General features: G+C 39.7%; 2 protein-coding genes across 2 annotated transcripts; both read right to left on the reverse strand.

The window, feature by feature from the left end:
• Positions 1-18,576: 18,576 nt before the first annotated feature.
• On the reverse strand, positions 18,577-20,321 carry LOC131238688 (late embryogenesis abundant protein 1-like). Its single transcript, XM_058236303.1, has 3 exons — positions 20,087-20,321; positions 19,699-19,833; positions 18,577-18,902 (listed from the first exon to the last, which is right to left on the reverse strand). The coding sequence occupies exons 1-3, from the start codon at positions 20,132-20,134 to the stop codon at positions 18,813-18,815; spliced, it is 273 nt and encodes a 90-aa protein (XP_058092286.1). The 5' UTR covers positions 20,135-20,321; the 3' UTR covers positions 18,577-18,812.
• Positions 20,322-23,852: 3,531 nt separating this feature from the next.
• On the reverse strand, positions 23,853-25,396 carry LOC131238689 (late embryogenesis abundant protein 1-like). The gene is made up of 3 exons (XM_058236304.1): positions 25,263-25,396; positions 24,875-25,009; positions 23,853-24,072 (listed from the first exon to the last, which is right to left on the reverse strand). The coding sequence occupies exons 1-3, from the start codon at positions 25,308-25,310 to the stop codon at positions 23,983-23,985; spliced, it is 273 nt and encodes a 90-aa protein (XP_058092287.1). The 5' UTR covers positions 25,311-25,396; the 3' UTR covers positions 23,853-23,982.
• Positions 25,397-72,089: the final 46,693 nt, after the last annotated feature.

Genomic DNA, 72,089 nt, shown 5'->3' on the forward strand with positions numbered 1-72,089 from the left:
ATAAGGTCACAGAGACCAGGATGAAGGGACCACACAGATATCAGCTGGATCCAAAACTTTTTGTGGCCCATGAAAAGTTTTTAATGGCCATTCACCTTGTGGTGTGGTCCACTTAAGATTTGGATTTACTTCATTTTTTGAATCATGCCTTAAAATGAAATATGAAAAGAGATGGACGGCATGAATGTATGATATATATATAACAATGGACCCCACAGTTAGGATCCACCATAATCAGGGATTTTATCAATGCCACCGTAGTTTTTTATTTTATTTTATTTTAATTTTTATTTTGGGCTCTTGTCCCCACATAGTGTGAAAATGGATGTACTGGATTAATTTCTCACAAGCATGAAGGACTCCATTTGGCTAGTGACTCCAACACTAGCCAGTTAGCTATTCTCAGGGTCTTTGTGCCTTACCCTGATTTATCTGTTTGATATAAGAAACTAGGTATATCCAAATCTCAGATGGACCATATCACAGGAAACATTGAGGATCAAACGCCTACTATTGAAACATGGAAGTGATGAATTAAGTTGATATTTGTGTTTTCCCTTTATCTAAGTTGTTGTGACCAAATTAATAGGTAAGATGGCAAATAAAGATTACAATGGGCCATGGACATTCAGTCAACACTATTTTAGTGTAATGTGGTCCACTTGAGACTTAGATCTACATCATTTTTGAGCTGATACCCTAAAGTGAGCTGCAAACTAGAAGTACAGCACAAATAAAACAGATACATCATAGTGGGGCTCACAGAGCTTTGACAACAGCTAACATGCTATGGTCACTGGCCAAGCCTTGTACCTTCCCAGGCTCCACCTTGATGTTTATATGTCATCCAAACAGTTTATAGAGTCATTTTGAGATGAGGTCATGAAAACATGAAAACTTAGCCTAATATGAAACTTTTGTGACAACATAAATGTTTCACTGTGGTCATTAAATCCCTACTTTTTCTTCTTGTGCAACCCACACGTTTTCCTCCTTGAGGCTCACTTGAGTTTTATATCTATCTTCTTCTGTTTGCATGTCTTAAAATGAGCTTACAAAATGGATGGATGGGTGAATTTATCACAAACATTATGGCAAGCTCCACCTGGCATTCCAGCTCGTGAACTTCATGCTAAACTTTGGCTGGAAGTCGGCGTTCCTCCGTGTGTGGTGGGTGGTGCCATGACGTGTGGTGAGACATGATTGGTGAGTTTTGTTTGCCAGCAGATTAAGCGCAATCCGAAAATGTGTTAGTCAAGGTTACTCTTACCTTACAGCTGACGTTGATGATGTGTTGAATATCCACACATGAAAATCAAATACAAGCCCTCGTTTCACACATGCAACCTTGTTTGATTGAATTGGCAGCAACAAGATCTAACATGACATCTATTTATCTTTCAACATATTCATAAAGCCACACAAACATGAACGAGATGCAAATTCCACTTTAATCCGAAACTTTTGTGCCACCTAAGAAGTTTAAAACCAATTGAATTCACATTATTTATTATGATGTGGTCCACTTGAGGTTATGCTTAAATTTTAGAGTCATGCCACATAATGAGTTGATAAAACATATGAACAGCATGGATAAGACATATACATCAAGGTGGGCCATGCAAAGTTTACTTGCCACATTAAAAGTCTGCTCCCTTCGATACACGACTTCCGTCGATCATTGGTTGTTGGGCCCACATGATGTATGTGCATTACATCCCATGGTCCATCTATTTTAATACCTTGAAGGCTCCTAAAATTAAGCAAATCCAAATCTAAAGTGGACTGCACCATCGGAAATCCTAGTGATTGAATACCCACCACTAACAAGTTTCCGTGGGCCATCGGAATGTTTATATGCCACCCAGCCGGTTGATAAGGTCACAGAGACCAGGATGAAGGGACCACACATATATCAGCTAGATCCAAAACTTTTTGTGGCCCATGAGAAGTTTTTAATGGCCATTCACCTTGTGGTGTGGTCCACTTAAGATTTGGATCTGCTTCATTTTTTAAATCATGCTTAAAATGAAATGTGAAAAGAGATGGACGGCATGGATGTATGATACATATATCACATGGACCCCACAGTTAGGATCTACAATATTCAGGGATTTCATCGTTGCCACCCTAGTTTTGGATTTTATTTTATTTTGAGATCGTGTCCTGACATGGTGTGAAAATGGATGTACTGGATGAATTTCTCACAAGCATGACAGTGGCCCCACCCGGCTTTAGAAAGGACACCGTTTGGCTAATGACTCAAGGTCTTTGGGCCTCACCATGATGTATCTGTTTCATCACGCTGTCCATACATTTTCCCCGCTCATTTTAAGGCGCGGTTTATATAAGAAATGAGGTAGATCCAAATCTCATATGGACCATATCACAGGAAACATTGAGGATTAAATGCTTACTATTGAAATATTTTGAGGGCCATGGAAGTTTTGAATTGATTAAGTTGATATTTGTGTTTTTCCTTTATCTATTTTTTTGTGACCAAATTAATAAGTTAGATGGCAAATAAAGATTACAATAGGCCATAGACATTTAGTCAAACACTATTTTACTGTAACGTGGTCCACTTGAGACTTACATCTGCCTCATTTTTGGGCTCATACTCTAAAATGAGCTGACAAATTAGAAGGACAGTGCGGATAAAATAGACACATCATAGTAGGACTCACAGAGCTTTCATACCAGCTGACATGTTAGGGCCACTGGCCAAGCTTTGTACCTTCCTAGGCTCCACCTTGATGTTTATATGTCATCTAAACAGTTTATAAAGTCATTTTGAGATGAGGTGAAAACAAGAAAAACTTAGTTAGTATGAAACTTTTGTGACAACATAAATGCTTCAACGTGGTTATTATATCCCCACTTTTATCTCTAGAGTAATCCCTCACTTTTTAATATCATGGGCTCACTTGAGTTTTGTATCCACCTTGTTTTGATGGCATCTCTTAAAATGAGCTTGCAAAAATGGATGGGTGGGTGAATTTATCACAAACATCACGGTAAGTTCCACCTCACGTTCCAGCACATGAACTTCAGCTAAACTTCCGCAGGAAATCCGCGTTCCTCCGTGTGTGGTGCCATGACGTGTGGTGAGACATGATTGGTGAGTTTTGTTTGCGAGCGGATTAAGTGTTATCGAAAATTCGCTGGTGGAGGTTACCCTTACCTTACGGCTGACGTTGATTATGTGTTTAATATATATCCACACCGTTCCGTTTTCCATCTCATTTTAGCTCTTGGTCCCAAAAATTAAGCACATCAAAATCTCATGTGAACCCCACTACAGGAAATGATATTGATTGAATACTTAGCATTAAAAACTTCCAAAGACCCACCATAAGCATATCTGTAGTGTTTGTTTGTCATCCAACGCATTGATACTTAAGGTCAATTAAACATGGACGAAGGGAATATACAAAGATAAGCTTGATCAAAAACTTTTGTGGCCCACAACAAGCTTTTAATTATCATTTACCACTTTTTCTAGTGGTTTGAACCGCCGAAGGCTTGGACCTGCTGCTTAGTTTTTGGTATAACCTCTCAGCTTGAGCTGAAAAAAAAATGGACGGTAAGGATAACACTCAATAAAGTGTTATCCAGGGAACACCTAATCTGCTCCTGTTTTGCAGGGCTCCTGCTTTTTTGGATGCGGATTTCCATCCAAGCCTTTCCCGCAACTTCGTGTGACGTGAAGTTAGTTGGGCCGACCGTGATGGTTGTAAGGATTCTAATCGGTTTATCCATTTAATTTGTTGGATAATGTATGGCACAAAAATAAGAGAAATTTACAACTGTACGACCCATTTATGGCCAATTTACATTTTTAAGCCCACTTCTTTTTACCTCGCGAAAATAATCCCCATACTTACACTTACGGATGGCTTGCCAAAGGTCGAAAATGCCCCTGCTTTTTCAAAAATGTGATTTCTAAAAGCTAGATTGTCTATGGCTACAGATTATAATAGTAGCCCTTACTTTTTTGATGTCCCTGAATACGTATCGAAGGTATTTTGATATGATCAAAAAAAGTCCAGAACTGTCCAACGAGTTTGTCTGTCTAAAAACTTGCAATTTTTTATGCACTCAAAGAGTGAATGATATGTACTGAAGGTATTATCCTATAGCTACGGATTATAACCGTAGCCATAGCTGTAGTTTGTGGCAATTTTACAATTTATTTTTAAAAATTTTTTTTTTTTTTTTACATGGAGAACTTTATTCTACCTGCAATTTTCTCTAATGCATATTTATAAAAATATGTATATGTAAGCATATAAAAAAAATTTCTCTTTTTTTTTTTTTTTCATTTCTTTCTTTATTTATTTAACAAAAATATCTTCTAAACCAAAATTAGTTACTTGCCGTACCCTATATGATTTTGGGGTAGGAGAAGCTACTTTAGCCAACCAACCTATTTGTTTTCCAAGATTCCATCAGGTCAATGGTCTAAAATCCATTTCATTCACTTCGCGGTCAATTTCATTCATTTTATTTACTTCACGATCAATTCCATGCATTTCACGATCAATCCCGGCGTTTCCCCTTCACTTCACGGTCAATTCCATGCATTTTATTGTCAATTCCCTTCACTTCACGGTCAATTCCGTGCATTTCACGATCAATAACATGCATTTCACGGTCAATTCCAACGATTCCCCTTCACTTCACGGTCAATTCCATGCATTTCATGGTCAATTCTCTTTACTTCTTGGTCAATTCAATGCATTTCACAGTCAATTCCCTTCATTTCATAGTCAATTCTATGCATTTCAGGATCAATTTCGGCGATTCCCCTTCACTTCATATTCAATTCTCTTTACTTCACGGTCAATTCCCTTCATTTCACGGTCAATTCCAGCGATTCCCCTTCATTTCACGGTCAATTCCGGCAATTCCCCTTCACTTCACGGTCAATTCCATGCATTTCACGGTCAATTCCCTTCACTTCACAGTCAATTCCATGCATTTCACCGTCAATTTCCTTAATTTCATGGTCAATTCCATGTATTTCATGGTCAATTTTGGCAATTCCCCTTCACTTTACGGTCAATTCCATGCATCTTACGGTCAATTCCCTTTACTTCACGGTCAATTTAATGCATTTCACAGTCAATTCCCTTCGTTTCACGGTCAATTCCATGCATTTCACGATCAATTCTACCGATTCCCCTTCACTTCACGGTCAATTCCATGCATTTTACGGTCAATTCCCTTTACTTCACAATCATTTTAATGCATTTCACGATCAATTCCCTTCATTTCACGGTCATTTCCATGCATTTCACAGTCAATTCCGGCGATTCCCCTTCACTTCACGGTCAATTTCATGCATTTCACGGTCAATTCTCTTTACTTCACGGTCATTTCAATGCATTTCACGGTCAATTCCCTTTACTTCACGGTTATTTCAATGCATTTCATGGTCAATTCGCTTCACTTCACAGTCATTTCCATGCGTTTTACGGTCAATTCGCTTCACTTCACGGTCATTCAATGCATTTCACGGTCATTTCACTTCACTTCACGGTTAATTCCATGCATTTCACGGTCAATTCCCTTTACTTCACGATCAATTCAATGCATTTTATGGTCAATTCCCTTCACTTTACGGTCATTTCAATGCATTTCAAGGTCAATTCTGACGATTTCCCTTCACTTCACGGTCAATTTCATACATTTCATGGTCAATTCCCTTTACTTCACGGTCAATTCAATGCATTTCAGTGTCAATTCTCTTTACTTCATGGTCATTTCAATGCATTTCACGGTCAATAGCTTCACTTCAATTCCGTACCCCCATGGAATGGGAAGAGGATTGTGTACTGAGTAACTTTAGCATGCGTACATAGTAAACTCTATGAGGTTCACTCTGATTTATGTAATTTATCCCCTCCGTCCGTCCATTTTGCCATATAATTTTAGTACTTGACCCAAAAAATGAAGCATATCCAACTCTTAAATAGACCACACCATAGGAAATAGTGTGAATTGAGTGTTTACTATTGAAAAATTCTCAGGGCCACAGAAGTTTTGGACAAGCTTATATTTGTGTTTTCCCTTCATCCATATTTCCATGATCTTATGAATAGGTTGGATGATAAGTAAACATCAATGTGGGGTGCAGAGAGGTTTCAATGGTGGAAATCATTATTGCCACTGTTTCCTGTGGTATGCTCCACTTGAGCTTTGGATATGATTAAATTTTGGAAGGAACCCTTTAAATGATATTAAAAAACGAATGGACGGCATGGATAAGCTACACACACTCACGGTGGGCCCAACTGAGTTTACTCAGTATGATAACAGCATACTGACTAACTTAGCAAGCAATCCGATTTCCATGAATAGGCATTCAACCTAACTACTTTTCCACATGCTTCGCATGGGCATTTATGGAATTGCACGTGGCCCAGCCAAATCTAGATGGCTACCTAACTCAATGTTTTCGGCGTCCCCAGTAGATTCCCACGTGTTCCATCCACGCTGTCAATTAGCTAATTTAAGGTATGGATCAGCCCCATTTCGCTGAAGTACCTACCCAGCCTCCTGATTTTAAACATGCTTTGTATGGCTTATTTTTTAAGAGTGCATGTGCGCCAACCAAATCTCACCGCATGGGGCTTAATCAAACTTGATATATTCCCAACTTCTAAATATGTTACCGTGTGCTGTTCATCCCTTTCAGCGTGAGCCAGAAAATGAGCATCTTGAAAGCTCAAGTGGGCCACGCTACATGAAAGAGTAGGGATGATGAAATTCCATGTTGAAACCTTCTTAGGACTACCATGATATTTATTTGTCATCTAACATGTTAATAAAATCATATAGGCAAAAGTTTTTGATGATGACCATTCAATCCTCATTGGGTCGTGTGATATTTGTGTTTTCCTTTTATCTAATTTTTTGTGACCAAATTAATAAGTCAGATGGCAAATAAAGATTACAATAGGCCTTAGACATTCAGTCAACACTATTTTACTGTAACGTGGTCCACTTGAGACTTACATCTGCCTCATTTTTGGGCTCATGCCCTAAAATGAGCTGACAAATTAGAAGGACAGTGTGGATAAAATAGACACATCATAGTGGGACTCACAGAGCTTTCATACCAGCTAACATGTTAGGGTCACTGGCCAAGCCTTGTACCTTCCTAGGCTCCACCTTGATGTTTATATGTCATCCAAACAGTTTATAAAGTCATTTTGAGATGAGGTGAAAACAAGAAAAACTTAGTCTGGTATGAAACTTTTGTGATAACATAAATGCTTCAACGTGGTTATCATATCCCCACTTTTTCCTCTCGACCAATCCCCCACTTTTTAATATCATGGGCTCACTTGAGTTTTGTATCCACCTTATTTTGATGGCATCTCTTAAAATGAGCTTGCAAAAATGGATGGGTGGGTGAATTTATCACAAACATCACGGTAAGTTCCACCTCATGTTGCACATGAACTTTAGCTAAACTTTCGCAGGAAATCTGCGTTCCTCCGTGTGTGGTGCCATGATGTGTGGTGAGACATGATTGGTGAGTTTGGTTTGCGAGCGGATTAAGTGTTATCGAAAATTCGCTGGTGGAGGTTACCCTCACCTTACGGCTGACATTGATTATGTGTTTAATATATATCCACACCGTTCATCCGTTTTCCATCTCATTTTAGCTCTTGGTCCCAAAAATTAAGCACATCCAAATCTCATGTGAACCCAACTACAGGAAATGATATTGATTGAATACTTAGCATTAAAAACTTCCAAAGACCCACCATAAGTATATCTGTAGTGTTTATTTGTCATCCAACGCATTGATAAGGCCAATTAAACATGGATGAAGGAAATATACAAAGATAAGCCTGATCAAAAACTTTTGTGGCCCACAACAAGCTTTTAATTATCATTTACCACTTTTTCTAGTGGTTTGATCCACCGAAGTGATGTAGAGCGAGTCGTGGACAGTTACATGGCCAAGATGGATCAGATAGGCCTGGTCGACGACAGAAGTGATCTAGACCATCGAACCTTAAATTGGGCGTATCTTGCAATTCGGAATGCGTTTTCTGACGTAAAATATATGATTTTGGGGTAGAACGAGCTACTGAAGCCAACCAACCCGGCATAGCGTAGCCCGAAATTGCGAAAAACCCCTGGATCGACGGTTGTTTCCCTGTTTTAATTTCATTTTTACTATAAATAGTAAGTTTTAGTTTGATTATAACTCTTCATCCGTCGGACTTTAGGAGTTGCGCCCAACGTGAAAAGAGCTTAGAATAATTAGGACAACGGTTTGGTGAAGCCAAATAGGACACTTACTATTTTTGGCCGAAAACCTTGCACACTAGTAGACGTCACGACCGTCAATAAATAGTAAGTTTACTATTTATAGTAAGTCGTGGATTCTAAGAGTTTGAGTTGTAGTTTGATTCTAATTTCTTTCCCATTGCTTTGTACCCCTATTTAAAGGGTTGTGAACTCGTTGTTATGGAGCCATTAATCAATTTCGAATTTCTTAGAATTTATTTCTATTTTATGCTTTCTTTCCTCGTGGATTCGAGAAGTCTCTGTGAGGAGTCCAGAGAAGTTCCTTGGATTCGGAGTAGTTATCCTCATCATGTTCATCCTTGCGTCACGAAGGCTTGGACCTGCTGCTTAGTTTTTGATTTAACCTCTTAGCTTAAGCTGGAAAAAAATGGACGGTAAGGATAACACTCAATAAAGTGTTATCTGGGGAACACTTAATCTGCTCCTGTTTTGCAAGGCTAATGCTTTTTTGGATGTTGATTTCCATCCAAGCCTTTCCCACAACTTCGGACGGGAAGTTAGTTGGGCTGACCGGGCCGACCGTGATGGTTGTGAGAAATCTAATCGGTTTATCCATTTTGTTGGATGGCACAAAAATAAGAGAAATTTACAACTGTACGACCCATTTACATTTTTAAGCCCACTTCTTTTTACCTCGCGAGAATAATCCCCATACGTACGGATGACTTGCCAAAGGTCGAAAATGCCCCTGCTTTTTCAGGAATGTGATATCTGAAAGCTGGGTTTCCTATGGCTACAGATTATAATCGTAGCCCATGCTTTTTCGATATGTCCCTCGATATGTATCAAAGGTCTTTCGATATGATCGAAAAAAGTCCAGAACTGTCCAGCGAGTTTGCCTCAAAAATCTTGTATCATAAAAGTCGAGAACTATCCACCGAGTTTGCCTCAAAAATCTTGCAATTTTCGATACATTCAAAGGGTATTTGACATGCAACGAAGGTATTTTCCCATGGCTACGGATTAAAACCGTAGCCATAACTATAGTCTGTTGCAGTTAGTGCAATTTATTTATTTATTTTTTTTTACATGGAGAACTTTATTCTACCTATAATTTTCTCTAATACATATTTATATAAATATGTATATATAAGCATATAAAAAAAATTTCTCTCTCTATTTTATTTTTTTCATTTCTTCCTTTATTCATTTAATAAGAATATCTTCTAAACTAAAATTAGTTACTTGACGTACCCTATATGATTTTGGGGTAGGAGAAGCTACTTTAGTCAACCAACCTAGTTATTTTCCAAGATTCCACTAGGTCGATGGTCGAAAATTCATTTCATTCACTTCGCAGTTAATTTCATTCATTTCATTTACTTCGCGATCAATTCCATGCATTTCACGGTCAATCCCAGCGATTCCCCTTCACTTCACGATCAATTCCCTTCACTTCACGGTCAATTCCGTGCATTTCATGGTCAATTCCGACGATTCCCCTTCACTTCACGGTCAATTCCATGCATTTCACGGTCAATTCCCTTTACTTCATGGTCAATTCAATGCATTTCACGGTCAATTCCCTTTATTTCACAGTCAATTTCATGCATGTCACGATCAATTCCGGCGATTCCCCTTCACTTCACATTCAATTTTCTTTACTTCACGGTCAATTCCCTTCCTTTCACGGTCAATTCCATGCATTTCACAGTCAATTCCCTTTACTTCACGGTCAATTCAATGCATTTCACGGTCAATTCTCTTCACTTCACAGTCAATTCCGTGCATTTCACGGTTAATTCCCTTAAGTTCACGGTCAATTCCATGCATTTCACGGTCAATTCCGGCGATTCCCCTTCACTTCACAGTCAATTTCATGCATTTTATGGTCAATTCCCTTTACTTCACGATCAATTCAATGCATTTCACGGTCAATTCCATGTATTTCACGATCAATTCCGGCGATTCCCCTTCACTTCACGGTCAATTCCATGCATTTCACGGTCAATTCCCTTTACTTCACGATCAATTTAATGCATTTCACGTCAATTCCCTTCACTTCACGGTCATTTCCATGCATTTCATGGTCAATTCCGGCGATTCCCCTTCACTTCACGGTCAATTCCATATATTTCACGGTCAATTCCATTTACTTCACGGTCAATTCAATGCATTTCACGGTCAATTCTCTTTACTTCATGGTCATTTCAATGCATTTCACAGTCAATTCCCTTTACTTTACGGTCATTTCAATGCATTTCACGGTTAATTTGCTTCACTTCACGGTCATTTCCATGCATTTCACGGTCAATTTGCTTCACTTCACGGTCATTCCATGCATTTCACGGTCAATTCGCTTTACTTCACGGTCAATTCCATGCATTTCATGGTCAATTCCCTTTACTTCACGGTCAATTTAATGCATTTCATGGTCAATTCCCTTCACTTCACGGTCATTTCAATGCATTTCACGGTCAATTCTGGTGATTCCCCTTCACTTCACCGTCAATTCCATGCATTTCACGGTCAATACCCTTTACTTCATAGTCATTTCAATGCATTTCACGCTCAATTCGCTTCACTTCACGGTCAATTCCGTAGCCCTATGGAATAGGAAGCGGATTATGTACTGAGTAACTTTCGTACGCGTACATAGTAAACCCTGTGAGGTTCACCCTGATTTATGTAATTTATTCCATCTGTCCATCCATTTTACTATATAATTTTAGTGCTTGATCCAAAAAATGAAGCATATCCAATGCTTAAATAAACCACACCACACCAAACAGTGTGAATTGAATGTCTATTATTGAAAAATTCTCGAGGCCACTGATGTTTTGGACAAGCTTATATTTGTGTTTTCCCTTCATCCATATTTCCATGGACCGTGAAATGCATGGAAATGGCCGTGAAGTGAAGAGAATTTACTGTGAAGTCCTTAGAAATGGCCGTGAAGTGCAGTGAATTGAACATGAAGTGCATCGAAATGACCGTGAACGTAAACGAAATTGCCGGATATGACCGTGAGATGCATGGAAATGGCCGTGAAGTGAAGAAAATTGATCTGAAATGCTTGAAAATGGCCGTGAAGTGAAGTGAATTGACCGTGAAGTGTGTCGAAATGACCGTGAATCTAAACGGAATTCTGGATATGATCGTGAAATGCATGGAAATGGCCGTGAAGTGAAGAGAATTGACCGTGAAGTCCTTGGAAATGGTCGTGAAGTGAAGTGAATTGATCGTGAAGTGCGTCCAAATGACTGTGAATGTAAACAAAATTGCCTGATATGACTGTGAAATGCATGGAAATGGCCGTGAAGTGAAGAGAATTGCTCATGAAATGCTTGGAAATGACCATGAAGTGAAGGGAATTGACCGTAAAATGCATGGAAATGACCGTGAATCAAAACAGAATCGCCGGGATTGACCTTGAAATGCATGGAAATGACCATGAAGTGTAGGAAAATGACCCAAAATCATATATGGTACGTCAAGTAACTAATTTTGGTTTAGAAGATATTCTTGATAAATCAAAAAAGAAAGAAATGAAAAAAAGCGAGAAATTTTTTTTATGTGCTTATATATACATAGTTATATAAATATGTATTAGAGAAAAATGTAGGCAGAATAAAGTTCTCCATGTAAACAAATAAATAAATAAATTTTTTTTTTAAAAAAAAGAAGAAAGTGCATAGAGCGTGGGGTCACTAAGGTTCTAGCTACGGTTATAAGCCGTAGCTATTAACATGGTTGACCCCCTTGTCAACCCTAACTCGCTGGGTTTTTTTTTTCTCTTCCCAGTTGTAATCCCCACCGCTTTTTGTGGGTCACATTATGAGGTATGTGTTATATCCAAACCGTCCATCTATTTGGCGAACTCGTATTAAGTCTTGGGACGAAGAATAAGATAGATCTAGCTATCAAGAGGACCACACTATAAAAGGCAGTGTAGGATTGGACGTCTACCATTGAAACCCTTTTAGGGGTCAAGAAGTTTTGGATCATTATGAAAGTTGTTTTCCTCCTCATCCAGGTCTTTGTGACCTTATGAATAGATTGGATGGAAAATAAATTTTATGGTGGGCCCTACAAAAGTTTCAACAGTGAAAATCAATTTTCTGCTGCTCTTTGTGGTGTGGTCCAGTTGATTTTTGGATATGATTTTTTTTTTATTTGGATAATGCTCCGAAATGATTTCGAAATATGGGTGAACGTTGTGGATATAATAAATACATATCTATGGGGCCCATGTAACGTTAATCTCTTTTGAACCGTTCGTACAACTTGAGTTCGAGGAGAGCCAGTGCTCGTCTTCGAGCACCGGCCTATCCGCTTGAAGGAAAAAGCAGGGGGCATTTTCGACCTTTGGGAAGGCGTCCGTACATCTGGGGCTTATTCTTGGAAGGTAAAATGAGGTGGGCTTCGCCTCGGAAATGGGCCATAAATGGGTCGTACAGTCGGAAATTTCTCGTTTGTTTTCCATCCGTTCATTTTTCTGTCATGTCATATGGCACACTTGATTTCTTGATATGCTTCTTTTTTAAGACTCGTACCTGAAACGATCTAAGGGTGAAGTTGATGGATGAAGCAGAAATAACACCGGCAACATGGTGGGCCCTTGAAAATTAGGTTGTGAGTATTTACGGGAAATTAGTCACGTCTCATCAAAACAAATGTAGTCTTTGACAATTGTTTATTCAGGGCAGAGAGGTGGCACAGACAAATCACTGTTTGGGGATAGTGATAAACAATTTAAAATGAAATAAAGGTAATGATCCTTTCTACCCTAGGTTACGGTTTCTGTCTTTGGGATACCACAACTCTCTACGAAGATGGGGTTTCTTTGTTTTGGGATACAACAACTCTCTATGAAGATGGGTGGCCAGTATCATGTGCACACTCAATTGAAACCTTTAAAGTGTGGATTATTGTTACTGATTTGCCGACAAAGGAAGAAGAAAGAATGGAGGGATTAAAAAGAAAAAGAAAAAGAAAGAGTGATTAGGTGGAAAAACATTCATTGTCATGAAAAATGAAAATGGCAGGAGTTTCTTGAGAGAAGGTGGCTTGCTAAGCGAGCGAACCTGGGATACATGGCACTGGCTTGTTGACGACTAGTGAGGTGCCATAACTTTTAAGAGAGAAAAATAAATAAAAGGTTTCTCATGTATTAATTCTGACATCCAATGTATAAATACATGTGGTCATGTACATACATGATTATAGTTATCATCGTTGTCTTGTAAGGCATACAATACTAGCACGCCAATCATTATCAGGTTTTGAGAAAAGACCCTAATTTAATAATTTTTAGATGACTTTACATAACTTGTAGAAACTCATTTTTATATACATCAAATTCCAAATGAAAGCTTCGTTTCCCATTAACGTTTATTTGGGTAGAAATAAAATTAGATAATGCAACTAATGTACATTGACAAAAGACATTTGCACTTATTTTACATTTTAAATGGCAATTTTAAAGGGAAAATGACAAGCATTTTCAGCATTTTTCTTTAGCAAACAAATAGGCACAAAGGGTTTGCTTTCCCTACACTGATGTCTTACCTCTCACTTATGTCGCCTTTTTTGCTTTCCCTTCTATTCTCTAGTTTACATTCAATCTAAACAAATTCTTAATAACAACAAGAGAAGATTAATCACCTCCACTTAAAAACGAAATTTATATTGCAATTGATGATCATTACAAATATCCTAAAATAATAGGCCTTGTGGCCATTATACTTAGGGGTGCACACGAGTCAGTTCGATCCAGTCCTGGGGCGAAACCAGAGCCAGACCATTACTAATGGTTCTAGGATAATCGGAACTGGAACTGGACCGTTAGCATCCTAGAACCGAACCAGAATCGGACTGTTAAAACTGGTTTGGTTCCATGGTTCTATGTGAGGACCAATGAGAGAGAAAGGTCCGACGAGAGATAGAGAGAGAGAGAGAGAGAGAGAGAGAGAGAGAGAACCGGAGAGAGAGAGAGAGAGAGGACCAGCGAGAGATAGAGAGGGCAGCCGCAGCAGGGTTGGGCAGTTAGCATGAATTGGGGTTAGGGGATTAGGTTTTTTTGTTTTAAATGTAGGTTCGGTTCCACAATTCGGATCCACGGGTCGGATCTACGAATCAGTTCACGGTACGATTCGGTTCAGTTCTACATACTCCCAAATTGAGAACCAAACCGATGTAATCGGTTCATTGATTTTTGGAACTGGAATCAGAACCGGTGCACTCTAGAATCGGACCAAACCGGACCGTATGGTCGGTTCCGGTCCTGCTCTACCGGTTCGATGTGCACCCCTAATTATACCCATAGTGGGATGACATTTGAGTAATGTTAGGACTAACTAGATAATACCAAGTAAGGTTGTTAATATGGAGGGGAAAAAAATTGTTGTGAGAGGATGAGGGAGTAAGGGAATAGATTGATTAATCCCTTCTAATGAGAAATGGAAATTGACGGGTGAGTTAGACAATTGTGACTTTAAGTGATCCCAGAAGCTCTAAACAAGGGGCTGGAAGAAAATGTCTAGATTGCCCTATTATGATTAACCAATATAACAATCAAAACATACCTAAATCTTAATGATTTATATTGCCAGCACAAAAATAACACATTAAAAGGAAGAATTGAATGAATTCAAACTTCAGTTTTCATGTTAAAATATTGGAACATGTGACCAAAATTGCAGCTCATGTGTATTAATTGTTAAACCACAAGAGAATGCATTAATTGTGGAAACTATAACTTATTTATTCATTGACAATGACTCAAATATACATAAGATGTGTGAAATTTGTATAGATTTATATAGATACACATTTTAACAAATAAGAAAATATCATAATCTACTGTAAAATCTCCATTCGAACTCAAAATGCTCTAAAATGAGTAATTTAAGTTTGAAAGGTACAATGAACGCTTATTATGAAAAACATGGTAATATGATGACAAAATGAGGAGTACCATAAGCGACAAGTATGCATTTTTGATGACTTATGAGATATAAACCAATGACACTTCCAATGATTATCAAATGATTTAATAACATTTTTGGTGATGAGGATTTCACCCATGCTCTTTCAATGAATACATGCTTCTGGTGGCTGAAAGTTCAACCGTTACTTTTCTTATGGCTCTAGATTTTTCAATAGGAAACAAAAATAGATCTAATTACAAGCTCAACTAAGGCAACAGGTTTGATTCATACATTGGCACACAAAAAAAATAGGTCCAAATGCTCGACACAAAGACGAGTTATGTCAAAACGTCCCACACAAAAACAAGTCTACTCCAAATGCCGAACACAAAAAACATACATCTTATCAAAATGCCTGATACAAAAAACATACATCTTATCAAAATGCCGAACACAAAATGCCGAACACAAAAAACATACATCTTATCAAAATGCCTGATACGAGAAAGATACATGATCCAAGGTTGGGAGGCACAGAAGTCATAACCAAAAATCATTTTTATTAAGGTGTGGATATTATAAGCATGTTTCCTTTAGTTCCAGTTGCATGATTTTTTGGAATGAAAAATGAAAAATTCCAAATGAAAGCTTCGTTTCCCATTAGGGTTTATTTGGGTAGAAATAAAATTGGAGAATACAACTAATTTACATTAACAAAAGACATATGCACTTATTTTACATTTTAAATGGCAATTTTGAAGGGAAAAAGGTTTCCATTTGTGGGATTGCAATTTAAACAATTGTAAATGTAAATGACAAGCATTTTCGGCATTTTTCTTTAGCAAACAAATAGGCACAAAGGGTTTGCTTTTGCTGTGACATTGATGTCTTACCTCTTATTTACGTCGCCTTTTTGCTTTCTCTTCTATTCTCTAGAACATTCAATCCAAACAAATTCTTATTAACAACAAGAGAAGATTAATCACCTCCACTTAAAAACTAAATTTATATTGCAATAAATGATCATTACAAATATCATAAAATGATAGGCCTTGTGGCCATTGTACCTAGGGGTGGACACGGGTCGGTTCAATCCGGTTCTAGGGTGAAATTGGAGCCGAACCGTTACTAACGATTCTAGGATAATCGGAACTGGAACCGGTCCGTTAAAACTGATTTGGTTCCACGATTCTGGACGAGGACCATCGAGAGAGAGAGAGAGAGAGAGGACTGACAAGAGAGAGAGAGCGAGAGAGATAGAAACAGCAAGAGACAGAGAGAGGACTAACAAGAGAGAGAGATAGAAACAGCGAGAGAGAGAGAGAGAGAGAGAGAGAGAGAGATAGAAACAACAAGAGAGAGAGGATTGGCGAGAGAGAGAAAGAGGATCGGCAAGAGAGAGAGAGAGAGGGCAGCTATAACAGGGTCGAGCTGTCAGCATGAACAGGGGTCAGGGTATTAGGTTTTTTTTTTTGTTTTAAATATAGATTTGGTTCCAGAGTTCGGATCCACGGTTCAATTCTATGGATCAGTTCACGGTTCGGTTCGGTTCTACATACCCCCAAATCGAGAGCCAAACCAATGTAATCGATTCTTTGATTTTTGGAACCGGAATCAGGACCGGTGCACTCTAGAACCGGACCAAGCTGGATCGTTTGGTCAGTTACGGTTCAGTTCTAAGGTTCTACTGATTTGATGAGCATGCACCCCTAATTATACCCATAGTGGGATGACATTTGAGTAGTGTCAGGACTAGCTAGATAATACCAAGTAAGGTTGTTAATAGGGAGGGGGGAAAAGCTTGTTGTGAGAGGATAAGGGAGTAAGGGAATGGATTAATCAATCACTTCTAATGAGAAATGGAGAGTGATAGGTGAGCTAGACAATTGTGAGTTTAAGTGATACCGGAAGCTCTAAACAAGGGGCTTGAAGAAAATGTCTAGATTACCCTATTTATGATTAACCTATATAACAATCAAAACATACCTAAATCTTAATGATTTATATGACCAACACAAAAATAACACATTCAAAGAAAGAACTAAATGAATTCAAACTTCAGTTTTTCACATTAAAATATTGGAACATGTGACCAAAATCGCATCTCATTTGTATTAATTGTTAAACCACAAGAGAATACATTAATTGTGAAAACTATGACTTATTTATTTCATTGATAATAACTCAAATATATATAAGATGTGAAAATTTTGTATAAATTTCTATGGATACACATCTTAACAAATAAGAAAATATCTTAATCTACTCTCAAATCTCCATTCGAACTCAAAGTGCTCTAAAATGAGTAATTTGAGTTTGAAAGGTACAACAAACACTAATTAAGAAAAACATGGTAATATGATGACAAAACAGTGAGTACCATGAGTGACAAGTATGCATTTTTTATGTCTTCTGAGATATAAACCAATAACGCCTCCAATTATTATCAAATGATTTAATAACATTTTTGGTGACGGGGATTTCACTCATACTCTTTTAATGATTACATGCTTCTGGTGGCTGGAAGTTCAACCGTTGCTTTTCTTATGGTTCTACATGTTTCAATAGGAAACAAAAATAGATCTAATTACAAGCTCGACCAAGGTAACAGGTCCGATCCATACATCGGCACCAAAAAAAAAGTCGAAATGCTAGACACAAAGACAAGTTATGTCAAAACGTCTCACATAAAAACAAGTCTACTCCGAATGCTGAACACAAACGACACACATCTTATCAAAATGCCCAATACGAGAAAGATACATGATCCAATGTTGGGAGGCATAGAAGTCATAACCAAAAATCATTTTTATTAAGGTGTGGATATTATAAGCATGTTTCCTTTAGATCCAGTTGCATGATTTTTTAGAATTAAAAATGGGAAAAGCGCCTGTTATCTTTTAGTTCAGATTCTTCCCATTAGCATACAAAGCATTTACTCCTCTTAACTATATTTCTTGAATATTTTATTAACTTGTCATTGTTATAGCTACAACAAATTACATGATTGTTGGATCGTTTGTTTGTGCAAGTGGAACCGCGTTTCAATGGTCTAGATTGATGATTCAGTGACCCCGCCGTAGACAGGGAATGTCATAAACTTTCCTACATTAGAAGATCCAAACTATAAATTCCTTTAGCCTTTTTTCTTTAGTTAGATGTTAAACAACTATTGTATTTGTGTCAATTAAACACATAAGCATTTTCTTTGAATTGTAATGACACAGATAGAAAATGATGGCTTGCTGAATAGCTATTTAAGTAATGTCTCCATTTAACCTTTTGGATTGAATAGAGTGTAATGAAATAAAATTAGAATTGATGATGAATAGAAAACTGATCATGTGATGATAATAACAAATACCGAAAATGGGGTTGTGTAATCGAGTTGTGAAGAGTTGCATTCCATTACGAAATAGTAGCATTATTACATGTCGTGAAGAAAAGCTTTCTCAAAAAAAAAAAAACCACACCAACAATGAATAAAAACATGAGCTTGAGAGAGATAGATAAAGACCCAATGTTTACATCGCTTTCTTAGTTTCTTGTCCATATGTAGTAAACAAAAACCTTCAAGAAAGGAAGACGGGCAGAGATAGAGATTTTTCACTTCTTGCTTTGAGATTCACCAACTCCCAGGGTACTCTTCACACTGTCCACAGCTCCTTGTGCCATTTGCATCATTTGCTCCCCAGTCTTTAAAAAATAATAATAATAATAATAATAGATAATAATGAGAAAAGAAGAATATTAATTTATGGTAGAGCAATTCTTGTCCATTGATCATTGGGGCCACATCCATCATGAAAACCTGTTGAGCTTGGTCTTAGGCTTGGGCTTGACCTTATATAAAGCCTATGGGTGGGCTCATTTACGAAATCAGGGCTGATAGATAGGTGAGAGGCTCGGGCTTAGGCATTGAAGCCCATTGACCCCTTAGACCCAAGCCCAGCCAAAGATCAGCCTCCCCATTTTAAATATGCTTTTAATGAGGTGGACCTACCATTGAAGATCGACGGGTTGGATGTTGGGCACATCAGACATGTTTAGACCGATGATCTAATGAATGATAGCTACAACATCTAATGTGGTGAGCCTGATTGTGGGACCCACAACAATTCTGCTTAGGGTGGTGGGCCTGATTATATGATTACAAACTAGGATATAGTGCCATCAGTCTACTAAACTTTGTGGATTGGGGTGAAAGTGGGCAAGGTTAGCTTGAGACCGGCTCATGTCTATTCAACTTTTCTGAATTTAGGCTGTGGGGCCCATGGGTTATGGGCCGGGTATGAGCTCTCAGGACCATAAGCTATTAAGCCGGGCCACAAAGGAGAACAATAGAGCATAGACCGACTCAACTTGCATGGGCCCCAGTAGCCAGATCATGGGCCAGTAATGGGCAATCCTTGAGCTAGCCCATTACACCCCAGTGTGGACACATACACGTCTTTGATCATTGAAACGGACGGTGGAGATCAGATGTGAGAACCTGCTGGAAAAATCCTTCAGTGGATTCCGCGCCTTGTTGGGTACTCTCTTTGGCAGACTGGGCCGCATCGGTGGTCTTATCAGCAGCCTGATTAGCAGTATCTTTAGCTGATTCTATCCATTCCTCTGTCTTTGCCTGCAAAACTCCATGGTTAAAACCCATACGAATTTCCACCAAAAGATCCAACCCACTCATCAGGTTGGCCCCATCCACTAATTTGGTAAGCCACACAAGAGGCGTTGAATGTGGACCATTGGTTTCATTTTTCTTATCCATTAGTTTGTTCAGTAGACATGTGGCCCACCAGATAACCTGACCGCCTTGATTTTGGCTAGATAATAAATGCACATGGTGGGGCCCATTTGGAAAGAAAGAAGAAAATTCTTACCGCGGAGTGACCACGTGCTTCTCCGGCCTTGAACTGTTGCTGAGACATGGTTGCTGAAAATAATTACTAAAAATGGATTGCTGGTGATTTCGATTCCGAGTAATGATTTTTGGCTTTATTGGGTCTGATTTATATAGGACGGAGGGTAGAGAGAGTATGAGAATTGAAATGTGCCAGCTGTATCTGGTGACACGTGGCTTCAGTTGGGAGTAAGAGCGGGTTGTGCTGCTTTGGAGGTGGAGGAGTGGGTAGCCCTTTTCTTCAGCAATTTATTTTAGGAGTGAATAATTAAATATCCACGGTTTTTTTATTTTATCGTGATAAATTGGCAAGTAGAAGTTTGATACTCTGGTGGAGCGTGATGGATGATAAGCAGGCACTTTGAAATTGTATATGTGCATGCAAATAATTCAACTTTCCAAATGGGCCCCACACACATCTTATCAAAATGCCTGATACGAGAAAGATACATGATCCAATGTTGGGAGGCACAGAAGGCATAACCAAAAATCATTTTTATTAAGGTGTGGATATTATAAGCATGTTTCCCTTTGATCCAGTTGCATGATTTTTTGGAATGAAAAATGGAAAAGCGCTTGTTATCTTTCAGATTTGGTTTTTCCCATTAGCATACAAAGCATTTACTCCTCTTAACTATATTTCTTGAATATTTTATTAACTTATCATTGTTATAGCTACAATGAATTACATGATTGTTGGATCGTTTGTTCGTGCAAGTGGGACCTGCGTTCCAATGGTCTAGATTGATGATTCAGTGACCCGCCCGTAGACAGAGAATGTCATAAACTTTCCTACGTTAGAAGATCCTAACTATAAATTCCTTTACCCTTTTTTCTTTAGTTAGATGTTAAACAATTGTTGTATTTGTGTCAATTAAACACATAAGAATTTTCTTTGAATTGTAATGACACGGATAGAAAATGATAGCTTGCTGAATAGCTATTTAAGTAATGTCTCCTTTTAACTTTTTGGATCAAATAGAGTGTAATGAACTAAAATTAGAATTGATGATGAACAGAAAATTGATCATGTGATGATAATAACAAATAACGAAAATGGGGTTGTGTAATCGAGTTGCGAAGAGTTGCATTCCATTACGAAATAGCAACATTATTACATGTCATGAAGAAAAGCTTTCTCATCAAAAATAAGAAAAAAACACACCAACAATGAATAAAAACATGGGCTCGAGAGAGATAGATAAAGACCCAACGTCTACATCGCTTTCTTAGTTTCTTGTCCATATGTAGTAAACAAAAACCTTCAAGAAAGGAAGACGGGCAGAAATAGAGATTTTTCACTTCTTGCTTTGAGATTCACCAACTCCCAGGGTACTCTTCACACTGTCCACCGCTCCTTGTGCCATTTGCATCATTTGCTCCCCAGTCTTTTAAAAACAAAAACAAAAACAATAATAGATAATAATGATAAAAGAAGAATATCAATGTATGGCAGAGCGATTCTTGTCCATTGATCATTGGGGCCACATCCATCATGAAAACCTGCTGGGCTTGCTCTTAGGCTTGGGCTTGACCTTATCTAAAGCCTATGGGTTGGGCCCATTTATGAAATTAGGGTTGATAGATAGGTGAGAGGCTTAGGCTTAAGCATTGGAGCCCATTGACCCCTTAGACCCAAGCCCAGCCAAAGATCAAGCTCCCCATTTTAAATATGCTTTTAACGAGGTGGACCCACCATTGAAGATCGACGGGTTGGATGTTGGGCACATTAGACATGTTTAGACCGATGATCTAATGAATCATAGCTTAACATCTGATATGGTGAGCCTGATTGTGGGACCCACATCAATCTGCTTGGGGTGGTGGGCCTGATTGTATGATTACAGACTAGAATATAGTGTCATCAGTCTACTAAACTTTGTGGATTGGGGTGCAAGTGGGCCAGGTTAGCTCGAGACCGGCTCATGTCTATCTAACTTTTCAGAATTTAGGCTGTGGGGCCCATTGGTTATGGGCCGGGTATGAGCTCTCAGTCCATTAAGCTATTAAGCCGGGCCACAAAGAAGAACAATAGAGCATAGACCGGCTCAACTTGCCTGGGCCCCAGTAGCCAGATCATGGGCCAGTAATGGACAATCCTTAAGCTAGCCCATTACACCCCAGTGTGGACGCATACACGCTTTTGATCATTGACGGACGGTGGAGATCAGATATGAGAACCTGCTGGAGAAATCCTTCAGTGGATTCCGCGCCTTGTTGGGTTGGCAGACTGGGCCACATCGGCGGTCTTATCAGCGGCCTAATTAGCGATATCTTTAGCTGATTCTATACATTCCTCTATCTTTACCTTCAAAACTCCATGGTTAAAACCCATACAAATTTCCACCAAAAGATCCAAGTCGCTCATCAGGTTGGCCCCATCCACTAATCTGGTAAACCACACAGGTGGCGTTGAATGTGGACCATTGGTCACATTTTTCTTATCCATTAGTTTCTTCAGTAGACATGTGGCCCACCAGATAACCTAACCGCCTTGATTTTGGCTAGATAATAAATGCACATGGTGGGGCCCATTTGGAAAGAAAGAAGGAAATTCTTACCACGGCATGACCACGTGCTTCTTCGGCCTTGAACTGTTGCTGAGACATGGTTGCTGAAAATAATTACTAAAAATGGATTGCTGGTGATTTCGATTCCGAGTAATGATTTTTGGCTTTGTTGGGTCGGATTTATATAAGACGGAGGGTAGAGAGAGTATGAGAATTGAAATGTGCCAGCTATATCTAGTGACACGTGGCTTCAGTTGGGAGTAAGAGCGGGTCGTGCTGCTTTGGAGGTGGAGTGGGTAGCCCTTTTCTTTAGCATTTTATTTTTAGAAGTGAATAATCAAATATCCGTGGTATTTTTTTTTTATCGCGATAAATTGACAAGCAGAAGTTTGATACTCTGGTGGAGCGTGATGGATGATAAGCAGGCACTTTGAAATTGTATATGTGCATGCAAATAATTCAACTTTCCAAATGGGCCCCACACACATCTTATCAAAATGCCTGATACGAGAAAGATTCATGATCCAATGTTGGGAGGCATAGAAGTGATAACCAAAAATCATTTTTATTAAGGTGCGGATATTGTAAGCATGTTTCCTTTAGATCCAGTTGCATGATTTTTTGGAATGAAAAATGGGAAAAGCGCTTGTTATCTTTCAGTTCAGATTCCTCCCATTAGCATACAAAGCATTTACTCCTCTTAACTATATTTCTTTTATATTTTATTAACTTATCATTGTTATAGCTGCAACGAATTACATGATTATTGGATCGTTTGTTTGTGCAAGTGGGACCCGTGTTTCAATGGTCTAGATTGATGATTCAGTGACCCCGCCGTAGACAGGGAATGTCATAAACTTTCCTACATTAGAAGATCCTAACTATAAATTCCTTTAGCTTTTTTTCTTTAGTTAGATGTTAAACAACTGTTGTATTTGTGTCAATTAAACACATAAGCATTTTCTTTGAATTGTAATGACACAGATAGAAAATGATGGCTTGTTAAATAGCTGTTTAAGTAATGTCTCCTTTTAACTTTTTGAATCGAATGGAGTGTAATGAACTAAAATTAGAATTGATGATGAACAGAAAACTGATCATGTGATGATAATAACAAATAACGAAAATGGGGTTGTATAATCGAGTTGCGAAGAGTTACAATCCATTACGAAATAGTAGCTTTACTACATGTCGTGAAGAAAAGCTTTCTGAACAAAAATTAAAAAAACACACCAACAATGAATAAAAACACGAGCTTGAGAGAGATAGATAAAGACCCAACGTCTACATCGCTTTCTTAGTTTCTTCTCCATATGTAGTAAACAAAAACCTTCAAGAAAGGAAGACAGGCAGAGACAGAGATTTTTCACTTCTTGCTTTGAGATTCACCAACTCCCAGGGTACTCTTCACACTGTCCACCGCTCCTTGTGCCATTTGCATCATTTGCTCCCCAGTCTTTAAAAAAAAGATAACAAAAACAATAATAGATAATAATGATAAAAGAAGAATATCAATGCATGGCAGAGCGATTCTTGTCCATTGATCATTGGGGCCACATCCATCATGAAAACCTGTTGCGCTTGGTCTTAGGCTTGGGCTTGACCTTATCTAAAGCCTATGGGTTGGGCCATTTACAAAATCAGGGCTGATAGATAGGTGAGAGTCTCAGGCTTAGGCATTGGAGCCCATTGACCCCTTAGATCTAAGCCCAGCCAAAGATCAGCCTCCCCATTTTAAATATGCTTTTAATGAGGTGGACCCACCATTTAAGATCGACGGGTTAAATGTTGGGCACATTGGACATGTTTAGACCGATGATCTTATGAATGATAGCTATATCATCTGATTTGGTGAGCCTGATTGTGGGACCCACATCAATTCTGCTTGGGGTGGTGGGCCTGATAGTATGATTACAGACTAGGATATAGTGCCATTAGTCTACTAAACTTTGTGGATTGGGGTGAAAGTGGGCCAGGTTAGCTTGAGACCGGCTCATGTCTATCCAACTTTTCTGAATTTAATTAGGATGCGGGGCCCATGGGTTATGGGTCAGGTATGAGCTCTCAGGCCCATAAGCTATTAAGCCGGGCCACAAAGGAGAACAATAGAGCATAGACCGGCTCAACTTGCGTGGGCCCCAGTAGCTAGATCATGGGGCCAGTAATGGACAATCCTTGAGCTAGCCCATTACACCCCAATGTGGACACATACACGTCTTTGATCATTGAAACGGGCGGTGGAGATCAGATGTGAGAACCTGCTGGAAAAATCCTTCAGTGGATTCCGTGCCTTGTTGGGTACTCTCTTTGGCAGACTGGGCCGCATCGGCGGTCTTATCAGCAGCCTGATTAGCGGTATCTTTAGCTGATTCTATCCATTCCTCTGTCTTTGCCTGCAAAACTCCATGGTTAAAACCCATATGAATTTCCACCAAAAGATCCAAGCCGCTCATCAGGTTGGCCCCATCCACTAATCTGGTAAGCCACAGAAGTGGCGTTGAATGTGGGCCATTGGTCACATTTTTCTTATCCATTACTTTATTTAGTAGACATGTGGGCCACCAGATAACCTGACCGCCTTGATTTTGGCTAGATAATAAATGCACATGGTGGGGCCCATTTGGAAAGAAAGAAGGAAATTCTTACCGTGGCGTGACCACGTGCTTCTCCGGCCTTGAACTGTTGCTGAGACATGGTTATTGAAAATAATTACTAAAAATGGATTGCCGGTGATTTCGATTTCGAGTAATGATTTTTGGCTTTGTTGGGTCAGATTTATATTGGACGGAGGGTAGAGAGAGTATGAGAGTTGAAATGTGCCAGCTGTATCTGGTGACGCGTGGCTTCAGTTGGGAGTAAGAGCGGGTCATGCTGCTTTGGAGGTGGAGTGGGTAACCCTTTTCTTCAGCATTTTATTTTTAGGAGTGAATAATCAAATATCCGCGGTATTTTTATTTTATCGCGATAAATTGACAAGTAGAAGATTGATACTCTGGCGGAGCGTGATGGATGATAAGCAGGCACTTTGAAATTGTATATGTGCATGCAAATAATTCCACTTAAACCGTCAAATTTGTGGTTTCTAGTTTGCCTCATTAACAAAAAAAAAAAAAAAGCTTATTTGATTATTGGGCCATCAGATTGACTGACTTTCATTGGATGGTTAAAAGAAAAATATCCTATGGTCCTATTTCAACCAGATATTTGGCTTGTTCAAACAATCACATCTAGCACATACAATATTTGGAATTACTGTATGGGGCCCGCCCCTGCCAAGATGGAGTCGATGCTGGCAGGGGCTCTGTGGGGCCCACTGCAATGTATGTGTTCTATCCATGCCGTCCATCTATTTTTTCAGATTATTTCAGCGTAAATATTTATTTATTTATTTATTTTAAAATGAGGCGGATTCAAGGCTCAAGTGATTATACAGCGGAGACTGAATGCCCACCATAAAATTGGTAATCCATGATAGGGCCCAGTAAATGAGCAGTCTGGATTGATGATACACGTGTAGCCAGCCATCTCCCCATCCTTTAATGTGCAGTGCATGCATTGAAAAATCAATGTTCATAGGTTGTCAATGGTTCAAGCCTAACCGGCAAGGTAAAACCCAAGCCCAAGCCCAAGTCTAATCCCAGCCTTTGATAGCCCAAAACAAACAGGGCCACAGGTCTAATCCCATTTACAATCCTAAATAACATGGATGCATGAATATGTGCATACACCTAATTGCATCATTTTTCCTATTAGGACCTTTTTTAGTTTTAGGTAATTAGTGATAATTTGAGGCAAGTAATTAATAATTATTTATTTTAGTATTTTCTCCCATAAGATTTGACAGGCATGGGGTCCTCATTTGCATAACATTCCTACATTGTTTACCTAATGGATGTGTTTTATTCATGTCGTCCTTTTAATTTTGGAAGTCAATTTTGGGCATGAGCTTAAAATTAGGGTATGTTCAAATCTTAAGTGGACCACACCAAAGGAAATGGTATGAATAGATGCCCACCATTGAACCCATTATTTTTTATGGTATGTTTCACTTGACCTTTGAATCTACTTCATTTTTTGGCTTATGCTCTAAAATGATCTTCGAAAATGAATGGACGACATAGATATAACACATGTCATAGTGGGGCATAGAGTTTTTCTTGAGGTTTGTCCAAAATTCAAGGGGAAACTTCCATCTACATTTCAAAACACTAACCCTTCTTATTGTTATGATTTTACCCACTATAGTGTTTTTCTTGAGGTTTGTCCAAAATTCAAGGGGAAACTTCCATCTACATTTCAAAACACTAACCCTTCTTATTGTTATGATTTTACCATGGTTTGCCTATATTTACGCCAAAGCAAATATGCCTTTTGAGTTTTATAAGCCGGTGAGCAAGTGAATGTCATGGACCAAAGCGCTAATGATCCGTATTGCACCTCAAATATGTATATTGAATTTGTTTTAACCCAAACATACGGGTATTGAATTTGTTGAAACCTAAGCTAGAGTGGAGTAAAGAACCGCTATATTTGGAGGTCCGCCAATGTGAGGCACAAACAACATCACTCTATTTACAATGAATTGTGAATATGAAACTGGACATAACGGTCACTGGACACAACTTAAGGATGAGTTTTCGAGTGTTGTAAGTAACGATAATTTCACCTTCAAAACATGACAAACCAACAGAAATTGTCAATTGGCTCCAAGGTCCACACCACAACTATAGAGGAAAAGAAATAGCGCCCATTTATCTCTCTATATATTAAAATAAGAATTCAAGGAAAGAATATATATATAAAAAACAAAAAAAATAAATTCTTTTTAAAATTATGCTTTAATGAAAACCCTAATCTTGAATGGCTTTTTTGTATGTTTTAAGTCCATGATTGGAGCATTATAAGAACATATGAGAAGTGTCCGTGGTGTATTAAGTCAGTCTAAAGATTAGATCACATTCCAATGACTAGTTATGATGACAAAACTTACCAAGCTTACTTTGGAATTTGTGAGTATCATGCACATGTGTGCAACGAATTGACCTTTTTGTTGGCTTGTCTCGCAGACCATACTTGTGCACGTGTACAGGCTTTGGGATGATATTGACATTTTCACTAAGTCAAAAGAAGTTATGCCTTTATGAGCTTCCAATTTTCCTGATGGACTAACTATGGATGACTTTTTATATGTGTCCAGGTTTCAACACAAGCAAAAGGCTTTCAATATATATATGTGTGTGTGTTCAATTATTCTAAAAGACATTGGTTAAATTCCTTGTAAGCAAAAAAAAAAAATTTGATTTTTTTACTCACTTTTTTTTAGTATTCTTGTTATTTATTTTTATTATTTATTTGAAGACTTGAATCTAAAGAGAGGAGGGGCTGTTATATCCAACTCTAGTGGAATTATAAACATTAGTTCATTTGATTTTCGGTTATTTAGGTTACTTTCAAGATAATCCCAGTTTGTTCATTACACTAGCCCAGATTTATTTTTTCAATAATTTATTGATGTGTATTTATGTGGATTGTAAAATGTCCAGCACAATTGTTAAGAGCAATTTAGGTATACACAGTAATATTTTGCAAAACACTAGTGTGATAATAATATGTCTACATATTATCATTGGGTTCTTATTTTTAAACAAACTTTTCATATAAAAGCTCGTAAGGCATCCATTTATCCTTACTTTATGGGTTTTTGTTGGACAACTCATCCATTATTTTACAAAAAATAGATAAATAAATAAATAAATAAATAAATAAACTATTGCACATGGTTGATGCAAGCAAAACAAACCATTAAAAGAGTTACAACAATAACAGAAAACCACAATACACAAAAGATTTATGGGGTCACCACCATTGCATGGGGTAGCAATGGAGCTTTCTTAACTAAAATAAATTAAACAAGAATATCAGATTTTTAATCTCTCCCACCATCTCAACATATACAAGATATCTCATAAATGAATATTATCTCGTTTCTATATGTACTTCTCCTTCAATAGACAACACATCACAATAGCGAACATGTGTAGCGGGTACACACTTGTAATTAAGCTTCACTCTTTTTAAAATAAAAGAAAGATGAGTTTTCAATTAAGAAACCTCCCAATGTATACGTGTAAACCATTACTACGACAATTCTTTATTTAAATACCAGTTTCTTTAATATTGTGAAAAAAATACTTTTCAGAAAAGTTGCACAAACATCACCAATCACTATGTAACAACAAATTCAAGAGAAATCCTACACCAAACAAACTTTGATCTCCTTAGCAATAGGGTTCATCTATACATTTGTTACATTTGTCCTTAGTGTGAAGCTTTTATAACTAAATACGTTCATATGCCTCCGTGTTGTGAATAAAGTGATATTGCATGTTAATATGTTTGGTCCACGTATGAAATATTAGATTTTTAGTTTAGTGTAACATATTTTGATTGTCACAATGAATTGTTATTACTTTCAATTTGAATTTTAATTCTTTTAACAACATGGTTAGTTAAATACATTCTTTACATGTATATGTAGCTGACATGTGCTCAAATTCTATAGTGAACAAGGCTACCACACATTGTAATCTTAATATTCAACTCATCACATCGTTAATCAGAGAAAAAATATAACTGATTATTGATATATTTTTATCTTACTCTTACATACTCTACATCACAAACCAAATTAATTCGAAATACTTTTTGAGTAATGAATGATCTGCTTCATGTAGTCTAACAATCTCTATCTATTTTAACACATTTATTTATTTAAAGTTTGTCCTTACAACTACAATCAACTTAAAGTACCACTCAAGTAATGATTAATCCACTTCACTACCATTTAATAATCTCTATCTAGTCCGGTACGTGTTGAGGGTCAAATATTGTATATTATTCCCCATTTATATCTTAGTCTTATAAACATAATAATGTTTAATGTTCTATTTTACTCATGTTTGTGTTGCAATGTGAATTTAAAAGCTTGAATTGAAAAGGGTATTAAGCATAGATTTTATGCTCAAGAATCACCATGGCAATGAATGGATCTTAGGAGACCAAGATTGAAGAATTCAAATGTCAAAGATCCAAGAAAACCAAGTAAGGAATGAAGAGAATCAAATATTTGAATTGAAGAAAAGGAATCCTGAAATCGTCTTAAAAAGGTATATTCTGAAACTCTGGGTCATTCTATGAAATTGCACAGAGTGAAGTTTATTTTGAAAAACTGTACAAAGTGAAGTCTATTTTAGCAAACCGCGTAAATTTTAGGGGGTTTCTAGAGTTTTCCAACTGGGTATGAAAGTTGGAGTTCCACAACTATAAATAAAACTCCTAGGATGTTCCTAGGCATATTCTAGAGTTTGGATGAGCAAAGCACAAGAGTGGAGAGCCGTCACCAAGCGTTTTTCTTTCTTTCTTCATTAGTTTTTTATGCTTTCTTCTAGGGTTTTAGTTTCAATCATGTTTATGGTTGGTTAAACCTCTTAACTAGGGTTAAGAGGTAAAGCTTGTATTGTGATGGGATGTTTTTATTATTTTGATTCATATTTATGTTGAACTTACTTTGGTTTTAGTTTGATATTTAAGGAATATTTTCAGTTTTTAATGATTTATTGGAACTTAAAATATAGTAGATCTGCAATAGCTTTGAGTATCTTCTTTTCTTGTTTTGAGATTATGGAATTGGTAAATCATGTTATTTGTCATCGTCTCATGGGCATGGTTTGGTGATGGAATCTCTGTCAATTATCATAATTCTCCTGTTTTGAGAATTAGGTTAAAGGAAGTTCAGATTTGATCTTAATTGCTATATCTTCCAATTGAATAAGATAAGACTCCAATTCCAATTGCGCTGCTTAAATCAAGTAAGGAATCACCCTGATTGCTACAAGTGGATCCTTGGAAACCCTAGATCCCATATTTGAATTCTTAAGTTTCTAATTACACACTTCACAATTACTTTATTTAATTCCAGATTTAGATTCATATCTTTTTCTAATTCTACTTCTAGTTGCTTTCAGAACACACACGAGATTAGTCCATGTGGATTCGACCTCGGTCTCACCATGATTATTACTGCATCGCGACCCTACACTTGGGGTTGTGAACAGTACACCTGCTTGTACATAAATGGTTTGGTGCACACCGACATAAACATAAGGCTCCATAAACCAATAAGTGTGGTACTTGAGACACCCGCCTCATTCGTTTCTATTTTTGGGGGTTAATTTGAAGATAACTTACAATGTATAGAAAATAGTGTATTGACTAGATCGAATTTTGCATATTTAAGTGGCGTAAAACTCTTATAACTTAAATCTTTTGAGTTATCCATAATAAATGATTAATGATTTAAAAACCTTCATATCAAGTTTCCTAATCAAATGAGATATCAATGTTAAATATTATCTCTACTTAGTACTTGTGAGAATAATTTCGCAAGAGAATTGAGAAAAAAATAGATGACATAAAGTAATAGTCAAACTGGAAAAAGAAAAACATGAAACATACCAAACTACTTATATTATTATGAAACACATTATCAAATGTGTTAAATTGCTCTTTGAACTCAATTATGGAGATAAACCTTTAGATGGGGATATTGTATTATGTTTTCTTTTTAAGCCACATTGTGAAAGTTCTAATATGTTGTTCATAAAAAAATCTTTGAATACCAAATCATATTGTTGGAAATTCAACTACTCTACTTAAAGGATAGTACCCTAGAATCTTTGGTTTTCAATTCCAACCTGGATTGAAAATCTATCATTTTTTTTACTACAAATTTTATAAGTTGTAAAAATCTAAGATTTTTAATCATTTCCACGTATCATAATTACTTTTCTTTTCAATTATAATACTTTTATTTCATCTTCCCCAAGATCCTCAAGTAGAATCGAGAATTATGCGGAGGTAAGTCAAATAAAAGATATATTGTGTCGTGAGGCTCCGAATCGTCCGATGCATCAATTATACTATAAAAATGACAATCTATTTTTTTCTTTTGATTATTGTACTTTCTTCACATCTCCAATAGTTTCTGCACACAATCATGCCTTGAAATACAATTTTTGAATTTTTTTTGTGCATTCCGAGCAAAACCGTCCCCTATTCAAACATATATTCATGCATGACCTATTCAACTTTCTTAAGTTACCAGAGAATTGGATATTTACGATTAAAAGTGGAGAAATAATAGGGATATTATTGAAGGAGAAGCGGTCAAGGGATCACAAAAGACGCATCATCCATCGGGGACGTAGCTCGTCCTTATCACTCCACGTAGCTCGTCCTTATCTCTCCACATAGCTCATCCTTATCTCCTTATCTCTCCTTTATTAGAATTTCTCATCTTAGTTTATTTCCTTCTTGGATAAGGTTGTATTTTAGTATAAATAATATAAAGATTGAGGGCATTACTCAATTCTCTTTTTTCTCTTCTTATTCGAAGTATCAACATGGTATCAAAGCAATTTCGATCCCTCGCTCCCTAAACCCTAATCTCTTAACCTCTCATCACCACCACCACAGCCTCCCCACCACCACCTACCTTCATAGCCCTTCTTTTTTTATTTTGTGCTTTTTATAGTTTGGTTGGCCATCCCTTATACAGCCAGCATGGTGGTTCTTTTTAAAAAAAACAATCAATTTTTTTTCTTTAACTTCTTCTCCCTAAACTATTTGTCCATTTTTTTTCTCTGCATGGCTCCATCGAAGGACTCCAATGATTCTACTTCATCCCCTCTTAATGTTGATCTCAAACACTCTGAGAATCCAGGTCTGAAAATCACAATATCTCCTCTCACTGGTCCCAATTTTCTACAATGGCAACAGGCTGTCTGTATCTTTATTGGCTGCAAGCGTAAACTCAGCCACATCACCAAGACCCTTCCTCATCCTGATGATGGAGATCTGAACAGACAGATTGGAAATCAGATGACATGATTGTTATGTCATGGCTATGCAACTCCATGGACGATAATGTCCGGAGTGGCCTTCTCTTCTTAAAGACAACAAAAGAAATTTGGGACACTGTCCGCGAACTCTACAGTGATGCACACAATATGGCCCGCTTCTTTCAGTTGGAGAAGGTGATTGCATCTCTCCAACAAAATGACAAGAGCCTCACGGAGTATTATGCCAAACTTCGCAGTTTATGGAAGGAACTCGCTTATCATGATGAGGAGGATACTTATTGTACTCGCGATGTAGTTCTTATCAAGAAACGGTAGGAGGGACGGTGGATCTTCAAGTTTTTAGATGGCCTAAATGATGAATATGACACACTTAGGCAACAAATTATCCATAATGCTGGGTCCATGACATTGAATCAGGCGTATGCTATTTTAGCTAAAGAAGAGAAGAGGAAGTAGGTTATGACTCCATCCATCTTAGTCACTCAGTTTGCCTTACAGGCTGATGTTCGTACTTCTGCTGATCGAGGATGTGGTTCTGGAGTCTGTGGTCATGGTGGCAATTCTCTTTTTTGCACTCATTGCAAACACACCAATCATATGGTTGATACATGCTGGATCCTTCATGGTAGACCTCCAATGCATGGAGGTTTTTCTCGTGGACGAGGTCGCTCGTCTAGTATGACAGTCATGTCCCTCAGAAGGGTGGTCTATCTGTTTCAAAATCTTCAGCTACTTTCAGTTCTGTTGTGTAAGGTACATCCACCATTACTCCCTCTTCCCAGCCCTGGGTCATTGACATGGGGGCCACTGACCATATGACTGGTATGTCTCATATTTTCTCTTCATTTACTCCCAGTTCTACTTTCGGTTCTGTTAAGTTAGCAGATGGGAACTGTACCCCTATTACTGGGTCAGGTACCGTTCCTCTAACTTCTTCTATGACTCTTGACAAGACCTTTCTTATCCCAAGTCTTGCTTCTAGTTTACTTTCTGTGGGCACCCTTACTAAACAACTTAACTGTGTTGCCATATTTCTTCCTTCTCATTATATGTTTCAGGATCTCAGAACACTGAAGATGATTGGTGGTGGACGTGAAAGTGCTAGCCTATACCAGTTTGATGGGGGTGTTCAACCCTATACTGCTGCTCATCTCATTTCTATCAATCATGAGGATATTTATCGATGGCATTGTCATTATGGCCATCCTTCTTTTTCAGTTTTATGTAGTTTATTTCCCTCTTTATTTTCTCAACATAGCATTAAGAAATTTCAATGTAGTACTTGTGCTTTGTCAAAACAAAGACGAGTTTCTTTTCCTTTGGTTTTAAATAAACATTCTATCCCATAAACATTCTATCCCTATGTTTTTTTCATTCAATCCGATGTGCGGGGACCCTCTCTTGTTACCTCTTTCATGGGGTTTCGTTACTTTGTCTCTTTTATGGATGCCACCACTAAAATGACATAGATTTATCTCCTCAAAAATAAAAGTAAAGTTTATTTTTGAAGTTTTTAAGTCCTTCCATGTTTGGTTGATAAATCAATTTATCGTCACAGTTAAGATGCTCCATTATGATAATGGCGGAGAATATTTCTCTATTGATTTTCTTACCTATCTTCGCCAACATGGCATTGAGTCAAACACTACCTGTGCTTCCACTCCTCAGCAGAATAGGATAGCCAAGAGGAAAAATCAATAATTGCTAAATATTACTTGGTGTCTCCTTATTGAGGGTCAAATATTGTATATTAGACCCCAGTTATTACCTGATTTTACAAACATGATACTGTTTAACGACCTATTTTAATCGTATTTGTGTTGCAATGTGAATTTAGGAGCCTCGACTGAAAAAGGATACTAAGAACATGGATTTAACATTCATAAATCACCAAGATGAGGGACGAACCCTAAGGGACTGAGATTGAAGAATTTACACACCAGAGATCCAAGAAAATCAAGCCACTCACGTAAACGGGCTTGAAAATCATCCAGAATGCAAGATCACAAGGTTCCCACCATCCGTTCGGCTCGAAACTTTATACATTGCCCGACAACCATAAATTAACGGTACACATCAAATTTGAGTCATTGGATCCTTATAAAAGTGGCCCAATAGATAGATTAGACACTTAAATCCTGATTTGAGGCCTGCTTGATATTTGGATATGCTTCAAATTCAGTTTCAACCACTTAAATGGGGTGATAAAACGGTTGGAAGGAACTAATTTCTCATAAACATCTCAGTGGACCGCACACATGATGTGCGTATACGGAATGCATACACTCCAGCCGTGCACCAGTATACTTAAAGTCGGTCAGCGCACGCTGACCGACTAAATTTGCGCTGACCGACTAAATTTCTAAAAAAAATTCAAAAAAGCCAGCGTCCAACGTTGTCACCGCCGGGTTTCGCTAGTGGGCCCCACTCATCGTCCGTATATACGATCAGAGTCGTCTATTCACTCCAAAGGAGGGACACAACCCTAGCCACAGTGTCCATTTGGGCCTATTCACGTGTACACACGTGGATCTCCGTAAAACTCAAGATGGACGGTGAGTTGTTTTGATACAGTGTACCGCACCAAAACTTGATCAAAACCACTCTTTTCTGACTAAAATTTCTCCAAAAATCCAATTAACAGGGTGAATTTGACTAAAAATATCACTGTAGGTCCTACAGAACACGCCAGCGTAAAAACTTTCCAAAATGGACGTCCGGACGCATCCGGGAGTTGCAGGGAGTTATGGCCCACCATCCTTGATCGGTTGGATGATCCAAATTCAAAAAAGACCAAAACCATGACGTCAAAATGGAAGATGGGATGACCACCATTCCGTAAATTCAATTCAAATGTAAAGACTAGCGCTTTCTCTTTTGCGGCTACGCAAGGAGTTGCGTACAAGCTCCCAACCACCGACCTATCCTTGCTTCTATATAAGGGAGAGGGATGGGACGTAAAGACGATCCTTGGAGGCCATCTTTGGACGTGTGGGGCAGCCGTGGAGGCGTGGTGAGACCGTGGAGCATAAGAGGGAGCAAGGGAGAAAGAAAACGTGGAGAGGCTGCCTATCAAGAGTTTTTCCTTTTCTTCTTATTTGTTTTTATTTTTCTAAGAGGTTTTTAGTGTCATCATGTCTATGTTAAGCTAAACCTCTTCGCTAGGGCTAAGAGGTGAAGCTTATAGTGTGATGGAATTGGTTCTACGGCTTTGATTAATATTACTTGAGCTTAATTTCTTTTATTATAGTTTGATTAATAGGAATGCTTTTAGTTTTTAATGGTTTGTTGTGACTTAAATTACAATGGATCTGCGATACCTTTGAGCATGTTCTTAGCATTATATGGTTTATGAATTTAGGAACCCTGTTGTTCACTATCATCTCCTGGGCATGGTTGGATGACAGAATCCTTCCTAACATTCACACATCCCTTAGATTGGATGTGGATTGACTAAATTATGTTGTTTTCTTTGTCTCATGGGCATGGTTTTGTGATGGAATCAATTCTAATTCTCATACCTATCATCTCTTGAAAACTAAATCAAAGGATGTTCAGCTTTGGTTTTTAATGTGATATCTTCCAACTGGATAAAGATGGGACTCTGATTCCAATTGTGTTCATGAATCAAGCATAGATCTTCCTGATCTCTACATGTGGATCCTTGGAATCCCTAGTTTCCCACCTTTAAATTTCACAAATTTTAGTTAATTAAATTCATAATTATTACCTTCCTTTTACCTGATTTAGATTACATCTTCGCCTAGTTCTAGTTCAAGTTACTTTCAAATTACGTACAAGGTTCAGTCCCTGTGGATTCGACTTCGGTCTTACTGAGATTATTACTACATCGCAACCCTATACTTGGGGTGTGAACACTCCTTACTGAGATGCATGTTTCCAAACGATACTGGGGACATGTCGTTCTCACTGCATGCTACTTGGCCAATCGACTACCTCATGCTGCTATCAATTATCAAAGTTCTATTTCTTTATTCAGGAAAGTGCATCATGTCACTGATATCCCTCTTAGGATGTTTGGGTGCACCGCTTGTGTGCATGACTTTTCTTCTTCCCACACAAAGTTGTCTCATCCATCCATTCCATACATGTTTATTGGGTATTCTCTCACCCAAAAGGGTTACAATTTTGTTAATCCTAATACCGGTCGACGTTATGTCACCCTTGATGCTTTCTTTTTTAAGTTTCTGAATTTCTTCTCTCCAAAGTCCTCAATTCTTTCCTCATCGCCTCATGTCACTCTTATACCCTTTTTAAATCCTCCATCCTCTATTTCATTACCGATAGATCCTTCATCGCCTTCATCTCCTCCATCATCTATCACACCTTTATCTCCTCATTCTCCTTTCTTACCACCTCCACCACCACCACCTTGTCATTCTACCCATCCTAATACCAGACCAACTCACCTACATGATTACATTTGTTCTCAAACATTGTTACCAGCACCACCACATGCTTCTCATCACCAGCAGAAGCGGAGTAGCGCTGATGCACAATTACTTCCATCACCATCATCTGCGGCTCTGGGATACATTTCTGCATCGGACCTTCCCACTTCTCTATGGAAAGGTACTCATCCTTCTACTTCTCATCCTATCCACCACTTTGTTTCATATTACTCGATTTCTCCTTCCTACAAGTCATTTATTGTCAATGTGGATTTCATATCTCTCCCTATCTGAGCGGATGTTACCTTAGCACACCCGAACAAGAAGCAAGCCATGATGGATGAGATGACTGCCTTGGAGAAAAATGAGACATGGGAGCTTGTTGATTTTCCTACGGGAAAATAGATGGTGGGTTGTAAATTGGTGTACACTCTCAAGCATAAGCCCGATGGTATTGTTGATCGGTATAAAGCTTGCCTAGTTGCAAAAGACTTTATTCAGACCTATGATATCGATTACACCGAGACATTCGCCCCTGTTGCCAAAATAAATTCCATTCGTGTCCTTTTATCTCTTGCAGCAAATTTGGGCTGGCCACTTCATCCACTTCATCAACTAGATGTAAAAAATGCATTTTTACATGGTGATCTTCATGAGAAAGTCTATATGAGCCAGTGTTCACACCCTAAGTGCAGGGTTGTGATGTAGTAATAAACTCGGTAAGACCGAGGTCGAATCCACAGGGACTGAAACCTGTACGTTATCTGAAAATAACCAGATCTAAAACTAGGCTAAGATGAAATCTAAACCAATTGTGATTTGAGAAATAATAGTGAAATATTAATCTAAACTTAAAGAATTCAGAGAAAGGGAACTAGGGATTCAGAGGATCCACTTGTAGAGATCAAGGAGATCTTATGCCTGCTTCATGGATATTATACTGAACTTACTTGATATAGTTTTCAAGAGATGAAAGGTATAAGAATTAGGTATGATTCCATCACAAATCCATGCCTAAGAGACAAGGTAAACAATAGAACTTAGACCAATCCATAACCAACTAAAAGATGTATGAGTGTTAGGAAGGATTCCATCATCCAACCATGTCTATGAGACGATGGCGAACAACAGGATTTCCGAACATCAAAATAAATGAAAAGGAATTATTCAAGCCATCACAGATCTACTGTAATTTAAATCACAACAAACCATTAATGACTAAAAGAATTTCTTAAATCAAAACAGAGTCAATCAGTTCAGTTCAAATCAAAACTGTAGAAGCTCCTATCACGCCACAAGCTTCACCTCTTAGCCCTAGCTAAGAGATTTAGCTTAACATAATCATAGGAAAAAGAAGAAAAATAAAGAAAAAATACATAAAAATTTCAAACACTTCTTTCTCCACCTCTCTCTCTCTATCTGACGTCCCCTATTCAAGCACTCCCCCTTCTCCACATTTGGAACTCTTTTTATAGCTTTTGGAGTGATGGAAATCGGATTTGGGAAACTATCGCACGCGCAGCGAAAGCCTTTTCGCAGCCAAGTTCGGGGCTTCATAACTCTCGCGTTCCTTGCATTATTTCTATAAAATCAGCGTCTCTTGGAAGTATTTTGGCTGGCCTTCACGATGGACGGTTCAGATCTACCATATGATCAAAGATGGTGGGCCACAACTGCCTGGAAAATCAGTTTTCGCTGACGTGCGTAGCCTTTCGCACGTCCGGCGCTGACGTGATCGGTGGGCCCCACAGAGGTATTTTCCGGGAAATCCACCCCGTCCATTATATTCAGGACGAAATTTCAGTCAAGAATGGGTGGTTTTGAACGTCCATTGACGCGGCCCAGAGAAGAAATCACCTCAAAAATCATTTTGAACGTCGCAGGACCACCTGTTTGTGGCCTCTGTATCGCGCACGTGTGCTTGCATGGGTCCAAAAGTTCAGTAAGGTTTTGTAGTAGTCGAGGCCCTCTACACGATGGACGGTTTGGATTGTCCACTGGGACAATGTGTGGGGCCCACTAGTGTCCACAAAAATGGACAGCGTCCGTCCGTTTCAACGCTAAAACGGCAGTTGCCGTATTAGGAAGAAGACGCGGGTCAGCAGCGCTAACCCGCCTTACGTGGTTCAGTGCGGCTCGGCACGTGTGTACCTCATGTACACACGCTGTATATACGGGGCCCATTGTGATGTTCTATCAAAATCCAAACCATCCATTTGTTTCCTCATCTTATTTAAACCGCCGAGACCAAAGTTGAGACAGTTCCAGATATTAGGTGGGCCCAGAATCAATGGTTTATGGGATGATCTGTCAGTTGGGGTACTTTCATAGTGATCCGAGGGCTGAAATTTGATATGTACAGTTAATTTATGGCCCTTAGGCCATATGTGAAGTTTTGAGCCAATCAGATGGCGAGAACTATGTGATCTTGCATTTTTCACCAATTTCGGGCCTCTTTAACGTGAATGGCTTGATTTTCTCGGATCCCTGGCATGTAAATTCTTCAGTCTTAGTTCTCTAGAGTGCGTCCCTTGCTCTGGTAACTTCGAAGTGTCAAATCCACACTTCTAGCACCCTTTTTCAGTCCATGCTGGTAAATACACTCTGCATCACAAACACGATTAAATCGGGCCATTAAACGGTATCATGCTTGTAAATCCATGCAATAACTGGGTCTGATATGCAATATTTGACCCTCAACACAACCCCCAACAAGCATTTTGCTAGTCTCGAGCAAAATATGCGAAAAGTAAGTTGAGAATTACAGAACAATTTCTATAAACTCGAGTGATTTTTGTAGAATAATCCAGATATGAGAATTCTCAGATTCATGAATGTTGGATATTACTTTCTCCTAGACTCAAGCGCACGGTAAACTTCATAATCAAGTTTAAAGTATTATTCCATTAATTAAAAAAATTCTAATCATTGAGATCTATAAGCGTACAGTGTAATCTCAGCTTATCATCATTAAAATTCACTTCTCTATTTCAGGATATCACTGGTAACCAATAAGAAGATTCATGATAACCAAAACTTGCCTCACAGATCATCTTTTCATTCCTTCAGCTTTTGATTTTTCTATTAAAAAGAACGCCAAGAAGGGGAATCAAATCCTCACCTACAGGGAGCAAACCTATGATGAAGACTGTACACCCAAATTTTTCACATATCATTCATAGGGAATTAAATCTACACCTATAGGGAGCAAACATATGGTGTAGACCATTCGCCCAATCCTTTCAATTTCTCAGGTTGGTTCCTTTCAAGCTTAGTAAGTACCAAGTAAATCCTTCAATATCAAACTGAAACCTTAATGTAAAAGCGAGATGTGACATGTGAGATCATAACTCAATCAATGTTTACAACTTCTAATTTTGGATTAACAATTCAAACTTAACTATGAAATCCAACAGATACTGAATCCAAGCGTCTTAAATTACCAACATCACGTATCTTGAAATTCCAAGTGCCCTAGATGGCCGTCAAAATCCCTTCGAATTCACAAGAAAGTCCAGAAAAATTAAAAAAATTGCACAATTCTTGCTCAAGACCAGGAAAATGCTGATTAGGAAACCTAATCTCCCACCCCCAACTTAAAATCTACATTGTCCTCAATGTAAAAGAAATAAGCATGCAATGCACATGGGACAATAAAAATATAAGAGGAGTAATGGAAAGATAATACCTGGACGAAAGAATCAAAAGGCTTTCCAAAGATATCTACGTAAGATCGGGTCAGCACAAGAGAGAAACCAACAGAAGTAAAATAAAAATAACAAAAATGAAATCCTACCTACACCACTTTCACAGGTACTCTCGATTGCATTTAGCGTATGCAACAAGCCTTTAAACCCCTAGGTTGCCCCTAGTGGACGAGTTGTAGTCTCGTGAGGGTTTACAGCAATGTTACCCACAAACATTAAACTAACTAACTAGGAAAATAAAATGGAATGAAAAGTTAGATTGGCTCCCATGAGCGCTAAGTTTACCGTCGATCCTAAAACAGCATAAAGGAAACTACCCTAGTCCTAAGAAAGTAAGCAAAAACTACTGACTCAAGCCGCAAGGTTCCTCTTTCGGCCAATATCTTGATAAGTTTCTCAGTAAGTTCCTCAACAGGATCATCCAAAAGCCGTTTTTGCAATAGGCTTGGACGCCTTGGAGCATGACCTTCCAGAGAAACTTATGTACCTCATAAGAAATTTTCCGTTGAAGTGCTTGAGGTATCCATAGCATATACGATTCACCTGTGACAGAAGAAGTTTCATCGTTAGTATCCCATAGTGAATCAGAAACTACAGGTAGATAAAGTTTAGAAAACTTCGCAAGAAGTAATGTAGTCTCAACACATTCCGAAGTGTCAGTCTTTGGTTCAATTTTCAGTTCCTCCTCCCTTAATGGTAAATATTCAGGATCTGTGGAAGAAGGGGCTTCAGAGTAAGGGTTCGCTTGGTCCGTGACAACCACCGAGATAGTGTCATGCAAGGAGTCCACATTTTCTTGTATCATGAGGTCATTGGAATCCACAAGGTGTGCCAAGCATGAGTTCAAAGATGTGGGAAAGTCAGCTGGGAGTGACTCGTCTCCTGCATCGAAATCTGTGATGATGAGCCCAGGGATTCCATCGTCTTTTGAAGTGGATGGACGCATGCTCTCTTGCTCTAGCCCTACACAAACAGATAGAGGGTCAGTAGATGAAGTATTGATGTGCGGACTCTGTTGAGAAGAAAGTGAATCGTCAAAATCCAATAGTTCAGATGGTGGCCTCAACTAGGTGGTTTTAAATTCCAGAGTCTTATCGAGTGACTCGTCCATCTCCCGAATCATATCATCATGTAATTCAGGGGAGTGGTCCAAACATGTCTCACAAGAGATAGAAGGGTTGGTTGTAATGAGCTCATCCACTTTTAAATCAGATATGTCAGGTGAATGGAGTAGCTCATTATGACCACTCACTTCGTGCACTTCTTGATCATTGACCTGGACCAAACTTGAGATTAATTCCAGGGGAACTGGGGCTACACATTCATGATCGTCATCCCAATACTCATCATATTCTAGTTCAGTGCAGTGCACATTTGGGATGAGATCACTTTCCTCGCATTCTATTCCCAGATTGGGTTGAGGTTCACATAAACCAACCTCTCCCTCATCATTGAAATCTAGTGTATCCTGTGAGTGAAGTATATCATCATCATTATATTCGAAAGACACCCATGTATCTCCACCATTCTTTTAAACAGTCATTGAGTTTGACTCATCGGGGAATTGAACCGTATGCTCATTAATGGAATCCAACTCCTCATTCCAAATTTCAGATTTCTTCAAAAGCAAGTGAGGATCATTTTCCTCGCATTGTATTTCTGGATTGGATTGTAGTTGGGATGAGCGAGCTTCCTCTATCCTATCGAGGCGCGAATTGAGTGCTTCCATTGCTTTTCTAATTTCAGCAAGACACTCCATGTTATGCTGAAATGAATTCTCTTGGATCGTTTCTGGTTGGTTCTCAAAGGTAGGGTATCCAAGAGAATAATCATTACAATATGTTGTTGGTTCATCTTCCCAGTTTTGATGGTTCCACTAGTTATAGTCATACTGATCATACATGGGAGAACATGATGGTTGATAATAATCCTCATTCCCATAATTATGATCGTATACAGACCTATTAGCCGATGGAGTATAACGTTCTAGTCGGTTCTCAATGTCGGTTCTCGATGGAGAAAAATCTTGATGTATACGTTGAATTCCAAAACCCCCAGGCATTCCCCAAAACTGCTTATTCATCTCAATATAGACACGTACCCAAGCTTCCATGGTGAACCTTAATTCTGATTCTAATCCTATAAGAAAATAAAAAATTCCTATAGCAGTACAGAAAGTAAGAGGAGAAGTTAGAAGGATGTTACCAAATGAGAAGTTCCTATGTTAAGATCCTGCAAAAGAAAACAAAAAAGATTAGTTTCTAAGAATAACAAGCCTATAAAATTCCTAAGAAGAGAAATATAGAAATAAAAAGAAACAATGAAGAATTCCTAAATTAGAAAGTAGAAATTTAGAAAGAGCGTACCGAATTAGAAATTTCTAATAAGCCTACAAAACAGAAAAGTTAGTTTCTAAAAAGAAAGTCTTAAAATAGAAAATTTCTAAAAATAAAATAGGAAACAAAATTAGATTCTAAAAGAGTTAGAATTAGAAACTTACTAAAAAAGGAATCCTAATCTAGAAATAGTAAGGAAGAGAGAAATTACCAATTTAGAAACCTATCTCAGAATCCTACAAAATAAGAAAGTTGGGTTAGTTTCTAAAAAAAAGGAAAACTATCTAAAAATAGAAAGTTATTTAAATAGAAATTTTCTAAAAATTAAAGAAAAACCTGGAATTAGAAAATTCTAAAATAAATCCTAAAAATCAGAAAAGTCCTAATCTTAAACTAATCCTAAAACCAGTTAACTTGTGAATGTCTTCTCCTGCATTTTCCTTAATGGTTGTGTTCACACCCCAAGTGCAGGGTTGTGATGTAGTAATAAACTCGGTAAGACCGAGGTCGAATCCACAGGGATTGAAACCTGTACGTTATTTGAAAATAACCAGATCTAAAACTAGGCTAAGATGATATCTAAACCAATTGTGATTTGAGGAATAATGGTGAAATATTAATCTAAACTTAAAGAATTCAGAGAAAGGGAACTAGGGATTTAGAGGATCCACTTATAGAGATCAGGGAGATCTTATGCCTGCTTCATGGATATTATACTGAACTTACTTGATATAGTTTTCAAGAGATGAAAGGTATAAGAATTAGGTATGATTCCATCACAAATCCATGCCTAAGAGACAAGGTAAACAACAGAACTTAAACCAATCCATAACCAACTAAAAGATGTATGAGTGTTAGGAAGGATTCTGTCATCCAACCATGTCTATGAGACGATGGTGAACAACAGGATTTCCGAACATCAAAATAAATGGAAAGGAATTATTCAAGCCATCACAGATCTACTGTAATTTAAATCACAACAAACTATTAATGACTAAAAGAATTTCTTAAATCAAAACAGAGTCAATCAGTTCAGTTCAAATCAAACCTGTAGAAGCTTCCATCATGCCACAAGCTTCACCTCTTAGCCCTAGCTAAGAGATTTAGCCTAACATAATCATAGGAAAAAGAAGAAAAATAAAGAAAAAATATATAAAAATTTCAAACACTTCTCTCTCCGCCTCTCTCTCTCTATCTGACGTCCTCTATTCAAGCACTTCCCCTTCTCCATGTTTGGAACTCTTTTTATAGCTTTTGGAGTGGTGGAAATCGAATTTGGGAAGCTATCGCACGTGCAGCGAAAGCCTTTTTACAGCCAAGTTCGGGGCTTCATAACTCTCGCGTTCCTTGCATTATTTCTGTAAAATTGACGTCTCTTGAAAGTATTTTGGCTGGCCTTCACGATGGACGGTTCAGATCTGCCATATGATCAAAGATGGTGGGCCACAACTGCCTGAAAAATCAGTTTTCGCGGACCTGCGTAGCCTTTCATACGTCCGGCGCTGACGTGATCGGTGGGCCCCACAGAGGTATTTTCGGGGAAATCCACCCCGTCCATTAGATTCAGGATGAAATTTCAGTCAAAAATGGGTGGTTTTGAACGTTCATTGACGTGGCCCAGAAAAGAAATCACCTCAAAATTTGTTTTGAACGTCGCAGGACCGCCTGTTTGTGGCCTCTGTATCGCGCACGTGTGCTTACATAGGTCCAAAAGTTCAGCAAGGTTTTGTAGTAGTCGAGGCCTTCTACACGATGGACGGTTTGGATTGTCCACTGGGACAATGTGTGGGGCCCACTAGCGTTCGCAAAAACGGACAGCGTCCGTCCGTTTCAACGCTAAAACGGCAGTTGCCGTATTAGGAAGAAGACGCGACTCAGCACGTGTGTATCTCATGTACACACGCTGTATATACGGGGCCCATTATGATGTTCTATCAAAATCCAAACCATCCATTTGTTTCCTCATCTTATTTAAACCGCCGAGACCAAAGTTGAGACAGTTCCAGATATCAGGTGGGCCCAGAATCAATGGTTTATGGGCTGATCTGTCAGTTGGGGTACTTTCATAGTGATCCGAGGGCTGAAATTTGATATGTATGGTTAATTTATGGCCCTCAGGCCATATGTGAAGTTTTGAGCCAATCAGATGGCGAGAAGTATGTGATCTTGCATTTTTCACCAATTTCAGGCCTCTTTAACGTGAATGGCTTGATTTTCTCGGATCCCTGGCATGTAAATTCTTCAGTCTTGGTTCTCTGGAGTGCGTCCCTTGCTCTGGTAACTTCGGAGTGTCAAATCCACACTTCTAGCACCCTTTTTCAGTCCATGCTGGTAAATACACTCTGCATCACAAACACGATTAAATCGGACCATTAAACGGTATCATGCTTGTAAATCCATGCAATAACTGAGTCTGATATGCAATATTTGACCCTCAACAGCCAGTCATCCGGTTTTTGCAAAAGGGGGAGGAAAAGAAAGTATGCCACCTTCGCAAGTTTATATATGGCCTCAAGCAGTCGTCGAGTGCATGGTTTGACAAATTTACTCATGTAACGAGAGATGCATTTTTTCACCAGTGCAGCTCAGATCATTCTATCTTCTGGAAATGCTCGACAAATGGCATTACAATTATTTCTATTTATGTCAATGATATTATCATCATGGGTGACAATTCTCTTACAATCTCTAGCATCAAATCCCACCTTTCTTGCGTTTTTAAGGTCAGAGACTTAGGCTCTTTACATTATTTCTTAGTCATCAAGATAGCTCGTTCTCGGCATGGAATCTCTTTATGTCAGCGTAAATATGCGCTGGACTTACTCACTGAGACTAGAATGATTGGTTGTAAGCCACTTGACACTCCTCTTGAGGTCAACCATCAGGTCACTTCATTGGATGGTGAGGCCCTCTTTGATACCGGACCTTATCAACGCCTCATTGGGAGGCTTATTTACCTCACTATTACCAGGTCGGATATTTCTCGTGCTGTGAGTGTTCTCAGTCAGTTTATGCATTCACATCAAGTTATCCATATAGATGTTGCATACTGTTCACTCCCCAAGTATAGGGTTGTGATATAGCAATAAACTCGGTGAGACCGATGTTGAATCCCAAGGGACTAGAACCTGTACGTAACCTGAAATTAAGTAGAACTAGAACTAGACTAAGATGAAATCTAAATCGAATGAAATTGAGGGAATAATGGTGAAATAATTATCTAAACTTAGAGAAATCAAAGGTAGGAAACTAGGGATTCAGAGGATCCACTTGTAGAGATCAGGGAGATCGTATGCTTGATTCAAGAACTCAATTGGACTTAGAGTCCCATCTTCATCCAGTTGAAGGGTGTAACCATGAAAATTAAAACTGAATTTCTTTTGATATAATTCTCAAGAGATGAAAGACATAAGAATTAGAATGGATTCCATCACCAAACCATGCCCAGGAGACAAAGCAAACAACAGAATTAAACTAATTGGCAACCAATCATCGATGTATGAAGGTTAGGAAGGGTTCCATCATCCAACCATGCCCAGGAGACGATGGTGAACAACGGGGCTTCCTAACGTTATAGTCAAATAAGGAAAAGAACATGCTCAAAGCTATCGCAGACCCATTCTAATTTTAGTCATAATAGACCATTAAAAATTAAAAACATTTCCTTAAAATCAAACTAATATCAAGTTTAATTAAGTGTAAATAAAAAAAATACATGCAAAAAGTTCCCCATCATGTTACAAGCTTCACCTCTTAGCCCTAGCTAAGAGGTTTAGTCCAACATGATTGGACTATTTATTAAAAGAAAATAATAATAAAATAAACACTTCTATGTTTAAATCTCTCTCTCTCTGCTCCACGTCCACTGCCTGATGCCCCCTCTCTCTTTTCTCTTTTTCTTTATAGCAGTAAGAGGGTCGGTCGGATGGTGAGGATGGTGGTATCTGTGGGCGGCTGGAGTTTACGCACTCCTCGAAACGGAAACTGGACGTGCGTTGGTGGAGTCAGTGGTATCTGTGGGGCCCACTTACAGTGATCTTTCAGCGAATCTACATCGATCATTGTCTTAGTAGGGTCCATTTAGGCCGATATTCGAAATTTGGAATAGATATGAGCTGGATCAACATCTGGCGAAAGATCCAACCCTAACGATCTTATATGTATAAATGGTTGCAAGAGAATAGGAGGTTTTGGTCTTCACCCTCCTATGGACACTCTGGACAGTTGAGATCAGTCGTTCGATGATGAAGGTGGGCCGCTGATCGAGCAGCAGACGGACTATGTGTAAAAGAAGACAAAGAGCTTCCGTGTCTGTTTAGGAACCCAGCTGGTGTAGATTGGGTTCGATTCCCTGTCGACAATGAAGGTGAAAGATTCGGTGTCTAGCCTTTTTTGATCTGGCTTCAAGATGGACGGTGTGGATTTAACTGATGGGTCCTGATGGTGGCCCACAAGGATCGTCCGCCAAGCTCTGTTTGCGAACAGAGTCGGCACGATGCTCCTTGCGGGGTGGTTGGTGGGCCCTTTATCGACGTAAATAGAGAATCCATTCTGTCCATTGGGTTCGAAGTGGAATTTTAGTGCAGAAGGAATGGTTTTTATTTCCTATGATGCGGCCCACTGAATCTATTCTTCAGCCATCCAACCTGCTTTTGAGACTTCATGTACGTGTGTACGTTTTCATGGGTCCAAAAAATCATCATTTATACAGTCATACCTACTTCAGGGTTACCATGGACGGATCTGATCATTCATATGGGCCCCTATGGTGGGCCACAACATGTCACAAGCGGACAATGTCCGTTTGCTGGCGCAGGAGCTCGAGAAGGGTCGGGTCAAGGACCCTTTGACCGTCTTAGCGGTCCGGTGCACGTCCAGTGCACGTGCACTATATGTGCTCTGGTCCCCCTGTGGGGTCTATTGTAATTCATGTGAGAGATCTACACGGTCCATTATATTTTACATCTAATATAATGGGTTGAGACAAAACTTAAAGCATATCCAGATCTCAGGTGGGCCTCACATCAATAATTCATGGGCTGATCTGACCGTTGGACCACTTACATGGGGATCCAAATTCTAAAATTTGATGTGTACGGTTTATTTGGATTCCTTAGGCCAAATACAAAGTTTCAAGTCAAATAGATGGTGGGAACCCTGTGATCTTGCATTCTGGACGATTTCAGGCCACTTGAGCTTCAGTTTCTCGATTTTCTCGAATCTCTGGCTTGTAAATCCGTCAATCTTGGTCCCCTGGGGTCATTCTCTTGCCTTGGTGATTCTAGAGCATTAAATCCATGCTTTCAGTACCATTTTCCAGTCTAGGCTCCTAAATACACCTTGCATCAAAAACACTATTAAAGCAGGGCGTTAAACGGTATCATGCCCGTAAACCCAGAAAATAATTGGGGTCTGGTATACAATATTTGACCCTCAACACATACCGTGTGCTTTGTTATATCAAAGGCTCTCTTGGCAAGAGTCTCCTTTATTCCAAGTTCGGTCACCTAAATATTTCTGCTTTTTCTGATGCAGATTGGACTGTTCCAAAAATGACTGGAAATCTACAACCAGCTATTGTTCTTTCATTGGTGGTAATTTGGTGACTTGGAAGAGCAAAAATCAAACAGTTGTGACATGCTCCAATGCCAAAGCCGAGTACAGAGCTATGACACAGACCACCTGTGAATTACTTTGGCTGAAGAATTTTTTTACTGAGATTGGTTTCTCTTATTCTACACCAATGCAGATGATGTGTGATAGCTACACTACTATTCATATCTCCAGCAATCCTGTATTCCATGAGCGCACAAAGCATATCGAAGTCGATTGCCACTTTATTCGAAAAAAAATCAAAGCTCGGGAGATTGTTACTCCACATGTTCGCATGGTAGACCAACTTGCCAATGTGTTTATTAAAGCTTTACCAAGAGATCGGCATATGACTATTTCTTCCAAGCTTGGCCTATCCGATATTTTCGGGCCTAGCTTGAGGGGGAATATTGAAGGAGAAGCAATCAATGGATCGCAAAAGACGCATCATCCATCGGGGACGTAGCTCATCCTTATCTCTCCACGTAGCTCGTCCTTATCTCTCCACGTAGCTCATCCTTATCTCCTTATCTCTCCACGTAGCTTGTCTTTATCTCTCAATATAGCTCATCTTTATCTCCTTATCTCTCCTTTATTAGAATTTCTTATATTAGTTTATTTTATTCTTGGGTAAGGGTTGTATTTTAGTATAAATAATATAGATATTGAGGGCATTACTCAATTCTCTTTTTTCTCTCCTCATTCGAAGTATCAACAGATATGTGGACATACCCATGAGCATGCACACATGTGTTGCAACACTTCTCAACATATGTTATATCTTGATAATTAGTCGGATCTTCACAAAAAAATGAAAAATCATTTGTCTTTTGATTTCTTGCATTAATTGCATCTCTATCATGGTCAATATTAAGTGCGTCATCTTTCCGGTTGTGATCACGATGGTTTTACTTTAATCCATTACTTATAATCTCTATTTGCAATAATTCTCTAAAAATTGATATTTGCAATAATTCTCTAAAACTTCTCTAAAAATCTATAAGTTTCGTAAAGCAAAGACCTGATGTCTGTGCGAACAAAGAAGGGTTTCTCCATCATTAAGGCTTTTACTCAAAATTTCCAATTGCAAACCAACCATAAGATATTCAACTCAAGAATTTGTATTCATCAACTCTTAATGATTCTAAATGTCTAGCCAGTCACAAATTCTAAGCTCTATTGGCTAATGGTGACTTCAACTCAAGCAAAGCATCATAGAGTTAACTCATCCATACTAAAACTGTAGAGCGAGCCCGCTTGTGCGCATTAACATAAGCCTCCCTTATCAATACACCTAAATTGACCAAATCCTTTCATTCTCCATATCCACCATCCTTAACCTAATTCCATTTGTGGTCTAAGTGATAGATCACAAGATCTTAACCATATGATGTCCCATTAAGTACAATCAAAGCAATTTAACAATTAAAATTTTTTTAAAACAAAAAAAGAAGTTAAAAATTATATATGTATTAAACATATACAACAGTTAAAGATTTTGGACAATTTAAAAACCATTGATGGATGGTCCACAAATTAAGATCAGGCCACTCATGTATTCCGAGTAACCAAGTGGATACATGGTTGAAGCATGTAAACTTTTTATCACATCTTGATAAATGCGGCCAAACCATACTGGTATGCCAACCACTAATTCAACCTTGCTGGTGTTTACACGTACTGACATATTACAACTAGAACCAGCAAACGGGATGCCACCACGTGTCGGCATATTCATACTACAATGTGAAGAAGGTACTCATAGACACGAAATGGAGATCGTGAGGTTCCAAACACCTCTCCCTTGGAGATGCATGTTGCACCATGAAAATTGAGATGCTCAGAGACATATACATGATTAAAAACATAGAGGCGGTCATTCTCCCTGTACAAATGGCGATCATTCTCCTTATAACATGTGGCAAGTAAGCACAAGAAGAGCGTGCACATTATATTTCCAGAGACATATTGGACGACATAGTAACACATAAAGACACCTAGCAATATATGATTGGCCACATATAGCCAGAGATCATGAGGCAGAATAGTAAGAGAATAAAATTGTTTAGAATAAGTGATACAACCATATGCAGAGGTATATTACATGGCAACCCCATCTCATGAAATAAACTTATCAAGCTTAGATCGCTACCTTGTCAAACACCAATTATGAAAAATCCAGAAATCATATGTCAAGCTATCGAATCTCAAAGTCTCTAAAAGTAGCATATAATCAAGTGCTTCGGGCCTCGCCGATCCAATCAAACACAGTAACTCCTTTCAGCTCAGCGTTAACTATCAAATTGTATCCCTTATGGACACTTATCCTAGACTAGTGTAGTTATAACCTCTTCATTTTTGTCCAACACCATGCTACAACAAGTCTGGATCGATTAGATTAGCTTGGTTTAGTTTTTACCTATTCATTACCCATTTGTTGGATCCCATCCAAATCCCTAAGTCTTTACTTAGTGATTCTTTAGTCACATCTTGCTGACCAAAAGCCACAATTGTAGGGTTTCCTCTACGACCGTCTCATGACCATCTAGGTCCTAAAGATTGTTCGATCCATGGCATCTCACCCGTTCAAACTGTCGTTAGTAACTTTTCATGATTTATTTACTTTCACATGTTGGTTGCATCGAATCTCCATTCATATTAATAAAATCGGAATTCATCCTTCAATCTTTTGTTTTACTTTCTTGAGTTATTTTTATGGACAAACGCAGACAAGCTATTATCGTTGCAATAAAAATCTTTGTTTTCAAGGCAAAAAATAATCCACCCGAATGACTAACCATTCCCTTCATAAATCGCCTGATGATCTTATAAATTGGTGGCTAAGTAGTCAGGTTAATCTTTGCAGATTCATTCCTAATTCAACTATTTTGGCACACGGGATCAAGGTGTTCAGTTTGATTCAAGTCAAATACAACTATAGCATGCCCAACATATACATACTTGCACATTCTCGAATGAAATTTAGGAATCCGTTGCACGTGTGGTTGTGTGTCCAAATTGAATAGCAACAATTGGGTGAGTCAAAGCCCAAAATACTATGACGATGAAGTCCCTAAGAATATGTTAAAATTAATACACAATCAAGTCAATCCACTCTAAGCATGATGAGTCTTTCGAACCAGGGACTTTATGCGATCTTCTAGTAGAAGTACTCTCAGCTAGGTTTGAATACAAAACCCTGCATCTAAGGAGTACTCACACGCTTATGTGGAATATGGCACTTGTATTGGCAGCTTGAGACCTATCCAAACTCCATCATTAGTTCTTACACACAAGATGATCAACTAAACATTTCATAAATTGTCCATCCCCACTAATATGATCATGAAATTTAGAGTTGTAACACCCCGGCCCTTCAATACTTGGGTATTAGATGTCCTCGAGCGTTACTAAAGTTTTTTCTTTTTCTTTTTCGATTTAACTATTCAACTACATGTGTGCACGTATTGCACATATTTTGAACTCAAAAACTTAGGAATTAGGAGGTAGAATTTAACATGAAAATTTACAATTCAATTAGACCCCGCATGCTAGCAAATTGGACCATAAACATGATGTAGATTGGCTACGACCCCATATCCAAACAAGTGGGTGCGACCTTGACCATGGAGCCACCTTGTAAGCACCGTGAATCCGACGTCCATTCGTTTTCCAAGCTTACTTTAAGTATGGTCTAAAAAATGAAGCAGATACAAATCTTAGGTGGACCAAAACACAAGAAACATTGGTCATCTAATGCCATCATATTAAAAACTTCGTAGAGTCCGCCATAGTGTTTGTTCGCATCCAACCTATTGATAACGTCACAGAGATATAAATGAAGGGAAGTGTGGGCCACATGGTGGAGGAAGTGAGAATGTAAACACTATCATAAAATGTGAGACTCGTATTCTAGCCTGTACCATTCCATAGGCTCCTGCGGTCCTCCCGGTCGAATTCCGGCGACCTGCGATGCGTAGATAGCATTTGCATGTGACTTTGAGTGTCATCCTGTAATTTCGAGTCGGCTTGACTTAAGACCTATGTCATTGCGACCGCATCGTCGCTGCGGTTCCAACGCCGCGTCTCGTATGACAATCCCAGAGGTACATCAAAAGATGTACGCTACGCTTTATTTGAACCTTAATCGCATTTATGGGACCCACCTATGGCATGACACGCCACCCTATGCATGCATGACATCATCATCTTCATAATTTCCTACCCACCTATGGCTAGTCTAGACCCCTAGCCACCTATAGCTAGTATAGACCCCTAACCCCCTCCCTTACATTCATTATGACAAGCATTTATTACTCTCTCTCTCTCTTATCTCTCTCCCTCCCTCTTTCTTTCTTATTTCCTAGCAAGAGAAAGAGCTTCCAACGTCCATTAGAGCTCTCCATTTCCAACCCTTTTGCAAGCTCTCCACCCCTAAATCCAACCCTCTAAAATCAATCTCAACCATTGAATTTTGTTCCTTTGGAGCTTTAGATCACCTTGGTGGAAGAAGGAGTCCAAGATCTAAGGTGGGTGCTTCTTTCTCTCTCATTATTTTAGTGTGATAATGTGGCCGTGTGGCCCATCTGGATGTACCCCACCTTGATGTATGTGATGTCCAAGCCATCCACCAAATGGACCCTACGGTCGTCCAAGCCATGTGGGCCCTACTTAATGGTAATTAGAAAACATAAATATAAGGTTGACCCAAATCAAGTGGGCAATATCCATGTGGACCCCACATGTGGGACCCACCTTGAACCATATGTGTACATGGTTCGTCCAGCGTCCCTGGACGCTGGACGTCTTTCACAAGCATGAGCAGCACTCTCTGCCAAAAAAAAAAGAGAGATGAGTGTTCACTCCCCAAGTATAGGGTTGTGATGTAGTAATAAACTCGGTAAGACCGAGGTCGAATCCACAGGGACTGAAACCTATACGTTTCCTGAAACTAGGTAGAAATAGAACTAGCCTAGGATGCAATCTAAATCAAATAGAATTTAAGAAACAATTGTGGAATAATTATCTAAAACTTTAAGGAATTCCGAGGAAGGAAACTAGGGATTCAGAGGATCCACTTGTAGAGATCAGGGAGATCTTATGCCTGCATCAAGGATTATGGAATTCAAACTTACTTGATCTGGTTTTCAAGAGATGAAAGGTATATGAATTAAAATGGATTCCATCATCTCACCATGCCCAAGAGACAAAGCAAACAACAGGATTAAACTAATTACCAACCAATCAAAAGTACATGAAAGTTAGGAAGAGTACTATCATCCCACCATGCCCAGGAGACGATGGTGAACAACAGGGCCTCCTGACGTCATAAACATCAAAAGAGAAAAAGAGATATTCAAAGCCATTGCAAACTCATTGTAATTTCAGTCACAACAGACCATTAAAGACTGAGAAAATATTCTTTTAATAATCAACTCAAAACCAAGTTCAGTTCATAAATTTAAATGAAAAGCAGGAAATAGTGTCTCCCATCTCGCTACAGGCTTCACCTCTTAGCCCTAGCTAAAAGGATTAGCCACACATGGATGGGCTGATTAAACAACAAAATAAAAATAAAAAGGAAAAGAAAAGAACAAGAAGGAGAGAGAGAGAGAAAACCGAGCCTTACACGCTGACAGCAGCCAAAACCGGCCACTGCTCCGGCACTCCCTGTCTTCCTCTTTGAAAATCCTTTTTTTTCCTCAAAACGCTGCCTCCAGCCACGTCCCAAAACAGCTCCTCACTCACGTGTCAGCCCTCCAAAACTCCCCAGTAGCCGAAAACCCACCTTTTTTCCTTCCAATGCTCCCCACGGCTTCTCACGTTTCTTCCTTACTTCCAAACCGTAGCTCCCTGTCTTCTTCACCTCCGTTTCTCTTCCTTCGTCAAAGCCAAAACGAGAACTCCTCCACTGCCTCCAACTCCCTGTTTAAAAGCCCCTTTCCTCCCCACGCTGATTCCCTTTTAATAGGGCTTTGCTGACGGTGAAACGTCCTCCGCAAGTCTGTTTACGCAAAGCCTCCTGCGGAACCTTTGTTTACGCAGGGATTTAGACGATGCATTCCACCCTTGCTGATCTTGCTAATCGGTGAAAGATCTTCTAGGGTTTGGTCTAGTCCCTCATCCCTACAAGATGGACAATGCAGATCTTCAATCACCTTGAAGATAGGAGCCCACAACCATCTGTAACGTGGATCGTACAACGGAGTCCGCGGACGGTGCGGTGCAGATTGATTTCCGTCCGGTTAACATAGATCAAGAAAACGAGCATTGACCGGTCGGTTTTTTACCCTGATCAAGAGGGGTGGACCGGATCATCCGAAAAGATCGTTTACGTGGCCCACCAGGATCGTCCGCAGATCTGATCGCGAAGCAGAGACGTCATAAGGCTTCTTGCGCCGTGGCTGATGGGCATTGATCGACCATATATGAGAAATCCACACCGTCCATTGCACTTTCCTCGAAAAACCGTTCGGATCTAGTCGGTTTTGGATTGACGCTGAAGCGGCCCACCTGATTTTTCATATTGCCGTTCAACCTGCGTTTGAACGGTATTTTCCTGTGTATGCGAGCATAGGTTTTGAAAAATCTCATGTGTACGGTCGGTTTTACCTTCTGAAACAAATGGACGGCCCGGATTAGAGATATCTGCGATGATGGTGGCCCACCTGACTTCAACAGCAACTCTCTGTTGCAAACAGCGGACGGCTTTGCCGTTTTTGAGTTGTAATCGGCCAACGCCTTGTTGACCGTCTTCAATTTCTTGGTGTACAGCGAGTCTTCCGGTACGTGGTGTACACGCACTGCAGCATAGGGTCCACTTTGATATATTCATGAAATCCGTTTCGTCCATCCATTCTGTCATATCATTTAAACCGTCCAGGCCAAGTTTGAAGCATATCCAGATATCAGGCGGGCCCCACATAACGATTAAAGGGGCTGATCTGTCCGTTGGGCCACTTCTAGAGGGATCCAATGGATGAAATTTTACGTGTACGGTTCATTTACGGTCCTCAGGCCACGTATGGAGTTTTGAACTGATCAGATGGTGGGTACCCTATGATCTTGCATTCTGGACACTTTTCAGGCCACTTGAGCTTCAGTTTCTCAATTTTCTCAGATCCCTGGCATGCAAATCTGTCGATCTTGGTCTCTTAGGGTCCGTTGCTTGCCTTGGTGACTTCAGACTGTTAAATCCATGCTTTTAGTACCTTTTTCCAATCCAGACTCGTAGATACACCCTGCATCACAAACATGATTAAATCAGCCATTAAACGGAATTATGCTTGTAGATCCATGTAATAACTGGGGTCTAATATGCAATATTTGACTCTCAACAATGAGGGGGGAGAACTTTTGGGGCATGCTACTTATGTAGGCCCCACCTTGATGTAAAAATTGAATCCACACCATCCATTTCATTTCCAAGCTAATTTTAGGCGTTGAGCTAAAGAATGAATCCAATCCGATCTTCTGGCGGGCCCCGGCAGGGGAAACAATTTTTTTTACCTTTAAGATCCATTAGGACCCACCTTGATGTCCCTACCCGCCAAAAACATACTGCATAGCGGACTCGTTTGATCCGTCTTAGGCCATAGAATACAATGGACGGAGTGGATTCTCAAGACACGGGCCCCACATATGAAAAACCTCAAAAAAAAATAAAATATCAAAGGCACGCTGCTGCAGCAGGCGCTGCTGACAGCAGCAGCGTGCGCAGGCGCTGCTGGCGGACGGACGGGCTGGCCTCACGGCCTTAGCCGTGGGCCCCACTGTGATGTGTTTCGAACATCAACGCCATGCATTTGATGGGTCCCCTCGGACCAGGTGGCTGCTCCAAAAATCAGCCGTATACGGAACTCAGGTGGGCCACACCATCTAAATGTATGTGAAGTGATGCCTAGAACATGTAAAATCACTTGGTGGGGCCTACCTGAAATTTGGATGCTGCTGAAACTTGGTCTGAACCCTCAGTCAAGTGGGACACACATAATGGGTGGGCTGGATTTGCGAACCACATCCTAGTGGGCCCAGCTTTCTCAGGTTCACGAGAATTTTATTTTTAACAGGTTGGATGTCAGACAAATATTGCAGTAGGCCCCCTGGTCCAAGTACCCTTTGTACAGGTTGTGTGGCAAATATACATTACTATGGGCCAGGTCACGTGCAACCTTATTTTGGGCAGAAAATAAACATTACAGTGGGCCCTACCCTGGTCCAAGTGACCTTATGAACAGTTGGATGGCAAATAAATATTACAGTGAGCCCAGGTTGGGTAGAAAATAAACATTTCAGTGGGCCAAGTCAGGTGGAAAATAAACATTACTGTGGCCCCAGGTCTGAGTGACCTTACCAATGGTTCGGATGGAAAATAAACATTATGGTAGGCCCCTCATGGGACCCACGTTTACGAAGTGGATTGGCTGAAGTACCGTGTATAGTAGCTCTGCAGCTGCTGTATTAACACCTGCAAGTTCAGTGGGTCTGAACATGAGGCAAGTGTTATATCTAGTCTATCCAGCCGTGGACTCCAATTGCTGCTGTATGAGATCCAACCGTCCATCAGCAGCTGTAGCTGCTATAAGACCTCAGTTCTGTGGGCCCTAATCACAAGATATATGTGTGGTGGGTCCCACACGTGTGGACCCACCTGGCATATATATTTCATCCTGATCATCTGTTAAATGACGTCCAGGGCTGGACGTTTGCATGAATGGTAATATATATGTATATATGTATAAATAAATATGCGTGGTGTATATATTAATATAAACATTATATCTGGTGGTCCACACCACATGGTCCTAGTTGATGTATATGTGTGTGTGTGTGTGTGTGTGTGTGTGTGTGTGTATAATATTATATCTAGTGGGTCACACCACGTGGCCCCACCTAATGTATATGTTTCACCAATCCCATCCACCGCCCGGACCCTTGGACGGTGGGATTCCCGTGATGTATGTGTTGTACATACATGTTGTCCAGTATGTGGAGCTCACGTGTGATGTATCTGTTTTATCCTAGCCTTCCACCATTTGGATGATGGGACACCACCATGAGATATTTGTTTAATCCATACTGTCTGGAATGTTTGGACGGTGCTAGACTATGTTTGGGCGATGCTATGGACCACACCATGTTGTATGTATTCCACCACAACGTCCACCTATTTTGACGGTGCTGTACTGCCATACCGTGATGTGTTTGTTTCATCCACACCATCCAAATAGTGCTGGACAGTGTTGGACAATGTTTGGATGGTGCTGATCTACCTGGAGACTGTTTGGGTAGTGCTGATCATCATTAGTGGGCCATATGCCCCATAGAATGATGTGTACAGTGATACACATGATGCACCTGCTACTATTGAGATGATTTCAGATGAAATCCAAGCTCCCACTTGTGAGGCCACTTTGATATACTTGCGGCCCATTTGTGAGGCCCATCTTGATATATTTGTAGCCCACCTATGAGGCCCATTAGTGCGGCCCATATGAGGTATGTGAGGCCCATGGTTGTGGCCCATTATGATGTGTTTGTGGCCCATTCGGTAAGGCCCATTGAGATGTATTTTCGGCCCATGGGTTGAGGCCCATTGTGACGTATTTCTGGCCCGTATGTCAAGGCCCATTGTAACATATTTCTGGCCCGTATGTCGTGGCCCATTGTGATATGTTTCCGACCCATTTATTGAGGCCCGACTTGAATTGCATGAGGCCCATTGGTGCGGCCCAATGATGCGACCCACTGTGATGTGTATATTAGTCCCAATGGTGCGGCCCAATGTATCGACCTACCGTGATGTGTAGGCCCACGTGCTGTATGTGTAAGGCCCACCTGTGATGACTATTTGAGGCCCACTTGTTGGATATTTGGGCCCACCTTATGTTTGATTCTATGTGGACCACTCCTTGGGAGCATTGTTGGTTAAATGTCCACATTGTTGGGCAGTGATGGTTAGATGTCCACATTGTGACCCTTCCTTAGGCCTTATCAGGCTCATTCTCCTCATTCTCTTAGTGGGTTAACCCAAATAAGTGGGCCCCATTTACCACGGACGGATGGCTCCATGCTACCAGATTTGATATAACCACGGCCGAGGGCTGATCTTTATATTATGGTTGATCAGATGTTCATCTATGGACCCAGTCTTGTCTATATGACCGGTCGTCGGTGTTGATTATCGATGCTGATTGTCGGTGCCAATTATCGATGTAGATTATCGGTGTCGATTTGTCGAGACCGATTGTATTGGCCGGTTCCGATTGTCGAGGCCGATTCTGAGTATCGAATTCGATTGCCAAGGCCGATTGTCGAGACCTATATGATGTATATGCGACCCGTAGTTGAGGCCCAATGAGATGTGTATTCGGTCTGCGTAATGTATATGCAGCCCGTGTTTAAGGCCTAATACGAATAGGAGGTCTATGTAATAAGGCTCATTGTGATGTGTATTAGGCCCATGATGCATGACCTATTTGATGTATTCGAGACTCATGTGCAGGGCCCATATGTCATGTATTTGAGGCCCATGAGCAGGGCCCACTTATTGCGTATATGTGACCCTTGAATAATGCTCATTGTGTTGTATATTAAGCCTTTATGTAAGGCTGTGGGCCCATTATATGTTTGGTTTTATGTGGGCCATACCTTGGGGGACAATGTTGGTTAAATGTCCACATTGTTGTGATTGATGGTCGATGCCGGTTATTGATATCGATTATGAGTATGTGACAGCATAGCATCATGATACATGCCCATATGCATCGTCTGCATGTTTGTTATGAGATGTGGTTGATCATTGCATATGTCATTGAGCATGTTATGAGACTCCCTGATAGGCGGAGGTTATCTCACATGAGCACGCGGTGTGCGTAGGATTGATGCATGATTGGATTGTATGACTCATGCATCTCGCATTATGATTACTGTACGCCCTAGCGACATCAGGGTCGTAGCCTCCACAGGCATATCGTGGATGGCCAAATGGGACACCGAAAATATTTGGTTCTAGCATACGGGCGCCATAGATGTCCTTGGGTGAAAATCCCTAAACCTCCGTGGCCAGGAGACGCTCCAACGTCGAGACCGAGTGGATGCATGAGCGCCCGAATGTCGAATACCAGGAGGCCGCGTCTCCCACTGTGTCGTGGTCGGTTGGGAGGGGGTGTGGCCTTACCCGCCCGAGGGTAGGGGGCAATACTAGGCTGAGTTTGACCAGCTCGTGAATGGGTCCGCTATCGACGTGCCGGATAGGTATTGGCAGACTATTGGCCAGGCGGATAGTGAGGTTTCTTACGCTCACTTGGACTGTGCGGCTAGGAGAGCGACAGTGCCATTTGGAGTGTACTAAACCCCGGTGATGATCCCAGAGATGAACTGTACTGATATGTGGATTTAGTGAGCAGAAGTTGCATACTCATTCATGCATGCATTCATTCACTATTTACTCGGGTTGGTGGTACGCAACTAGTTGTTACGTGTACCTTCGCAATGGCCATGATTTCGGTTGGGGCGCGCGACTAACCTGAGATCAGGAGTTTACCACATTGAGTCTGACTATCCAAATTTAGGTATGGGACTGGTTTGGATAGAAGTCCCTTGTGATGGACCTCATAGCCTGCGATACTACGTACTACCATCCCGACTTCATACTCCAGCATGTTCATTCCATTCGCACCACATATTGCATTACATCCGCGACATACGACATCTTGGGTTACTGTGCTTCTGCATTTATATGGTCTAGATATGGCTGACGTATTTGTGAACACATAAGGAATTATATACTCCATTGCATTCTCGGCATTTGATATTTGGCTCTTTATGACTCCTCGTTTGCATAGCTGTTATATACTGTGTATTCTGATATTGATTGGCTCATGGACTTGTTCGTATTTCCGCTTACTCTGTTATCGTATGATTTATGATCTTGTGAGTATTTCTGTTTACTCTGATAATTCCTGCTCTTGTCAGTATTTCTGCTTATTTAAATAATTTATAATCTTGCTAGTATTTCGATATTGTACGATTTGTGGATTACCGGTATTTCCAGTTTGTATGATAATGGCATCGTATTGAATACTTGGCACTTACCTTGTGCACACACTTACACCACCCTCTAAGCTTTCCATAAGCTTATGCACGATAGATGCGTGCAGATGATGATAGGTTGCAGCAGTGTTGAGCTTGGAGTGTGTAGCAGTCCTCTGGAGCTTGATTTTTTTTATTTATGTATTTTTCTTTCAGTATTGTATTCAAATGTTTATATTAGTGGGTATGTGATGATGATGTTGTCTTTGTAATGTGGGTATACTTGTGATTATGCTTATTACGAGTTAAATGTACATTGGAAAAAAAAAATCCTCCTTGTAGGATCCCAGGATCGGAATCTGGTGTATGAACGCTAGGAGCCGAGAATGGGGTACTACGGAGGCTGTCGGCACCAGATTCGGCGATCGGGATTCCTATGAATCCGATTTTCGGGTTTGGGGCGTGACATAAAATCTATTTGGGACACATAAGTTTTGCCTTATGACCGATTTGAATGACATGTAAGTATTATGATGGGCATGGAAAAGATTTCAACGGGCATTTGCATTCTCATTTTTTTCCGGTCATGTGGCCCATCTAAGTTTTGGATCTACCTAATGTTTGGAATTGTGTCCTAATATGAGATTGCAAAACCAATGGATGGAGTGCATTTCTCAAGATCATCACATTGGGCCTCATATAGGTTTCAATTTTTGTTGGCACAAAAAGGCAATTTGCTTCTTCATTTTCCATCAAGTCTCCTCTCACATGGCAAATTGGACTTTCCTCTCCACACATTCAGAGGAATATTTTGGTAAATATACAATGTCAAAGACCTTTCTTAGAATATCATACATTTAAAGGATATTTTGGGTAAAAATCCCATTTAGAAATTAGGGTTTTAAATCCATATCCTTAGAGCTTATTTGTTTTATTTCATTTTATCTTTATCTTTTTCACTTGCAGTGAATGCAAACATGATAATTAATGTTGGAAAATATTCTGTGTGATTGTTGAAATCAAAGGTATTAAGCTAAAAATTGACATTTTAATGCTTTAATCAGCTGCAAAGATGGTCCTCATTTAATAAGGGCTAGATTAGGACTAGTATCATTTGACTAGACGGATTATGAGTATCTCCCACCATTGATAGAACCCACATGGGAAAGGTTTGGGCCACCAAAAGGTAGCCCCACAATTACAGTATGCATACATCCTTAGTCTTTCAACGTTTGTGGCTGATATCATTGGATGTATTGATGCTTGCCATTGGTTCGTAAAAAAGAAAAAAAAGAAGCTCCACACGCAACACACACACACATATATATAGTTTATCCACTGACGGTGATCATATATATATTTCACACGACCCTGTGTGAATGGCCTTTCATGTGAAACAATAATCCGAAATTTATGATATGGTTACAGCTATCCATGTCCAAGTTGATATTCCATCGAATGAGAAATGCCTTTACTCCTATGTGCACGTATTACCACGTATGATGTAATCAGGACTGTTGATCCAGTCCGAGTCTTGCATGTTAGCCATGGAACATGCCTCACTTGAGTTCACCATCCATTCTTCACACATTGATTGGATGCTTACAATGGCCAAGCTACATTGCCTTTTGGTCTATGCCCCATCCATGCATTGGCCCATCATATTAGCAGTCACGGTCATCATCCAAAACTATTGTATTTAAGCCATGGTGGACGGCATGTTTTTGTTTCTTCATTCTTCTAAATGATAACCTCCCAAACACTACAACGCATACCTCTGCTTAGGCACATGCATAGCTTATTCATTTCTCGATCATATTTGAGTTATTTAGATTGTAGACCACGCCTACTCCACTTAGATGTGACAAATCTTGATGTGCATAAAATCGAATTGGTCTATTGTATGGAAAGTGTAATTGACCAAAATAATAATTTAAAAAAAAAAGTCTCGAAGTTGAGCGAACTAGAGTATGAAGATGAGTTTTCCGAACTAATAGGGTGTATAAGCTCATGGGATATAGTAAGTTATTCTCTCTATGAAGAGATGGGCCTGAAGTTAACCCTAAGCTGAGCTGCTTAAGAGCTGAGCTCAGGAGAGAATCTCCCTAGTTGACCAAGTTGACCATGGCTAGAGGCAATGGCATAAATCTTAAAGAGAATCCAAAATCGAACTAAGAAAATAAAGATTTAGTATGATCCTTGTAATGTCTCGAAAAATCCGTACAACGAATCGAGTACCACCTTAGGGAGAAATCACTAAGGACCAAATCTTTTAGAAATTAGATGAGAAATAGCTAAGTGTTAAACTAGATTTCTTGTGAAATTAGCACTAATCGTGTTAAATACGATCGGTAAGACCCAAAACTTGTAGAATCATGAACGCTACTTTACCCTGAAATCTAGAATCAATCTCTAAACTCGTTTGCTCTCGGGAGCACTTTGAAACTTCATATCGAACCTGAACCGCACGTCGACGGTCCGATTACTGCGAAACCATACGGTTAGGACCGTATTCCTGTACTTGACAACCACCTCGGAAATCAAGTCCTAATAGTATCCAGAAATGCACAACTTGAGCTCGGAGCGAAGTGTGTGAGAAACGTGAATATCTTTAGAAAATGAACTGGGACTAAAGTGAATTGAGTCATTTCGCTTGCAAGCTAAATTTAAGGATTCAGACCGTTAGAATCTGACCCAATTATACCCTCGGATCAGGAAAAATTTTCAACACATATCAGTGTACTTGTGGCCCTGATCAAGTATCGGTGACCGTTGAATTGAAACTGGTCTGCCACGGTCGACCTGTAAACTCGATCAGACCGAAAACTTAACTCGACATAGATTCAATATCAGGGAGCTTAAGTCTAACTGCACGCAGAAAATGGGCCTTCAGAAGTGCTCCATTGAGCCGAAACAGATGGGTTTTGACTATAACCTAAGTATACCATGGCCCTAGGGCCATTGAGCTCACGTTTGAGCCTATATAAGAGTCTTAAACCCTCTCTCTCTCATTCCATACGAATTTGGAAAACCCTAGGAGAGAGAAGAGAGAAAAGAGAAGGAAAGAGAGAGAGTGAAAGAGTCGGCGTTTCTTCTTGAGATTCAATCTCATTACTCCACGTGCTTATCCACCACTTCCTGTATTGCTATTCGGGCGATTCTGATCCTGTTTTTAGGTAAGAAAACCTAACCCTAATATGTTTTAGAGTTTCAAATGGAGTGAAGGATGAATTTGTTAACCTATTTCATACGTTAGGATTCCATTGTGCCGTAGACGACAAATTAAAGAACGAACCGAATTCGTTACGAGTTTACCGGCGAAAGGTGCGAACTATAAGTGTTTAGGTTATGGTTTTCAAGGCTTTTAATGTCGGTTAATGATTTATGCCTGACTTGATTGTTATCACATACTTAGAAACGATGTTTCCTGCACTTTACACATATATATGAACTATGTTGAATATAGTGAAATCCATGTGTTTATGAATTATGATTCGTGCTTGCCATGATTATTGATTGTAAATGCATGATCGTTATATACGGGCATCTCCTTTGTGAGAGGTTTTGCTATAGTATGTGTTTTAACTAAGTTATTACATATATGTTATATGTGTAGTCTAAGTGTTTGATGAAATGCCTGAACATGAAAATACTTGTTTAAATGCATGTAATGAGGGTGTTGGGATAATATTCTTAATCCCTTTAACTATGGTTATAGTATCCTTTATATAAACCTATCTTACTACTATGTGCGGTATGGATGAAATGTCTATGTATGGTACTATATGTAGTATGTGTTTATTAAATTCCTCAAGTACGACTTATACTTAATTTTTATTGTCACATGCTGTTTTGAATTACCATACGTGAATGCTATCTTTGGAATGTGATTGGGGCTACGACGTAGTCCGGGCAATCGATAATGGTTTACGATAGGTGGTCGTACTACTTAGCCACGACAGGCACGCCTGATGAATCCGAGTTGTACGCTGCTAGTCAACAGTGGTTAGGTCACGCGGAGTGCTTACACGCTCCATGTCGATTGGCTCGACGTATGCTCGTACCAGTCGAGCTTGTCAAGCAACCCGGTTGACCCGATGTATGTTCACCATGTATGGACGTTACTGCTTGAATCTAAGGTACCAAACTCACCAATGGAAAATCCGTTTAACCTTGGTACCTCGATCCGTTAAGACTCATGAGCTGGGCATGGTGGTATGGGACACCGTAGTCGAGCTGTCGGCCTACGCTGGGGTGATGAGCCTCCCCGTAGTGTCCAGTGAGCAACCCAAACTCGTGAGTCGAATACGGTGGTATGGGACACTGTATTCGAGCTGTCGACCTACACTGGTGCAGCCTGGCTGTGGTCCCCAGTCGGGTTGGTGACGAGACTTTGAAAATAGACTACCAGTTGGTAGGACATTGGTGCAGTGACCTCGAGCATACTCTAAGACTGCGTTGAGGCGACGAGCCTTTCTGTAGCAACTAGAGTATAAACTAGGCCTACACTGATCAGGTGACGAGCCATTTGTAGTGACCTAGAACCGCAACATCGTATGAGATTTACTAGGACTGACGACCCTAAAATGGATCATTGTTCGGGAAATGATATAAGGGAGGTACCTTAGCTTTTCAATCCTACTGTATGAATAAACCTAAGTAAGAACTTGGCTAATCACGTGCATGCACCTCATTACGTGTGCCTTTGGCGTAGTAGGTCAAGCACTGAGGAAGGGTTGCATGCCGCGATCATGAGATGAAGTCGCTGAGGGAGCGCAGGCGAGGGCATGCATCATTATTTCATATCATTCTTGCATTAATAAGAGTACTTAGGACCTGATTGTTGTATTGCGTTATCATTACGGCTTGAGTGAATTGATAACATGTTAACCTTTGCTTTATTGTTCCACTAAGTTCATCACTCACTCCCACATTACGGGATGGTGCTTTAAACACCAACCAGACCTTGTTTTAGTTTCAGATGATGGCGATGTCTGCGAAGTAGAGCTAAAATTTTATGATGATGAGGAGGGTTTCTCCTATATGCAGCTATCAGGCGGGTCAATGTAGACCATGTTCTAATCGACGGGATTACAGGGATGCTGATTAGATGTCATTACACTTGTTATTCTGCATCTTTGGAACACTCATGTATCTTCATTTTGTTCATTTTTGGAGTATACATATATATATTTAACCTGGAATCATGTTCACACTCTAGAGATTTACAACAGTTTATATATTTTGTATATTTATCACAGTCTTCCGCTTGCGAAAGTTAACTGTCTCTGAAGTATGATATGCTATTTTGGTATAATCTCACTCATGTTTAATGCACTGATATGAACAACATTCAATCATCATTATCTATATTGCATGAGTGAGGCGTTAGAACTCGGGAGCTGAGCTTCTACTCGACCCCCAATTTTCAAGGCGTTAGAATCCTGCCCAAATGACACGCCAATCAAGGCGGCTTGGCAAAACTTTCGTAAGTAGATTCCCATCTAAATAAGGATATTCTAGGGAATCTAACAGATCCTGCGAGGATATGTATAGGGGTGCACACGGGTCGGTTCGGTCCGGTTCTGGGGTAAAACCGGAACCGAACCGTTCTTAACGGTTCTGGGATTTTTGGAACCAGAACCGGACCGTTAGCATACTAGAACCAAACTAGAACCGGATCGTGAAAACCGGTTCGGTTCCGAATCGGTTCCACGGATCTGGGTTTTTAGAAACTTCAACAAAAGAAAAAAAGGTGACAAAAATAAAATCCAACGGTTGGAATGAGATTTAAATGAAAAGAGAAACCAAAAAACTAATTTACAGCAGAGAGAGTCGAGTGAATGAATAGGGGGGAAAAAGCCCTAAATTAAGAGGTAGGTGGATTCTGAGTAAGAGAGAAAAACAAAACCCTAATTTCATAGCTCAGAAAAGAAATAAAACCCTAGAAATGAAGGAGACAGAAACCAAAAACCCTAAAATAATAATAATAATAATAATAACATATACCTGATGAAGCTGATCCTTATAAGTGTCAAGATTCGAAGCAAGTTTTTTAATGCTAAGCTCTTCACCTCCTTGCATTCTTTTTTTTTTTTTCTTTTTCTGTTTTCCTTTTTTTAGGGAGGAAAATTTGAAGCCTGAGCGCAAGAATAAGTGCAACAACTGCGAGGAGAAATTCTTATGTGCGAAAATAAAAACGGGATTACAGGGGAGAGATTATGACGAGTTTCGAGTCCTACGAGCAGTGCTAAGGGAGATAGTCTGTGCGAGCAAAAGAGTCGACGGCTTGGGTGGACCCCACCAACTTGGTGTACGTGAAATCCGACGAGAGAGAGAGAGAGAGAGAGGGCCAGTGAAGAGACGGCGAGTGAGAGCGAGAACCGCACGCGAGTTGCAGGGTGAGAGACGACGAGAGAGAGGGAGACGGTGAGAGAATGGGAAAGAGAGGGTTTTTTGGGTTTTAATTTTAAGTTGGGATCAACGATTCGGATCCAAGGTTCAGATCCACGGTTTTGGGCCACGATTTAACGGATCGGTTCCACGGGTCGGGTTCACGGTTCGGTTAACAGTTCAGTTCGGTTCTACATAGAGGTGGGCAACTTGTGCCCAATCCGGTGGATTCGACCCGACCCGACCCGACCTGATACCTTCCGAACAGAACCGACGATCTGATCAGGTCTGATCGATTCTGATCGGCCAGATCCGATTTAATTTTGAGTTAGGTTTGGATAGCACTGTACCCGGACAGATCCGATCCGAATACCCAGACCGAATGGGTCCGCACTGACCCTAACAGACCCGACCCGGAGGGGTATACCCATAAATACCCTTTTTTTCACCTAAAACCTAATACTCTTTTTACCCTACCCATTTTTTCCTCAAAACTCTCCCGCTTGATAGAGAGAGAGAGAGAGAGAGAGAGAGAGAGAGAGATTTTCCCCAAAACTCTCCTTCCCAAGAGAGAGATAGAGAGAGATTTTTTCCCGAAAACTCTCCCGCCCGAGAGAGAGAGAGAGAGAGAGAGAGAGAGAGAGAGAGAGAGAAGGAGAGATTTTTTCCCCAAAACTCTCCCGCCCAAGAGAAAGAAAGAGATTTTTTCCCCAAAACTCTCCGGCTCGAGAGAGAGATGTACCATTCAAAGGCTTGTGAGGAGGCGCCATGGAAGAACTGGCGACAGAGGCATTGGGATTTTTGTAGCCTAATCCTGAAACGGAGATACTAATGCGACTCGCGTGACTGATATGGACAAAGAGGCCTCTCGGCACACATGCTGATGCGCCATACGCGTGAAAGATCCAAACTGTCTGTCCTTCGTGTTTTGCACACCGTGAGTTCACTGCATGTCCACTCATCTGCTGGTGTACCCATATGAGTTTTAATTTTTATTTTTTTTAAAAATCTTTTCAGTTCGACTTGTTAGTTTGTGTTTCTACATGCACCCATCTGAGATTTATTTTTTTTAAATAGTTGGTTTTGGATTTATTTATTTATTTATTTTTGAGTTTCTAGAGTTAGCATTTTTTTTTAAAAAAAATGGGTTCAGTCCGATCTTCTTCTTGCAAAACATTTTTTTTTTTTTTTGGTGGGGATTGTGAATACAGGTTTAAATAATTGATGTTATTTTTGTTTTCAATGTTGATTAGATTTTGAGTGGAGAAAGGATCGGCTTTAGTGAAATGGAGAATTGCTGTGACTTCTCGGAGTGGCTTGGACCCGACATCTGTTTTGACAGGTATTCACGCCGTTTATCTCTTTATTGCACAGAGGTTGTTGCATGACCACCATTAAAAGTTTCCTGGGGCCACCGAATGTTTATTGTTCAGCAATCGGATTCGAACCTTGCACAATCTGATCCGACTCGGTTTTCCTGACCGAGTCAAACTTGGATCGGTTCAGACCAGCACATGTTCGGGTCTTATCGAGTCAGCTGACTCAGACTCGGTCCCGGTTCTGTCCGAGTTCGGGTTGGGACATGTAAAATCCGGACCTGGTCGGGTTGGGCCAAATCCAAGTTAACTCGGTCCAATGTGCAGCTCTAGTTCTACATGCCCCTAAACCAGAACCGAACCGTATCCAATGGTTCTTGCAATTTTGGAACCGGAACCGGAACCGGTGCTGCCTAGAATCGGACCAAACCGGACCGATCCAACGGTTTCGGTCCGGTTCCATGGTTCCACCGGTTAAATGTGCACCCCTAGATATGTAGATCTCTGCACCGCCTAAAAAATCCTATAAGTATCTCCCACTGCAATGGGATGGAGGTAAGACCAAAAAACTCAAACTAAAGCCTTTTTATCCGAGATTACCTACTTGACTTAGTCATCGGAGAGGCCACAGTTGTCATCGGCTTCCTCCGTTATCTATGTTTTCTTTATTTATTTGCAAGTTCATTGGTGGGCTTGCCTCCGCGATCAATCACATCTATTCGACGAGATTCTGACGATAACAAATCTAATTATCGACATTTTCTTGGCATGTGAATTTTTCAGGGAGACTTTCATTTTTTTTAAATGTTTTCTCTCACAATATTATTGGGAAACTACATAAAAATGAAATAAAAATATGTATTATGAATTAACAAATTATTTTAAAACAATGGTAAAAATGAATTGACAATATAAGTAGTCATTATTTATGTACAATACTTATTTTTAGTATTCCGATTTACTATAATCCAGTTGCTTATCATTCCAATTCTACCTATGCATACCTTATGCAAGAAGATCATGGGCAACCAATCTTCAAAACTAGGAAGGTAACAATTTCCATGCCTCTCGGACACACCTAAGTGGATATGAGTGTTATCACTCAACTTGGCCATTGATGACGTCATGTCAATTGTGCATGAAATCCAGCCCACAAAAAGTGGGCTCTGCCAAAAAGATCATGTAGCGTTAGATCAAATGGATGCACTCATTAGGTGGCCCACACCATATAAAACAATGGACAACCACTAATCCGGTCCAAAGTACAAGTATGGCACACCTTATAAAATAGTGTACTACTGCCAATCTGATCCAAGGAAAACCTATGGCCCAGTTGATGGGTGGTCTAACATATACATTGCGCATTCTTCGTGGTGGGTCCAACTTTTTTAGTTGGCTGGGTGTTGTACATAATTGCATAAAACCATAATATATACTCTATAAATGGCTCATATACCTATGGCTCATATGCTGTCAATGGGCTGGGCTTAAGCTTAGCAATTGAAAAAAAATTGAATAGGCATGACTTGAAAGCCCGCTCATCAGATGAGCTGGTAGGGATATTTTAGCGTGTGTGAGTGATATGGGGTTTAATTTTTTATATGGTTAAAAAACCCTGACCTAATAATTTAAAATCAAGCCAAAGGCTTGACCAAGTTAACAACTCAATCCATAGATGGGAAATGACGATGTATAATTGTCACAAGCTTGGAGGCTCATTTATGAACGTACTCGTTTCTAGATCACATTGTACATAAGAAGCTTGTGCATTCTAGATATAGATATTTACAGCCGGCTAAAGCATTGCAGAGTTGTGTGGAGAACATTAGAATGCTTTAAAGGTTTTTAATATACTTGCTTACCCTTATTTTCAGTGCTTGATATGACCTAAAAAAATGTCATGTGGTGGCACTACGTGTTTAACATATGCGAGAGGCATACTCGCATATGAAGAGATCTTCAGTTGATTTTTTTCGGCGTTATGATTCCATTATCAATGCAATGACACAGACCCATACATATGCCCGCAAAGGTGTAACACCCTGAAAATCGGGGGTCGAGTAGAAGTCTAACTCCCGATTTCCAACGCATCACTTATGCAACATAGAAAATTATGATTAATGTTGTCCATGTTAATGTATTAAACATGAGTGAGACCATACCAAAACAGCATATCATACTCCAGAGACAGTTAAATTGCGCAAGCGAAAGACTGTAATAGATGGATATAAAACATATAAGTCGTGGTACATCTCCAGAGTATAAACACCTCTCAGGTGAAATATTACAAATACTGTTTTAAGTTACAAAATGTGAAAAATGTGAGAGTTCTCTACAAGTGTAACCCTGAAGCCCCGTCGATCAGAACGGTCTATATGAACCCACCTGAATATTGCATATACGAGAAAGCATCGTCCTTGTCTTCGAAATCTGGCTCTGCTTCGCCAGTCGGGTCTCCATCTGCAACTAAGACAGAGTCTGGTTGGTGTTTAAAACACCGTTCCGTAACGTGGGAGTGAGTGATCAACTCAGTGGAACAATAAAGCAAAGGTTAACATGTTCTCAATTCAGTCAAGTAGTAACGATAAAACAATACAATCAAATATCCCTAAGTATTCTGATTAATGCAAGAATGGTATGTATAAATGATGCATGCCCTCACCTGCACTCCCTCTGCGATCTTCATCTAACAGTCGCGCATATCAGTCACTTCCTCAGTGCTCTGCCCAACACCAAACGACACATGTAGTGCGGTGCATGAACGTGAGTACCAAGTTTTTTTATTAGTCTATTTCATACAGCAGGATTGAGAAGCTAAGGTACCTCCCTTATATCAATTCCCAAACGATGATCCATTCTAGGGTCGTTAATCCTAGTAAATCTCATACGATGTTACGGTTCTAGGTCGCTACAAAGGGCTCGTCACCTTATTAGTGTAGGCCTAGTTTGTACTCTTGTTGCTACGGAAAGGCTCGTCGCCTTTACGCAGTCTTAGCGTACGCTCGAGATCACTACAAGGGGCTCGTCACCTTATCAGTATAGGCCGACAGCTCGAATACAGTGTCTCATACCACCGTATTCAGTTCACGAGGCTGTGCTGCTCACTGGACACTACGGGGAGTCTCGTCACTCCAGTGTAGGCCGATAGCTCGACCACGGTGTCCCATACCACCATGCCCAGCTCATGAGTTTTGGCGGATCGATGTACCAAGGTTAAAGGAGTTTTCACTGGTGAGTTTAGTACCGTAGATTCAAGCAGCAATGTCCATACATGGTGAACATACATCGGGTTAATCGGGTTACTTGACGAGCTTGACTAGTACGAGCGCACGTTGAGTTGATCGACATGAAGTGCGTAAGCACTCTGTGCAGCCTAACCACTGTCGACATCCCAAGTACGGCTCGGATTCATTGAACACGTCCTCTGTAGCGAAACAACCTTAGTCACCTATTCAGTGCCTGTTACCGATTGCCTGGACTGTACCGTAGTCCCAAGCACATTCAATTATAACAGATAATCTTATAAGATAATCAGAGCAGTAATGGATCAATAATTCCATTCATACAAGCATGTGAGCATTTAATAGATTTTAACTTAAACATGAATTCATACATATGCAGTCCCTAAGTAAAATAGACAAAGAATATAAGTTACATGGAGGAAATCATACACATTATTAAGGTAGTTGAGAATCTCATCTCAACACCCATGTAAAGTACAATTTACTACATACCTGTTCATTCAGACATTTCTACAAACACTT

The sequence above is a fragment of the Magnolia sinica genome, chromosome 3 (assembly GCF_029962835.1).
Source record: "Magnolia sinica isolate HGM2019 chromosome 3, MsV1, whole genome shotgun sequence".
Classification (NCBI taxonomy): Eukaryota; Viridiplantae; Streptophyta; class Magnoliopsida; order Magnoliales; family Magnoliaceae; genus Magnolia; species Magnolia sinica.

What these genes read in the sequence shown, in the direction of transcription:
- LOC131238688 (XM_058236303.1), bottom strand. Translation starts at nt 20,134, where the DNA reads ATGTCTCAGCAACAGTTCAAGGCCGGAGAAGCACGTGGTCACTCCGCG. An exon ending in AAGCACGTGGTCACTCCGCG is followed by an intron (nt 19,834 to 20,086) that starts GTAAGAATTTTC and finishes GGAGTTTTGCAG; the next exon opens with GCAAAGACAGAGGAATGGAT. An exon ending in CTGAAGGATTTTTCCAGCAG is followed by an intron (nt 18,903 to 19,698) that starts GTTCTCACATCT and finishes TATTTTTTAAAG; the next exon opens with ACTGGGGAGCAAATGATGCA.
- LOC131238689 (XM_058236304.1), bottom strand. Translation starts at nt 25,310, where the DNA reads ATGTCTCAGCAACAGTTCAAGGCCGGAGAAGCACGTGGTCACGCCACG. An exon ending in AAGCACGTGGTCACGCCACG is followed by an intron (nt 25,010 to 25,262) that starts GTAAGAATTTCC and finishes GGAGTTTTGCAG; the next exon opens with GCAAAGACAGAGGAATGGAT. An exon ending in CTGAAGGATTTTTCCAGCAG is followed by an intron (nt 24,073 to 24,874) that starts GTTCTCACATCT and finishes TTTTTTTTAAAG; the next exon opens with ACTGGGGAGCAAATGATGCA.